Source organism: Vulpes vulpes, chromosome 14 (genome assembly GCF_048418805.1).
Source record: "Vulpes vulpes isolate BD-2025 chromosome 14, VulVul3, whole genome shotgun sequence".
Taxonomy (NCBI): Eukaryota; Metazoa; Chordata; class Mammalia; order Carnivora; family Canidae; genus Vulpes; species Vulpes vulpes.
The window spans coordinates 70,917,335-70,989,423 of NC_132793.1; the positions used below are offsets into that span (position 1 = coordinate 70,917,335).

The 72,089-nt window shown below is 34.0% G+C and overlaps 1 non-coding gene across 1 annotated transcript; it reads right to left on the reverse strand.

Annotated features, from left to right (window-relative positions):
* Positions 1-18,714: 18,714 nt before the first annotated feature.
* On the reverse strand, positions 18,715-18,821 carry LOC112915639 (U6 spliceosomal RNA). Its single transcript, XR_003234123.2, has one exon. It is a non-coding gene; the product is annotated as a U6 spliceosomal RNA (small nuclear RNA).
* Positions 18,822-72,089: the final 53,268 nt, after the last annotated feature.

Sequence of the window (72,089 nt, forward strand, 5' to 3'; positions counted from 1 at the left end):
ATGGTGGGATAATTATCAATAATAAACCTAAGGCTTGTAGTTAATTAAATTCGTTACAGAAGAGTGTGTCACTAAAATGTTACCATGCACTTAAAACCTATTTTAAAAGAACAAATCATGATCTGCTTTATTTGCCTATGTGTGACCAAATAAGTGGATAAAGACATTGGCAACTAATAAGATCTTTATTTTAATGACCGCTATCTTAGATTTTTTTTTCCCATCTCACTATAGCCATGCTGACGTCAGTAACTGACTATAAAGCATCAATGAGGGATACCTGAACGGCCCAGTTGTTAAGCATCTGCCTTCAGCTCAGGTCATGATCTCAGGGTTGTGGGATCGAGCCCCACGTCCGGCTGCCTGCTCAGCGAGGAGCCTGCTTCTCCTTTTCTCTATAGCTCCCCGTGCTTGTGCTCTCTCTCTCTCTCTCTCTCTCTCTCTCAATCACTTTCTCTCTCTCGCTCGCTTACTCTCTTGCTCACCCTCTCAAATAAAAGTAAATAAAAATCTTTAAAACATGAAGCTTCAGTGATCTTTGCTGAAGATATTTTTGTTATTTCACATGATTTGTTTTCTAAGCCAAACCTAAAGGGCGTATTACTTTTTCTTTTCCCTGATCCTTCATTTCCAACATAAACATTTCCACTAACTAAACATCATTTGTCTTATTCATAATTTATTTTTCTTGGAATTAATATCTACTTGAAAGTGACAAGGATCTTAGAAAAACACATTTAATTGATTAATTTATTTACTCTGTAGAATGTGCACATATGTTGCTTACCTTTTAGTTTCTAAGGCCAAACCACAGTTACTGCAGTTCATTAATATCTGCTCTGCCAGTACTGATCACTTTCTAATAACTTTTTAAAAAATTAAACACTGAAAAGGCTATTTAGTAAGAGAGTAGCTTACTTACTTTTAAAAGCTATTCTCCCATTAGCACTGAACCACATGAATTGACGAGGATTTCCTTTGAATGTTTTCTCAGAGTAGCTTTGAGTTTCCTAACCACTTTCCAAAATAATACATCTATGATTTTTTAAAATAATATTCAATGACTTGTTATTTCACTTTGGCGCTCAGCAGTTCCCACAGTAGGGATGTTTGTCTCTAATGCTCTCAATTTAGCAGTTACAAATATGGTCATACTATGTGCCATGCCCCTCCTGGAATATGTAATGCCCAGGATGGGTTGCCGCGTATAATTGTGCTAATTCTGTATTGGGCAATTCCGGAAGAGGGCACTAGCTATTTCATGTTTTGAATGATAGTGAGATGTTCAGGCACAGCAACCTCCAGTTACTTATTTTTTAATTCCTACAGGTTAGCTCTATAATCTGAAACAGTCATTCCTCAATTTTTGTGGATTCATTTGCATATTCACCCACTCTGTATTTTTATTGTTTATATTTAAGATGTATAACCTACTAACTTGATATATGCATACACTGTGAAAGAATCACCACAGTCAAGGTAATTAACATTCCCATCACCTCACATAGTTACTTTTTGTGTATCTCTATGTGGTGAGATCACTTACAATTTACCCTCTTAAGAAATTTCTAATATACTCCACAATATTGTTACCTGTAGTCATTATGTTATATATTAGATCTTTGGAACGAATTCTTGCGTAACTAAAACTTTGTATCCATTAACCAACATCTTCCCATCTCCCCCTTACCCTAGGCCCTGATAATCAACATTTTTATCTTTTTAAAATTGTTCGTAACCTCAAAATCAATACTCACAGTTCTTGATCATTTGCAGACATGCACAGAGTAACAAAGGCTTTGAGTTCTTGAATGCATGTTCCCAGCTAAGGTTGAACAAGGTGACATTGGCCTTCTTGTTTGAGCTCTCATACTTCAGTGTCCTTTTCATGGTCTATTTAATGCCATATGGTTTTTTGTTGTTGTTTTTGTTTGTTTATTTTTGTTTCCTTTTACATTTCTGTATTTTTGCTAGTGATTTTATTATTTAAATTGCCCCCAAGTGTAGTGTGCTGAAGTACTATCTAGTGTTCCTAAGCACAAGGATGTCATAATATGCCTTAGAGAGAAAGTGTGTTGTATTAGAGTAAGCTTGGTTTAGGCATGAGTTACAGTGCTAGTGACCATGAGTTCAGTGGCAATCAACAATATGATACATTCAAAAAAATTAGAAGAGAAAATGTTGCTAATCTGTATGTGTAGCTGCTTTGGGAAGTAGCATCTGTAGTTACATTCTATTGTGTCTGATGAAGTTTTGAAAAACAATGAAAAAGTAGCTACAGTTGTAGATTCCTGAAATGATGACTAAATAGAAAGTATAGTAGATGGCATTGTTCTGTAGCTAAAAGATGAAGAAATTTATGGCTGTGTTACCCTGCATCGGGAAATCATTAAATCCTTCTAAGCTAGTATTTTATGATAAAGTAATCCTTTATATAATTAACTATTTTAAAGAATTACTTGTATTTAAATAGGAACACACATAAAACAAGCTTATGTATTGATCACTACTGAAATGTGACCACAAGCTCATAGAAGCCTAACCCTATATTTCCTCCAGAGGCATTGGTTCAGTATTTGCTAATTTAGAGCCCAGGGTGACCTTATAGAACATAGCTATCAGGAATAATAACACTGGCTATAGTGATAGATTCCCAGGAAGTTACAATGATACTACAGCGAAAGCCCTCACCCAGTTTACCCCCAGTGGTTACATCTTACATCTTACTTATATCTTAACTAGAATACAGTATTAAAACCAAGAGGTTGACAGTGGGACATTGTATATAGTTCTATGTCATTTTTTGTCACATGTAAAGAGAAGAATGTTGAAGTCTTCCACTTTAATTATGGATTTCTCTAATTCTCATTTAAATTGTATCATTTTTCACTGGGTGTTGTATGCAAGTGATGAATCACTAAAGTCTATATCTGTAACTAATACACTGTATGTTAATTGACTAGAATTTCTTCTGCTTTTTTTTTCTTTTAAGTATACACACATTTAGGATTGTCATATATTCTTGGTGGATTAATAAGTATGTAATAGTCTTCTTTCCATAGTTTTGGAAGAACTTTTGTCTGAAGTCTATTTTACCTGATATTAATGTAGCCACTTTTTCTTTTTTTGATTGTTGTTGCATATCATATCTTTTTTTTTTATCATTTTCTTTCAATCTACAAATCTCCTTATATTTCAAATGAGTTTCTATAGAGAACATATGTTTTAGTCAGGGTTTTTTTTATTCACTCTGCCAACCACGGTCTTTTAATTTATGTGTATATATAGATATGATATTTTTAAAGATTATTATATATATATATACGATATTTTAAAATATTTTATTTATTTATTTGGCAGAGACAGAGAGAGCACAGGCAAGGGAGCATCAGGCAGAGAGACAGAAGCAAGCTCCCAGACGAGCAAGGGAGCCTGATGCTGGGCTCAAGCATGGGACCCTGGGATCATGACCTGAGCCAAAGGCAGATGCTTAACCAACTGAGCGACCCAGGCATCCCTATTTTTATAGTCTTTATGCATAATGTAATTGTTGATATAAGGCTTAACATTTGTCTTTTTATAACCCTTGTTATCTTTCTTTTTAAAAATTCCACTGCTTTCTTTTTTCTGCATTAATGTGGGTTACTTAAACTTTTTTTTTAAGAATTCATTTTCATATATCTGCAATGTTTTTGAATATCTCTTTGTAGATCTTTTCAAGTGGCCAGTCCAGGACTAACATTGTATATTTATAACTTATAAAAGCCTGCTAATGTCAGCACTCTACCAGATTAATTGAAGTTGAAAGAAAAAAAAAAAAACTCTCTTTACATCTATTTACTTCCCACCTCCACTTTTAGTATAATTGTCTGAAATATTGTGTCTGCATACAGTGAGAAACAAATAAGATAGAATTATAATTTTTCTTCAATTTCAAACATAATTTAGAAAGCTGTAGACAAAGAAAGTCTATTCTGTTCTATTTATTAATATTTTCTTCTCTGTTCATGGTAGCTCTTTCCTTCTGGGATGTTCATATTTTTCTTCTGTTATCATTTTATTTCTGTTTAGAGAACTGTGTTTAGCCATTATTTTATGATACATGAACTTGTGAGAAATTTTTAAAGTTTTTTCTACATCTTAGAATGTCTTGATTTCTTAATTTGTGTAGGATATAAGAATTCCAGGTTCAGAGTTCTTATCTTTCATCACTTGAAAAATATTGTGCACTTCTTGGAAAGACGTGTTCCTTCTGAGAAATTCATCATTGCAAGTTTTGTCTTCTATAAGAAATGTGTCATTCTCCTCTAGCTGTTTCTAAGATTTTTTTCTTTGTTTTTAGTTTTCATAAGTTTGACTGTGTCTTGGTATAAATTTTCCTGGGTAATTATTTTATTTGAGATTTATTTACCTTCCTAAATTTCTAATTTTAGTTTAACCACCAAATTTGATACTATTTTCTATCATTATTAGCACAAATGCCTTTTCAAACCATTTTCACTTTCTTCTTAAAAAGAGGAACTACAATGGCATGATTGCCAGACTTTTTGTTATAGTCCCACATGTCCTGGAGACTCTTCATTTTTTCCCCATTTTCATTTTCTTGTCATTGTTCACATTGGGTAGTATCCATTGTTCAATTTTTAAGTTCACTGAGACTTATGTTCTCCACTCTGCTGATGAACCCATCCATTGGTTTTCCTATTGTATTATACATTTCTAAGTTTCATTTGGCTGTTTGTAATTTTTTTCTTTGCTGAGACTTTACTGAGAATTTCTATTTTTTATTTTTTTCAGTGTAGCCCATAAATGTTTGTTGAAGCATTTTTATGATTTATACCTTAAGATGATTGTCAGGTAATTCCAACATCTCTGCCATCTTGATTCTGGCATCTATTGATTATCTTTTCTCATCCAATTTGAGATCTTCATTGTAACTATGAGAAGTTTTTTCTTTAATTGAAATTTGGACATAAGACTCAAGATCTTATTTAAATTTTGTTTTAGTAGGCACTTACCAAGAGTAAAGGAGAACATATCAATCTATCAATCTGTCTACCTGTCTAGCTATGTCTACTGTTTAGCTAGTTAGCTATGGTAAAACACTTCTTCATGTAGTGATGAAGTATGAATATTTTATCATGCAATCAAATGCTCTTCTATTACTTTTTTTAAGAAGTCGACGTGTTATTTTATCAAACAAATGTATCAAGACTCATTTATGTAAATACTACCATTTAAGAATTTGAGTATTTGCATTTCTGGTTATAAAAGCAGTATTTTGGTGTATACCTTTGGTTGTGATTCTGGCTAAGATGGTATAATTCCACTCCACTCCATCTTTTTTTTTTCCCCACTCCATCTCTTTATAGATTCTGTGCAAAATATAGGGCACCTAGTTAAGTTTTAACTTCAGATAAATAACAGGGTTTTTTTTTAATTAAAACTGTGCTTCTTACAGTATTTTGGACACTCTTTTCATAACAAAATAGTTGTTGTTTCTTTGAAATTAAAATTTAACTTGGCACCCTTTATTTTTCTTTTTTTAATTCTAACAATTCTTACTATCAAACCCAAAATGGAATAAATAGAGCAACTGCCTGAAGGTTCTGAAAAATAAGTGCAGAAGGTAAATCAGGAAAGGAAACCAGAACACAAACAAAACAACGGTGCATTTTCTATATGTTTTTTCTCCTTTGTATCTTCCATTCCAGACTCAAAAGTAGCCCCTGAAGATTTCCTCACAAAACCAAACTCCCTGGCATGGGTTTTTCCAAATTATTATGTGTATCTTAAATGTAAATGGCTTCTGGATATGTTATTCTCTGCCTGATTACTCTAACCACTATTTAAACAATATTTAATCACTTTTAATCAACATTCTCCTTAATATTTCTAAGAATTATGTTAGAAGCAACAGAGGATAGCCCCATTTCTTGCTCCTCCCACTCAAAATGCCTTTCAGCACTTACAGATGTCCCCCTGATCCCCACTCTCATAATTGTCACTCTGTCATTGAGTGAGCAAATGCTCCATGGCTTCCGGGGTAGTTAAACAAGATAGATGCTTTCAGGCAGTCCCTCAAAAAAATAAAAACAAAATAAAATACTAGACTCAACTATTTGAACTTAATATAACCCATAACCAGGACTAGCTCTAGCACCTGCATGGACCTGAAAATAAATAACTCCTTACATTTTGCACCCCAGTCACCCCACTTGTCTTACCATAGTCCCAGTCCTGCTGGAATGCTTTGACTTATGAGCCCAGTAAGAGTAACTTTAAACCTATGACCCCTAATGATACAGATCTCAACACTTGTAAAACAAACACACAAACAAACAAAATATCACAATTTCTTCCTTGAATATAATGTCATCATGTTCCCTCAAGATTGTACTCTAGGAGCCTGATGTTAATTTGCCTTCCCCTCCAAAACAAGATGACATACACTTTAGAGGTTTTCATAAGAGGCTTCCTGATTCTTAAGGAAATAGTAACAGAAGACTCTGGATATCTCTCCAAAATGATACTTAAGGAAACTCCCAAAGGGATAACTGAATCATATATATCCACCCCTTGAGCAGTTTTCCCTCAAGAGGAGTGTTCAAGTTGATAAGGTGGCATAAAATATGTTCTTGACTTCAGCTGTGTTTATCAATGGCATTACCTCAATACTGAAAGTCATTCATATCAGCCTCAACTCACTGATCTGCGTTGTTATGAATGATAGAGTTTACCTTGTTTTCCTCTTTATGGGTTTAAACAGTCTGTGCAATAGCTCATACATTCTCCTGTACCTAAATTGATGCATAAGGCCAAGTAAAAAGGTCAATACAGAAATTTAAGAAAATTGTGGTGGTTTATGGGATCTGTTTACCTGGTTGGCTCAAGACCCTGAGAAGCATGATTGAGGTCAGTACTAAAGACTGATATCAACCTGCTTCTTGGAGTCCTCTTGATAGTAGCCTTAATTAAATACTGTATAAGGCCAATTAAATTAACCTCTGTATGCTGCATTAATCAGAGTGACCAAGAGAGGGATGTATCATGAGACAATTTGTCAGAAGCTGAGATAGAATTGAAATGAGGGATGGCTATTGTTGGAAACAATTATCTGTGGGTCTTTTGTGTTTTTATATTTTGTGAGCAGAGAGTTTGTTTCAGAATATCTCTTCAAGAATGCTTGTATACTGAACGGCCTTTGAAGACAGATACAGTGTATCTATTCAGAGCAGAAGGCAGGTTTATTTATTCCAGTATGATAAAATAATGTCTCCATCCTGGGCAGTATGCTTGTGGCTAATATAAAAATGTGAGTTCCCTATCTCTAAGTTTTCAGCAACAGTTCAAACCCAGTGTGTATACAGCATCCATCTGGGCTTTTCATGAAGTCTCTATGCGGTTTGAGAGGAAAGGGGAACAGATGTGAATATGAAGTTCATGCTGCTTGCTGTGTCATGAGACAAAATCTTGGACACTTCATCATCCTTGACATTGTGAAGAGTTTAGACTGTATCTTGTAATCTCTAAAGCAACCAATAAAAAAAAAAACCAAACTATTCATAGACTCAAGAGATAAAATAAAATAGAATATTACAAAATATTTAAATAATCAAAATGAAAGCTGGAAAGAGGAAACAGAACAACAAAAAAGAGGACAAAAAAATAAGTGATGAATGACTGGTTAGATCTAAATTCAAACATATTAAAAAAATAAATTCAAACATATTAATAATTAAATTAAACGTAATGGTCTGTACAAACCAATTAAAAGACTATTTATTAGAGAAATAAAAGAGAGCCAACTCTAAGCTATATATAAGAACCCTACTTTACATATAATGATATAAATAGGTTAAATTGAAAAGGATAGAAAAATATATACCATGCAAATATTAAGCAAAAGAAAGGTAGGGGTGATATTTATATTAAGCAATGCAGACTTCATAATAGTAGACTTTCCTAGGCATTGCACAATAATAGTGAAAAACCATTTCACTAAGAAGATACAAAAATTTTATCATATATAAACCTCACAATAAATTTACAAAATACAGGTAGTAAAAAGTAGTAAACTAAAGAAGAAAAGAGCAAATCCACAACTGTAGCAAGAAACTACAGTACTTTATTAAAAGCAATAGATTAGAAAAGGAGATAGACAATCAGTAAGGATAGAGATTTGAGAAATACTATCAGTTCATTTGAACTCATTAATATTTATATAACCCTATTATATCAAACAGAATACAGAGTATTTAAAAGTGCATAATATTTGTGAAACAAACCTTAACAAATTATGCTCCCTGACCATACTGAAATGAAGCTAGAAATGAATACCAGGAAGATACATGGGAAGTCTCACAATTAGTTGAAAGATCAACAAGACATATAAATATTACATTGCTAAAAGGAAAGTCTTAAGGAAAATTAGAAATAGTTCAAAGAGAACAAAATAAGGATACATATACCAAGATGTATGAGATTCAGGTAAAAGGATCTTGAGGGGACATTTATAATGTATGCTTATAGTATAAAATAAGAAAGGTCTCATATCAGTAATATAAACTCTGCCTTGAGACACTAGAATGAGAAGAGCAAAACAAACCCAAAGCAAACAGGGAGAAGAGAAATAATAGAAAATCACAAACAATGGAGAAAATCAATAAACCTCTAAACGGATTCATTGAAAAAGATTAATGAAATTGATAAACTCTAGCCAAGTTGAAAAACAATTGCCAACAAGAGACAAAGAACATAAACTAATAATTACGAGAATGAAAGAAAGGTATCTATACAGATCCCTCAGATATGAAAAGCAATATTACATAGAGGAATATAAAGTAGTAGAAGACTATGAACAACTTCAGGTGCATACATTCAACAACTTCAATGTAATGGACCATAAATTTCTTGAAAGCCAGTAACTCTCAAAACTCACTCAGGAAGAACCAGATAACCTGAATAGTGTCATATCTATACGGAAATTTGTTTCATAATTAAATACTTTCTGAAAACAAAAATCTGATGCCCTGATGGCAAATTCTATCAAATATTTCTTAAGTCCATAGCAATTGCATGTAACACTTTCAGAAAATAAATGAGAAATTCTTTGCAGATCCTTTAATGAAGCCAGCATTACCCTGATACCAAAGTCATCCAAAGTCATTAAGGAAAGAGAATTACTGACTAATATCCTTTATGAGCACAGGAACTAAATCCTTAACAACATATTAACAAATTGAATCCAGCAATACATGAAGTCAATTTTCATCAAATAGATATTATCTAGAATATTAAGCCGGTTTCCAATTTCAAAAATCAATCAATGTAATTCACAGCTTTAATAAACTAAAAATAATTTTTAAAAACATGACCCTATCAACTGATGCAGAGGTATTTAACAAAAATCAACATCTAAGATAAAACATCTGGCAACCTAGGAAGAGAAAGAAATTTCTGAACTTGATGAAGGGCATTAGCAAAAACTACAGATAGCATCCTAGGGTGAATAACTAAATGCTCTTACTGTAGGATCATGGAGCAAGGTAAGGATTTACACTCATCATTATTACTCAATATATTTCTTAAACTCCTGGTCAGTGTAAGAAGGGGGAAATTACAGTTTATAAAGGAAGAAATAAAACTCTTTCTATTTGCAGATGCAATTTTCTAAATTGGAATTTCAGAAAGTCTACCAAAGAGCTCTAAAAGTAATAAGTTTTTAGTCCCTAAAATTAATGAGTGAATTTAGCTAGAACAAGCTACCAAGTATAATCATATTTCTATATGCTATTAATCAATGATTAGAAGTAGCTTTTAAAAGTATTTTTAATTGATCCAACAAAGTGAAGTTTGTAGATATAAACCTAACAAATATACACATGGTTTGTATGGTGGTAAGTACAAAATCCTGAAAAAGAAATAAAGGAAGGCCTAAGTAAATTAAAAAGGCAGGTATCATGAACTAGACGTCTCAACATTCTTAAGCTGTTGGTTTTCCCTAAATTGATACACACATTAAATGCAATTCCTGAAAAAAAAAATCCCAGCAAGCTGTTTATGGACATTAAGAAAAAAATTAAGGTCTTATTTATTTTTTCATGAGAGACCCAAAGAGAGAGAGAGAGAGAGAGAGAGAGAGAGGCAGAGACACAGGCAGAGGGAGAAGCAGGCTCCATGCAGGGAGTCCAATGTGGGACTCGATCTTGGGACTCCAGGATCATGCCCTGGGCCAAAGGCAGGCGCTAAACTGCTGAGCCACCCAGGGATCCCCGAAATTTTTAAAATTTATATGAAAAAGGAAAAGACATAAAATAGCCAAATCAATTTTGGAAAAGAAGATTGTCTTCTGATTCTAAGATTTAGAATAAGGCTGATGTACTAAAGAAAATGTGGCGTTGGCACAAGGACAGCCATAAAGATGTAGAATGGATTCTAGAAATAGACCTAAAGAAATATGGACAGTTGATTTCTAACAAAACTATAAAGGCAATCAATGAAAAACAATAGTTTCTTTAAGCAAATGGACACATTTAGAGATTTGTATATTTCTTTTTAAGTGAATGTTGATCTATACAACACATTCTACTCAAAATGATCATGTATTGAATTATAAAATACAAAACTAGAAAACGTTAGTGAGAAAAACATGAGAATATTTGCCTAACTGTGGGTTAGGTAGTCAAAGAGTTTTTAGAAATTATACCAAATGTGTGATTATAAATGAATAAAATGGTAATTAGGACTTCATCAAAATTAAAAATATTTGCTATACCAAAAGCATTCTTAAGAAAATCTCAAGACAAACAACAGACTAGGAGGAAATATTTGCCAGTAAGATACCAAACAGAGTAAGTCTATCTAGAACATGTAAAAAATTCTGAAAACTGTACAGGAAACAACTATTTCAAAATGAGAAAAATATCTATAAAGATACTGCAACAAAGCAGATACACAGGATGGCAAATAAGCGCACAACAAATGCTCAACATAAGATGTCAGTGGGGAATTGAAAAATGGTGACATCAACGAGCTACCACAGCACACCTCTTTGAATGGCAACACACAAACAGAGGTGGGCGTGCGTGCACACACAGACTTAGCATTCTGACAGAATGTAGAGCACCAGCAATATACATCACTGTTGATACAAGTGAAACAAAGTTAACATTTAGGCAATTTCTTATAAAACTTGGCATATACTTGCCTTACTCTATAGCAATTCTTGTTTTTAAGAAGCAGTTTTTAGTTTTTTATCTTAAGGAAGTAAAAATTTATGCACACATACAAACTTGTCTACAAATGTTTATTTATACAGCTTTATCCATAATAACCAAGATCAGAATCAGCCAATATGTCCTTTCAGTGGGACATACACTCTTATGCATCCATATGGTGAAATGCTACACCTTAATAAAGGAGAACAAACTACTATAGGTAAACCCTACATGGATGAACCTCAAACCCTACATGGATGAATCACTTATGCTAAGTGAAAAAGTTAAGTATCAAATAGTTATATAATGTATTGGCCCATTGGTATTACATCCCAGAAAAGACAAAACTATAAGGAAAGAGAACAGATCTGTGGTTTCCAGGTGTTAGTGGAGGTGAGAGGGTTTGACTACAGAGGAACAGCATGGGGTTTTCTAGGGATGAAAGAACCATTTCAAATCCTGTAAACATCTGTGGTGCTTACACAAATTTATAGATGAGCTAAAGTTCAGACTGTGCATCAAAAGATAAAAGTTAATTTTAGTGTACATTAATTTATTTTCTTAAAAAAGGATAGATTTTTTAAAAAAAAGGAATAACAGAAAGTTAAAATATAATGACATCTCAAGTGAGTTATTTTTTACATGTTTCTTTGGAATAAACCTCTGTACTGGGTCCATTATGTCAAAAGTTATTCCTCAACATTTGCCTTGTTCCTTCAATTCTTCCTTCTTCTTTTCTCTCTTTCTTCAATCCTTTCTTTAGTCTTTGTTTTCTTTCCGTTTCAACTAACACTATTAGCACTGTCTTTATACCATAGCCCTCATGGTCCTGAGAAAGATTTTAAAAAGTAGATGACAAATACTCACGTGAGTTATTGTTGTTGGAGAGGCAAGACAAGCATTAACATAAATGTTAATAAAGTTAATCAAATAATATTAGTAAATATGAATTCTAAGGTTAATAAAAATAATTTTTATTAAGTAAAAATTAAGATGATAAAGTAAGGAAATATAGTTACAAACTATATATAAAATAATAAAATTTTGCCTCCACTGTTCTTTTTATTTAAAAAAAACTGTATGCTGCATTTAAATAAAATTTTCTAAAGTGCCTACTATGTGTCAGAAAATATTAAAAGCACTAGATTATAGTAAACCAATCAGTTCTTGCAATTTGGGCCAATAGAGTCTCATGAAAGAGAAGACAGAAAATGAGTAACAAACAAAAATAACACAGCTGATTTTAAATTGTGATTTGTTTTATTTTATTTTTTAAAAGATTTATTTATTTAATTATAATAGACACACAGAGAGAGAGGCAGAGACATAGGCAGAGGGAGAAGCAGGCTCCCAATAGGAAGCCTGATGCAAGATTCAATCCAGGATCCTAGGATCAAGCCCTGAGCCAAAGGCAGGTGCTCAACCACTGAGCCACCCAGGCGTCCCTGTGATTTGTTTTAAAGAAAACAATCTAAAATAATATAATAAGGAGTTGTGGGGAGGGTATAAATCAAGTAAAGTATAAATGAGATGGTGGGGAAAGCCTATCTATCAAGAAAGAGACAATATGTAGGGATATGGAAAGAGCATTTCAGTCAGAGACAATAGAAGAGCAGGATTTAAGTATGAAGAATTCAAAATATTAGCTAATAAAAATATAATAAAAATATTAGTGGAAAAGTTGCTTCAAGAAATTTGCTTTAGGAAAAACAAACCAGCTGCTTATTAGAAAGAGAAAATAATGTATTAAATATATTTAGTGACACGAGTAAGATTTGGTAATTTTTGTATTTCAAATTATAAAATCAGTAATCCTGCAAGCATGAAAAGAAGGGTTCTGTTTGGATATTGATGGTGTGTTTTGATAGCTAGGCAGCATTCCTGCCATTCTCTTTTTCTATCATTTTTTTCCTTGGCTAAGGAAGATTTGGAAAGTTCTCCGGGCTTCTCTGTCTTCTTTGGCCTTTTCTAAGAAAGCCTTGATCACTTTTGATGTAATATTAGTTATGATCATTTATTTTCTTATCTGCAGGAAGTCTTTATTGTTCAGCTTTCCCACTATTTAAAATTGTATATTTAAGATCTTAGGAAAAACAAATATCCATGGCTCAGCTTGCACAGACCTATAAAATTATTTTTTAATGACTTGGCACTGCCGAAATTGAATGACTGAGCATTTAAAAAGCTACACTGTGTGATATTTTCTTTAATAGAATTTCATTTTAGGACTAATGATCTGAGTTTTATCATTTATATTGATCCTAACAGGTGTCGGTAAGAAAATTAAGGCAAGACTGTACACACTACACTGAGCCCAACCTGGTTCATTTTTCTGGCTTTCATTTTTTAAGCCTTTTCCATTTTTATGTTTCATCTGTCGTTTTTTCACTTAGACTTGGAGACATCTGGAAAACTGCTTTGCAGACAGAGCAACTGGATTTTAATTTGCAGGAAAACAGGAGGAGAGGAGGGAAAGACAATAGTAGGACTCTTAGCTAAGTCCTGGAACTTTTATCATGGTATTATCAAGGCTGATATTCCTGATACATTAGAAAGCATAAAGAATCTTTTAACAGTTTTCAGATACTCTTTTAGTGAAACTGAATGAGCTAGAAATAAATTCTATAAAGAAAGGAGTAAATTATACACAGGGAATAACAAAGAATTGCATAGTCACAATCATATAATCATGGGTGTATTGTTCATTCTCCAAACCACATTTTCATACTACCAAAAATTCAGATTTTATGCAGTTTTAAATGCATTTAATAAGAAAAGAAAAATATAAAGGTTAAGTTAATGAGAAAATGTTGCTCTGAATATCTTATTATTTCTCATCTACCAAGTTTTGCATACTAAATGTATAACTCTGGATTTGCATAAAAGTATTCCATTTTGGTTACTTAGAGCAAAATAAATAAAACAACCAACAAGCAAACCATTCCCTAAAACAGGATAATATATGCTCTCCTAAATATCATTAGTTTTTGTTTTTCTTTTTAAGTTGAAGCTTTATTAGCTGATAATCACAAATCAATGATAATTATTATTTAGAATGGCAAAAATCCTAACATATTTTAGAATATGTTTAAATAATATACTTTTAAATAAAATTGTGTTAGGATCCCTAGGTGGCTTGGTGCTTGAGCATCTGCCTTTGGCTCAGGGTGTGATCCTAGAGTCCCAGGATTGAGTCCCACATTGGGCTCCTTGCATGGAGCCCCTCTGCCTCTGTCTCTGCCTCTCTCTCCTTCTCTGTGTGTGTGTGTGTGTGTGTCTTTCATGAATAAATAAATAAAATCTTAGAAAAAAATAAAATTGTGTTGTATAATTTTGGGAAAAATAGAATTACTGAAAATAATGTTTCAGTAGATAATCTCAATATTTCTTGCTTATTCCTTTTTTTTTTTTAATTTTTATTTATTTATGATAGTCACAGAGAGAGAGAGAGAGGCAGAGACGTAGGCAGAGGGAGAAGCAGGCTCCATGCACCGGGATCCCGATGTGGGATTCGATCCCGGGTCTCCAGGATCGCGCCCTGGGCCAAAGGCAGGCGCCAAACCGCTGCGCCACCCAGGGATCCCTTGCTTATTCCTTTTATTGTCACTTTCTTTTACTTAAAAATATTTCATTTAAATAACCTATTGAATAGTTTATCTAATAATTGTCTAAGAGTAGTCCAACCTAGTATAATGCTAACTTTCAAAATTTCAATAATTTCTGTGGTCTTAAAGTTTTTTAAATATCCAGTTCTGAATTCCAATGCCTTCTGAGAAAACCAATAAACTATATCACAAAAGAAATGACATATCATTAGTCAACAACCATTTGCTTAAAGGCTTACCAGTGGAAAAAATACACATATTTGCATGCAGTATTTTGGAAAGAATAAAAAGTGAGAAAATCAATAGCTGCAAATCTCCTTTTTTTAAGGTTTTTTTTGTTTGTTTATTTGTTTTTTAAGATTTTTATTTATTTATTCATGAGAGAGAAAGAGGTAGAGACACAGGCAGAGGGAGAAGCAGTCTCCATGCAGGGAGCCCGATGTGGGACTCAATCCCGGGTCTCCAGGATCATGCCCTGGGCCAAAGGCAGGAGCTCAACTGCTGGGCCACCTGGGGATCCCCCAATTTATTCATGTTTTGAAGCTACTTTAATTCTTATTTTTCTTTATTACCTGCAAAGATAGTTAACTTTGAAATATAATTTATTTCATATTGCTTATTAGAAAAAGCTACTTTAATTCTTATTTTTCTTTATTAACTGAAAATACAGTTAACTTTGAAATATAATTTATTTCATATTGCTTATTAGAAATAATCTTTAAAATGAGATTTTCTCTACATTGCAAACAAAGCAAGCAAAGTATTCTTATTGCATTCACCTTGGAATTCCAAATCTCCAGCAACTTGAGGACCTGTGGATATAATAGTCAACAAAATAGACAGGATTCATACTGTCATGGAGCATATGGTTTAGTGTTTGAGATTATGCTAAACAAGGCATAATTACAAAAGTGTCATGATGAACTATGATAAAGGCTCTGTAGGAAAAAATGTGGAGAGCTTTGGGAAAATATAGTAGAAAAATCTAATTTAGACTAGGAAGATGTTGCATAAGACCTTATTTGGAAAGTAACATTTATGGTTCAATGGGGACATTGAGTAGAATTTAACCTTTATCAAGGTAGAAGCAAGAAGGTAGAAAGGAGGAGAATACCCTGAACAGAGAAGACAGCATCTGGAAGGGCCTTGAGTCACAAAAGTGCTTAAAGCATTAGAGGTCGCAAAGCAGACCAGATGGATGGAAAGATTTGAGTGAGGAAGAGAATTGGACAAGATGAAGCCATAGGGGGATCCCTGGGTGGCGCAGCGGTTTGGCGCCTGCCTTTGGCCCGGAGCGCGATCCTGGAGACCCGGGATCGAATCCCACATCGGGCTCTCGGTGCATGGAGCCTGCTTCTCCCTCTGCCTGTGTCTCTGCCTCTCTCTCTCTCTCTCTCTCTGTGACTATCATAAGTAAATAAAAATTAAAAAAAAAAAAAAAGATGAAGCCATAGAGGTAGGCAGAAGCCAGGACCACATTTATAGCTCACATTAAGGTTAGTGAATGGACAAGATTTGGTGATGGTTTCTTTATATTTGATAAGATATAAGATTTCAACTAATACATCAGACTTGAAAAGAAACTTAGAAAGATAGAAGTATCATTAGTGAGAGAAGAAATCGCTCCAGTGTGGGGAAAAACAATAGTTTTTGAACAGAATACATTATATTAATTACCTTATATTATATTGTAGATGTTTCTAAGAAGGGGTGTTTAGAGACAGCATAAACTGATTTGGAACTCAGATGACTCTGAATGAGTTATATTACATTTACCGCTTATAAATATTTCAAGTCTTAGAAATGAGTGAAAAGGCCTAGGGCAGGAGTGTTGGGTAACTAGAATTGAGGATCTTAATATTTAGAGGCAGAATGTAGATAAAAAAGCCTTCAAAGGAAATTGAAAAAGAAAGGTTAGAGGGATGGGAGAAACTTGTGATACAATGAACCTCAAAGGAAATGAGTATTTCTTGAACTTGTTCTCGTTTTTATTCAACAGCCATAGCAATCAATTAATTTTACTTAGAAAATGGCCATTCTCAATGCATCTCAGCCCAGATGCCTCTTTTCTATCTGTTAGGAGTTGTACTCATTAGAGGACACTGGAGGCCTGGCAGGAGGATCTGGGCCTCAGCGGCAGATAGCAGGAGCCTTGGCAAAAACAGGGCCCCCTGCCAAACAGGGCAGGTCCCCCTCCCCCTCCCCTGCTTCTAGACTATTGCACCTACTTTCAACAGCTCCCAGGCAAATGCAGTCACTTAATCTAAGCAGTGAACAGAATACTAAACCAGCATATGTTGTGGGGAGCTGAGACATGCGGGATTTCCCTCCATCTTCAGTAGAGTGCAGTTTTTTCATCATTAGATCAAAGCTGCACCTCAAAAGGTAGGCAGATTCTTGCTCAGATGCATCCACTTCATAATTCCCTTACCTCCACCATTGTCCAAATGTCATTTTATGAAACAGACTATCAAAATGGACTCAGAACTGGTCCCCATCGCCTTCCATTTCTGGCCCATTCCTCTCCCATCCATTCTCACACAGGATCAAGAGTTATTCGTATAAAATATAAATCAGAATATATAACTCAAAAAAAAAAAGAATATATAACTCCCCTACTAACAACCTATCAGTAGCTTCTGTTCCTGCTACTTGCCCCAGCATGTCAGGCTCCTGTCTTTCTCCCCAGCACATCTCAGACTATGTTCCGTCCTTCTCCCTCTACAGCCTCATGCTGGTCCCCTGTCAGTCCTAGAATACACAGAGCTCTCCCACCTGGGAGCCTTGAGCACAATATTCCCTGAAATAGATATCTCACCACTTCTTGTCTGGTAGATTCTTTCTTATCTTTACCTCCCTTCAAAATGTCAGTTTCTCTGAAAAGCCTTTTACAGATAAGCCATTGATTTCTAAAGCAGTATCATATTTACTTCTTTCATTTAATGCTTTACCTGTTTATGGCCTGTCTCACTTACTAAAATGTAAGTTCTGTAAGAATGAGGAGCCAGTCTATCTTTTTCAAAATATATCCTCAGCAGGTAGACTAATCATAGGAAGAAGGTGATTGGATGAATAAATGAATGAATGAAATAAGCTAAGGATTAAGTATTTTATTTGATTCCCTGGTACATGTAAACCCACAATTATGAGTTTAGCACTAAGTATTTTATTTGATTCCCTGGGACATGTAAACCCACAATTATGAGTTTCGCACACAAAATGATTAAAATAATGTCATGAAATATGTTATGATTAAACCTGCAGAAAAATCATAGGCAGCTTCTTAAAAAAATCATAGTGATGTATATCCTCCAACGCTAGGTGGTTTTTATATGCATAAAACATGTTTTGACTAATGAATACTTTTTCATCAAAAATGGTCAATATTTTTAGAAGTTTTTTTTTCTTCCTGGCTAATCAAGTTTACCAAAATATTAAAGCAAGTTTATATTAATAAAAACAAGGGCGGATCCCTGGGTGGCTCAGCAGTTTAGCATCTTTGGCCCAGGGCGTGATCCTGGAGACCTGGGATCGGGTCCCACATCGGGCTCCCTGGTGGAGCCTGCTTCTCCCTCTGCTTGTGGCTCTGCCTCTCTCTCTCTCTCTGTGTCTCTCATGAATAATCAAATAAAATGTTAAAAAATATATAAAAAAATAAAAACACGGGCAATTTGAGTTTTGAGTTATTTAATAAATATTTTTAAATGTGCTACAGACTATTTGGATTTTAATTCAAGTTCCAATGTTAACTATTGATGTAACATTTTTCTAGCTATGTAGTATCTGTATAAAATGAATGACTTTGCACATTGTAGGTATTCAGTGATTTACCTGGAATTTTTTACATATATACTTAGTTAGACAAGGTAGATTCAATATTTTTTTTTTTTTTAAATATGGAACGCTTCACGAATTTGCGTGTCATCCTTGTGCAGGGGCCATGCTAATCTTCTCTGTATTGTTCCAATTTTAGTATATGTGCTGCCGAAGCGAGCACAGATTCAATATTTTTAAGAAAATAATTAATGCAAGCCAATATTTGTTAGGTATGAAACATAGGAAAATTATTGAACATAATTACAGCTTAGTTTCCACTTGTGTAAGATGAATCTAATAATAATATCCACCCAACAAGGTGATCATGATGATTAAATAAAATATCATATATAAATACTTAAACTGGGGGCAGAGGGCTTTGTACATGTCTGTGGGTATTATTGTTTTCACCATTCAAAAGCAAATCAAGTGAAGCTGCAGTGGGAATCTTCCAGACCCAACATCTGATGGCAAATAAATGATTTTTTGTACATTCAGTTTTGGTTCAATGTTAACAACTGAGTTTAATACAAAAATACAAAGATAAATTAAAGCTGAGATTGTCTTATAGTTTTTTACATTGATGTATGAAAAACTCTAGATAGTAGGAAAACTTTGTAAAAGAAAAACATTTTTACATGTTAAAAATTATATAGCTTGGTGTAATAATAGCATTACTTCTAATAATATAAGTTATCACATTTAGAAAGTTTATTTTTGTTCTCTCAACCACTGATTTAATAAAGTACTTTTTTGATTAATGTATTCATGCCAATTAGATTTAAAATCTCTATATTTTCTTTAAATACTGCTTCATGAGTGGAAAGATTTACTTGAAGCAAAAATGTGTTTAGAGACATCTGGCTAACTCAATTAGTAGAGCATGTGACTCTTGATCTCAGGGTTTTAGGTTCAAGCCCCGTGATTACTTAAAAATAAAATATTTTTATAAAAGAATGTTTGAATACTGTCTTTCAAGAGTGAAATTTTAACCCAAAATACTTACAAAATAATCTATTTTTGTTTATCTCAAATGTATCATTTATGATTTTTGAAAAAAAAAATGTTTCTTACATTTCCAGGAACACTTTATATAAAAAACACAAAGCTATTGTGTAAAAATTGTGTACAATCTTGAATTCTATTAATAATTATGGAGGCATATCTAATGTATATGAATATATATACATATGTGTATATAATCATCATAAGAGTGATTTAGTTAACTCTTCCTTATTATAAAAATGGATATTTAGCAACATTTTTTGAGTTTCTTGAGTTTTGAAATACTCTCAGGACTTACACAGAACAAGATATCTTGGAACAGAAATTAACTAACTGCAATTTTAAAATCTTTTAATAATATATGGAGCATAGCTATATGATGTGAATGCCAAACACTACAAAAGAAATGTCTTCATGTAGTCATTAAGGCATATAAAATATGCATTTACAACTTTTTAAATATTTATTTTGAATGTAATATATGTCTTGTAGATTCCTGCTGCCATTTTACAAAGGATTATATTGAAAGAATAAAAAGTTTTTATGGAGAATTCACATGATATTCGTGGATACAAAAGTAATCTTGGCCCAATTTTCAAAGTAAAACTTAAATCTTATTTTAATTATCTTAACTGTGCTCAGGTATGCACAGTACAAAACTTACTATTGTAAAAGAAAAATTATGCTTCTCGTTAATGGCATTGTTTCCTCAGGAGTTTTGAATGTCTTTATGAAGCAACAGTAATCAAAGTAGGAACACTCATTGCCCACTATAGGAAGGAAACAAAATCAATTGCTGGGCAATTCTAAGCACTTTCCATTAAAGAAATTGTCAGTTACATTGATGGAGGTCATATCACATACAGCTACACTCTGTAATCTCTATCAGATGATATTAGGTACTATGAGGAATAGAGTGGCAAAGGATGTTATTTGTTAACAAACTTTTGCTGTTGTTGTTGTTAGCAAATGTTTTAAACAGACCAATACTATTAGTGTAAATGTATTTGAATATATTTTATTTATGTGTATGGATATCCAATGATGTGACATCCCTTAGGGGTGCTGCTGTAGAGGTAGTTAGGTGTAGTTTCACTGAATATATCAAACAAAATTGATAAAGGTAACTTTCCATCTACTGGTAGATGAAATTATACTCTAGTTTGTATGTAACTTTCCATCTACTGATAGACGAAATTATACTCTAGTTTGTATGTTTTCATTCTCTAAAAACATTGTTTAGAATTCTCTTTTTTGTTAGAAGTATTGAGGCTACTGGAGTTGTAGCAAATATGAAGTGACTAACATTTAACTCATTCAAATATGTTCTAAAAATGCCTTCATTATAAAAATGGTAATGTGTTAATTGAATTTAATTCAAGTCAAAACTACAAAATCCATACTTTATGATTCATTCACATAGTTTCTTTGCATTTCAGCTGAGGCATAAGTTACTCTGTAAAAAGTATACTTAGAAACTAGGGTCATTCTGTAATTATTTTTGAAAGGCTGACTTTATAGTGGAAACATGTATTTACAAAATTGGATTTTAATGAAATTCGTTCTAATCAGTTTTGGTCATAGACTCATTACATGTATCATATATCATACAATGGATATTCAAAAAGTAATAATCATAAACATAAGTGGCTAGCATGTATGTTTTGTTGGTAATATCTCTATTTGTATTTCTTTATAAAAAGAGTAATACAAGTGTCTTACCATGAAATATTCTAGTTTTTTGCCAAAATATTTATAACATTGTGAGGTGCTATATAATTGACTTAGTCATAATTTGTATTGCTTATTATCCATCCCTTCTCTACCAGAAGGAAAACTCCATGAGGTTGGAGATTTTTATATGCATTATTCATTGGCATATCCTAAGTATCTAGAACAGAGTATATAATATAATAGATATGCGATAAATATGAATACTTGAATGAAATAATGTAAGTGGCTTTATTCTGACAAAATTATCAGATTTTCATGAAATAAATGAACTTTTAGAAATGCTATATTTTAATACTTGATATAAATTGATAAACAGGACATACCAATATTATTGCAGAAAATTAAAATGTTTTTATTATCTTCCTTTAAAAAACAGTACTAGAGGAATATGGTAACATTATTTATTTCAAATTGTACCAAAATCTTTAACTGACAGAAAATGAGTGATAATCATAATAATAGCAATAATAATCATAGCAGTAATAGTAGTAATAAAATATGAACTCATATAAATAAAGAAAACAGGAGAAAAATAGCAGATAGGGATGGCTACATTTCTAGAGATAACAATTGTGGATGAAAAAGTAGGGACGCTGAGTACTAAGTGCCTGGAGCACGGACATGTCATGCAGGTCCCCCTAAAGGAAGTGCCTTGGAAAGGTGAGGAAAATAGAAAGGTGGCTGAAGAAACTAGAATCTTCTATACATATTCTTGGTTTTATACTGCCAGGTAACTAAACTCCTAGCATCTGATGACTGGAGGTTTTTATACTGGAAAACAACTCCTGTCCTAGAAGAAGTGATCTCCAAGAAACTAGGCCATGCTGAGTAATATGCAGAAATCAGAGAAATTAAGAGAAGAGATTCTGTGTACTAGTTAGAGAGGCCCTGCTATTTATCTATTACCACTTGGTTCCCATGAAGATGACAATAGTCTTATAGCCCTCAGAAAGAAATTGGAAAATTGTTCTATGAGTAGACTGAGACATTCAAGAGAAAAGACTTGTAGATAAGGACATTTATGAACTATCCCTCAAAGTGAATGGATCAACCTACAGTTAATATTTACAATTCCTTCAGAAGTTAAAAAGTATAAAGCAGGTATGCATGCTGGATGGATAAGATGGATAAATTTTTGAATCTATTATGCTGAAATAAAAAATATTTCTACTTTCTGAATAAGTTTACCAGGAACCTAAAATTCATCAAAAAATAGTCTATTAAAAAACATACCTTGGAGATAATTTTTTGTTATTTTCAAAATTTAATATAAATATTTTGAAAATTACCTGTATAATAAAAATAAATTAATACCCCTAAGTTATAACTTTACATCCTTAATTCCTTTCATGGACACTCCCAAGCCCCCAGTATCTAAGCCTTCCTGCTCATTTCCTCTCTCCCTTCTTCCATCCATCCTTTCCCTTCTTTTTTTTTTCTTCTTCTGTCTCAGCCTCTCACTTCTTACTGATCTTAAACTTCTTCATGTTGTAAATAGAGGCATATTCAGAATACATGAAGTATTGAAGGCATACGATACTAATTTCTGGAGGAATTAGGTCAGTAGAGCACAATGTCTCAATAGTCACAAGCCCAGGCCTCAAGAAGGATTGGGCTTTAGTTCAGGAAATCATAGCAGAAAAAAACAAAAAAACAAACAAACAAAAAAAAACCAGGGATCTGGTTTTGGTGATCATTAATCAGGTGATTCACCTTCTTTCTGTCTCCATCTATTCCTATAACCATTACAGCCTGCTGTCTCTCCCTTTTTTGATTTGTACTTAAACCAGCTGGAGTAAAGTCTTTTTGTATTTATTAATCACTCAAAATAAAGCATGTCATTGACCAGATACACCACTTCTGAACTCCTGCGCTAGCATACTTAAGGCATAAAAGCTCCACCAAATAGTATGTTTTATTGGCCAACTAGCTAACTATGCAAACACTCTTCCTCAAATAACCCTGATTCTATCTAGATCTTGATTCCATGAAATTCATGTAGTTTACTACTCCTTTTCAACTATCTGCTAAATGACTTATATATCCATCTGAGACTTTTTCTAGTTCTAAATTATGAGAGGAGATTGTGTTATATATGGGGTACTTTGAGATTATGTGGTAATGGTGCCAAAGGCCATATGCAGAATGTACCTTGAAATTATTTAGTTATTTGAAATTCTATCTGAAAAACAGAAATACAAAAAAAATTACTATGATTTAAAATTGTGCTCTGTCATATATTTCCTTTTAAGTTGTCCTTATCAGGCAGCTACTAATCATTTTGTATTAGTACTTTGGTTTTCAATCAGTTCATTTATTGACATTTATATCTGTGTGTGTGTGTGTGTAGTGTGTGTATTTGTATATGTGTGTGTATGTGTGAAATAACACACCCAAATATTGAACTTGATTACTTACATTGCAAAACCCTGAGAAAGAATGATGACTTCTTTGTGTCATTTACTGCACCATTGTGCACACTTAGTACTCACAAATTAAAAAATAATAGTAATAAAAAATTTATGTAATAAAAATGGTCACAGAGGGGAGACCGGCAGTAGGATAATAGAGCCCAGTAATAATAATTGATGTAATCTAGTCTCCGGATGAACATGTCATTTTCTGTCTCTTTTGCCCTCAAGAGCCTCTTAAAATTATTCAGGTGAAGTCTGACTCACATAACTCCAAAGATATGTAAATGTGAAGATTTATAGTCTAAGTTTGATGTAAGTAATGGGTCAGTGCACATCTGGGAAAAAAGCACAAAAGAAATGAGGCCAAGGTGCATTATTTGTCATTTAATGTCATTTTTTTGCCCATTTATTAAATCTGCATTGGGTGGCTATATCACACTGAGGATAGAAGTCTCCAGGCTCCCAGGGGAGCATCTGTCCCAGAGAGGGGATGTCCTGAGGGTTTACTTGGGGGAGAGTGAGAAGGAGATGAAAAAGCTCAAAAACTTAACAAGGTTGTCCAGATCTTGCTCTGTACATTTGTATAACATCCCTGGATTGGGAATTCTTCCTGCAACTCAGGGCTGTTTTCTTTCAAGCTGAGTGTAATTTTAGATTTCTATGAGCACACGCTATATATGTACATATTCAGGATACTGTCTCAGTTCAAATCAGGGTGCTCTATGCAAGATAGTTAAATACCAGCTTAAATACTTTTTGGCCAAACTGGAAAAAAGAAAGAAGGAAAGAGAAAGAAGAAAGAAAGAAAAAAAAAGAAAGAGAGGGAGGGAGGGAAGGAAAGAAGGAAAAAGAAGGAAAGAAAGAAAGAAAAGAAAGGACATTGTTATAGTAGAGATTTTAAAATAGATGTGGAAGACATAGTGAGACAGGGATTGGATTTTACTTAAGCCAGTTTGGGAGCTGGTAAGGGAAGCAGGAGACTTCACAGTTTTCCTGGGTAGTTATAGGAACCTAAGAAGTAAAAGAGAGGAAGGGCATACCTAAGAGTAGCCTTGAATAAAGACATGTAAGTAAATGTGTGTGCTGTGTAAACTGCAAATGAATCAGGGGGGCTAGAATACTGGATAGATCCAGAGGAACAGTTGCGAAGAAGTTTGAAAAAATAGTCTCAAGTAATATTGTAAAAAGCCCTAAAAGCCAGGCTCAAGAGTTTATAATAAATGGAGTGCCTTGATAAAATTTAAGTGGAAGATCATTTCAATCATATGTGAATTTTGAAAGTTTATTTCTGACAATATGTAGAAGACAAATGGGGAGCCGAAGAGACAGAGATTAAAGTTGTATGAGCTGAGTAGGCCTGAGTGTGCTCTGGAAGTGAAGATAGAGGTGAAAGGGTGAAAACTACAGGACTTAAAAGGATTGAGTTGGACGATAAGGGAGGATAAAGAGCAGAGATGAGTTCAGTTTTCTAGCAACTGTGTGTGAAATCAGTCACTGAAATGGATAACATAGATTTAGAGATGGAGGGAGGAAAATAAGGAGTTTATTTATTAGACTTTGTCAGATTGCAATACTGTAATACTCAGAAAACCTCAGATAATAGGCAACCTTGAAAAAATAATGAATAGAAATCATATCATCAGGACCCATAGAGAAAAGGCAATTGATGATCAGGTCATAAGAAGTCAAATGGTCTGCTTGATTCACTACAGTATGATGGAGATTTGCCTTATCTGGATTACTCACTTTATTCCTCCTGTGGCTCTTATTCTCATTATACCTTTTAATGTAACATCTCTGGTCATTGTACTTTAAGAATAAAACACAAAGAAAATATAATTTGGAAATTGTAGCCATCAACTAAAAGTGCAAAGGAGAGTCCAAGTCAAAAGGATTCTGAATTGAAAGTGGTTTTCTGTGTCTCTCTACACATAGCCTAGGAGACTCAATAACTTTGTATAGAGTCAAAACAACTCAAGCTGATGGATACGTATAGGTTTATTCATTTATCAAATAAATAAATATAGATCTGCTCTGAAGTTGCTAAAAGAATTGCACAATGTACCATATATATTGAAAATATTTAAATGTAGTCCAAACTTACTTCAATTAAATCTTACATCTCAAAATGTGATTGTAGAATAACGCAACCCCCCCAAATTGTACATATACTTATTCCAAGAACTAATCAATATATTATGTTAGGTGGCAAGAGGGGTTTAAAGTTGTAGATGGAATTAATTTTGCTTATCAGCAGACCTTGAGATGTGGCGATTATCCTGGGTTATCTGGGTAGGCCTAATAAAATCTCAGAGTCCTTATAAGAGACAAGTGGGAGGTAAGAGAGTCAATGTCACTTTGATACAGTGTGGGAAAGACTCAACTAGTCATTGCTGGCTCTTAAAATGGAAGGGGCCCACAAGTCAAGGAATGCATGCAACTTCTAGGAGCTAAAATAGGAGGGCGGGGGTGGAAAGTAAGAACCAAATCTAGTCTAGCGTCTTCATAAAAGAATATGATGTTATAGAGCCTCTGTTTTTATCTCAGTGAGATCCATTTGAACTTTGGACTTCCAGAACGAAGATAATAAATTTGTGGGGTTTTTTTCCAGTCACTAACTTTCTGGTTATCTAACAGCAATAAGAATAGCGGCCATTCTGTGTTGTTTGTTTTTTTTTTTTAAGATTTTATTTATCTATTTGATATAGAGAGAGTGTACAAATGATTTTCATGTGTTATTTGAGGGTATCAATTATCAAATAAAATGTCTGCATCACACATGACAAGCTGTTTCTGTAGGTTTAATTTTTGAATGGAAAGCTTCTTACTTTGCCTTTGATCATCTCATGTACCATCATCTTTATTGAACATGGAGGAATCATTTAATAACTAAACTCCAGATAGAATTTTAAGACAGATATTATGCAACTCTGTATGCCTTAGAACTAAAACAATTTGCAGTATTCCAAAAATTGATCAATGGTGTAAAAAATGTATGTCTGTTGTTAGAAGGCTAATAAATGATAAATGATTAGCCCTATTATGGAGCATCTAAAATGGCTTCCAATCAGCTTTATCCCCTGGATTTCATAAATAGAGCAATCCAGTGCCCTTGTGTGAAAGCTAGACCAAGGAACTCACTTCCAATGCAAAGAACATAGGAAAAAGTGATAGGATGTCAGTTCTCTCTCTCTCTCTCTCTCTCTCTCTTTGTATATTTTTTTGTTGGAGTTCGATTTGCCAAAATATAGTATAACACCCAGTGCTCATCCCGTCCAGTGGCCCCCTCAGGGCCCATCACCCAGTCACCCCAACCCCCCGCCCACCTCCTCTTCTACTACCCCTTGTTCATTTCCCAGAGTTAGGAGTCTCTCATGTTCTGTCTCCCTCTCTGATATTTCCCACTCATTTTCTCTCCTTTCCCCTTTATTCCCTTTCACTATCTTTTATATTCCCCAAATGAATGAGACCATGTAATGTTTGTCCTTCTCTGATTGACTTACTGCACTCAGCATAATACCTTCCAGTTCCATCCACATCCACACAAATGGTGGGTGTTTGTCGTTTCTGATGGCTGAGGAATATTCCATTGTATACATAAACCACATCTTCTTTATCCATTCATCTGTCGATGGACACCGAGGCTCCTTCCACAGTTTGGCTATTGTGGACATTGCTGCTATAAACATTGGGGTGCAGGTGTCCCGGCGTTTCATTGCATCTGAATCTTTGGGGTAAATCCCCAGCAGTGCAATCGCTGGGTCGTAGGGCAGATCTATTTTTAAGTCTTTGAGGAACCTCCACACAGTTTTCCAGAGTGGCTGCACCAGTTCACATTCCCACCAACAGTGCAAGAGGGTTCCTCTTTCTCCACATCCTCTCCAACATTTATTGTTTCCTGTCTTGTTCATTTTCCCCATTCTCATTGGTGTGAGGTGGTATCTCGTTGTGGTTTGGATTTGTATTTCCCTGATGGCAAGTGATGCGGAGCATTTTCTCATGGGCTTGTTGGCCATGTGTAGGTCTTCTTTGGTGAAATTTCTGTTCATGTCTTCTGCCCATTTCCTGATTGGATTGTTTGTTTCTTTGCTGTTGAGTTTAATAAGTTCTTTCTAGATCTTGGATACTAGCCCTTTATCTGATAGGTCATTCGCACATCTCTTCTCCCATTCTGTAGGTTGTCTTTTAGTTGTGTTGACTGTTTCTTTTGCTGTGCAGAAACTTTTTATCTTGATTAAGTCCTAATAGTTCATTTTTGCTTTTGTTTCCCTTGCTTTCATAGATGTGTCTTCCAAGAAGTTGTTGTCAGTTCCCCTGCAATGTACCTTTTAAGTCGGTCAGCTGCCTAAAAAGAGATTCATGGGGCACGTGAATCTGGCCAAGGCCAGTGAAAACCTGAATCCTGGCAAAAAACAACAAGTAAGTGAGCTTGGGAGTAGAACCTCTTTCACTTACGCCTTGTGATGACTGCGGTCCCAGCCAGCCCTTTGATTGTAGCCTCAAGAGAGATCCTGTACCAAAGAACCCAGTTTAGCTATGTCTGAATCCCTGATTTACAGAAACTGTAAGGTCCTATCCATTGTTTTAAAAAGTAATATTTCCAGGTAATTTGTGATGCAATAATAAATTGGTAATGCAGTGACTTAAATACATGAAGAGTAAATGCTACAGCATATATAGAAATTCGAGTGGATTTGGAGCCCCAATATTTTGATGCTGTCTTATATTAAAAAGATTTAGTTCTGTAGATAGAACTGTAACCAAACTCTCATTGTCTAATATTTTATATTAAAAAGGCTAAATATATTATTTGCTTTCTTTTACTTCCAAGTTCTATTTTCCAGTCTTTAAAGATTTGTAAGTACGACTTGAGCCCAGTAGGAAATGGCAGATGGGGCACCTGGGTGGCTCAGTCAGCTAAGCATCTGCCTTCAGCTCAGGTCATGATCCTGGAGTTCCAGGATTGAGCCCCACATCCCTGCTGAGCTGGGAGCCTGCTTCTCCCTCTCACTCTGATAATCCTCCTGCTTTTGCTCTCTCTCTCTCTCTCTGTGTCAAATAAATTAATAAAAAAATCTTTAAAAATAAATAAAAAATTGAAAAAGGAAATGACAGACAAGGGAAAAGATGAAGGATGAGGAGGTACCAATTATTAGACTAAATTGTGTGGGTAATGTCTCAAGAATTTTCTCCTATCCCACCTTGATAAGCTCAGAGCCTAACTGAATATATCTGGGTATAGCTTTCTGAATAAACAATTTAGGGATAATTTTGTATTAGTCAGCATGACCCAGACACTGAAATGATTTGATCTCCAGCATTGCTAAAATTCATCTTTTTAAGAGAAAAAAATAATAGGTTGTAATAATAATGATACCCTGCTTTCTCTGAGTTCTTTGAAGCAAAAGTGCCCATGAAAGACAGCCCCTCTTCAAATACAGGAACTTTAGGAGAGAGGTCCCACTGTAAGGAGTAAGAATGGGCAATGCAGGGTGGAAGATCTGGTCAGAAAGAGGGACTGCAGGATAGTGGAAGTAGGACAAAGAGAGGTGTATTTTCCCATGGATCATATATGGACCCAGAAAAAGTCCAAGTAGGTCATTTTGAAAAGAACCATAACACAAGATAATTATCTTCCCAGGTTAATCATCTTAAGCCTAAGGATCTAGAGATGCCATTAGATTCAGAAAGTACTAAATAAAAGTGAGCAAATTTAAGAGAAGCATTATCTGTAAAAGAAGAGGATTCTTCAACAACTGAAATGAAAGTTTGCTTGGAAATTTTTATTATTTGAAACTGATCAAAGTGACCCATTGAAATAACAATATAAGTACAACAACAACAACAATAGTGTCACTTTTAATTTGGTGCAAACCTCTTATAAAATTTGTTGGGATTATTTAACAGTAATTTCATGTTAAATCTTGACATTTTAGTCAGTCTCAATTTTATTTTGTCAACTTTTTGGTATCTTAACTCTTTTAACCAGTATAGATATGATTAAGATCAAACAGTTATTTTTTAATAGTATAATGTAAAGCTTATTGAACACCAGGTTTATTTTATGTAAGAGTTCATGACTGAAGTGGAAAATTCAAAAAAGAGTTATTTCCTATAAATAAATTTTTACAGGAATAGGCCATCTGCAGACCAAAAAATATAAAGATTCAGACTACAGAGGGTCAATATCTGACCTTTTCTACACTAACACGGCTTTGAAGAATCAATATTTTTCATTTTCTTTACCTAAAAGGAAAGCACTATGTTAGTACCCAGAGACATGCTGTCTGGATCTATTACTGTGGTTGTATTCCTAAAGTATACTTTCATATTAATAATTTAAAAAGCACTCTCAAGTTTCTTAGAAATACTTCTCCTTTAAACAAGAAAAATAAAGTCATGAAAATGATTATATTTTTGGAAAAGTAAAAACTCTGCTAAAGATGTGGAATACAAAACATTTGTTAACAATTGTAGCAAGGAAACATGTAAGAATATTATAGTCTGTTGCTACTGAATGATTGATGGACATTGCTTGAAAATATACTATTAGATATTCAGGAACAACTAGGCTTAACACACAAATAGAGAGGTCTTTGGAAAGAACCTTCTCCCAATTTTAGAGAAACTTATCTATCATCTTATCTCTATCCAATCCAATCAAATTTATCTATCCTCTTATCTCTATCTATCTAATCAAATCATAGAACCATCTTTCCAAATTAAACAGGTTTGGAATACTATGTAAATGTTATTCCTATCATTTGTCAATTCACTGGACAATCACATGACACAATGTGATGACACATTCAGAGTGCAAAATGATATAGACACTAGGATCCCATTTGTTAAATATGTGTATATAAATTCATATGTGTATTTTGTATAGGTGTGAACCAAACATTTACTCTTTGTATCTGTTTTGCAACACAGAATTTTATTTATATTTTATAATTTTTTTACATTCTAAATTTTCTACAATGAATATGTGCACACACACAGACATAGAATTTTATTTTATTATTATAAAAGCCAATACATGTTCAAGAACAGAACGAGATAGCTTTCAAAAAGAGAAATTTGAGCCAATTATAATTATCATAATCAAATGAATAGTACTATAACTTGCATTTTCACATATTTTCCAAATATACAATATAGTACTGTGCTTTAGTAATGTGAACATTTTCTAGATTTGTCAGAAGTCACAGATATGCTGTTATGTCTCATCTATCCTGCCTACAGTCCAAGTACTAATGAAATGACTAACATTTCAAGAGTATTGCAAAGTCAAATTGATTAGATTTAGCTCAGGTATACGAAACTAAGAAAACTGGGGAGATGCTGTTTAATAACAAATATTGCTTTAAAAATATGTAATTATGTAGTTAACACAGATTCATTGTCTTCATTTACCACACCTAAGCCATGAAATGTCCCATAAAGAACTAGATAAATTTTTTTTAAGTAAATTTTTTTTTTTAAGATTTTATTTATTTATTCTTGAGAGACACAGAGGCAGAGACATAGGCAGAGGGAGAAGCAGGCTTCATGCAGGGAGCCCAATGTGGGACTCGATCCCAGGACTCCAGGATCACACCCTGGGCCAAAGGCAGACGCTTAACCACTGAGCCACCTGGGCGTCCCTTGAGCACATATTTCAACAAGTAATGTCTCAACTTATTTAATCTGTCCGCAAATGGTTTCAAAACAGTAAATTATCCTGGCTCGCTTACATCTCACCTTTCATCGGCCTCTGACCTGGAGCAGCTCCTATTCTTTCCCTTTTCTATTCTTGGGGTAGTGACAATGATAGAGGGGGAAGGAGAGGCAAAAGGCGAAATAGCAGAGGAAAGAAAGGGAGAAGAAAAACAAAAAGAATAAGATGGAGGAGGAGAAGTGGTATAAGAAAAGGGGAGGGCGAAGGAGAAGGAGAATGAAGAGAAAAAGAGAAAGAAAAAGAAACAGCCCTTCAATGCAACATGCCTGGCATGATAGTAGGCTATTTATAGAAATTATGTTGTTCATTCTAATAGCCATGTACAGATGGTGTAAATTTTTGAATTTGACAGGTGATAAAATCAACATTAACAGAGAATCTAAATACGTTGGTAAGTTTCACATCTGCTACAACTACAGTCAGATCCTAGGCATCTGACCCCAAAAGGCTTCCCACTTTATTGCCTTGAATTTTCATGTCTCTTCCCTCCATCCCTCCGGTTCTTACCTCCCTATTTCCACTTTCACTAATGTGAGCTACCTGCACAGAAGAGCACAGTTACAGGGTCACAGCTCTATAAAATGACTGACTCTTTGCCATCTATTCTGGATTTCCATCTCATGCAGATGCTAGAAATGTTCTGTTGCTTGGACCATTAAATATTTGTGTGTTTTTTTTGTGCATACTTTAAACAAAATACAATTTTTAAAAATTCACTTTAAAGATTCGTATTTACACTTTAAAATTTTTTCATATTTACAAATAAACCTGCTAGTATTAAACAAAGAGTTTAACCTCCAATTAACTTTATGAGATAAAATGGTCAATTGATGTAATTAATTTTCTGCATAATTATGTGAAAATTATTTTACATATTTTACTTTTCTGGGAGTCAAGTTTAGGGAAAATTTGATTAAATTCATCACCTAGGGACGCCTGGGTGGCTCAGCGGTTGGGTGCCTGCCTTTGGCTCAGGTCGTGATCCCTGGATCCGGGATCGAGTCCTGCATCAGGCTCCCTGCGAGGAGCCTGCTTCTCCCTCTGCTATGTCTCTGCCTCTCTTCTCAACCTGTGTCTCTCATGAATAAATAAATAAATATTTAAAAAAAAATTCATGACCTATTTACTTAATTTTCTGAATTTCATATTTTAATGTGCAGATTTTTTATTTTAGACAATTACAAAAAAGAGAAATGTTCAAGATAAAATCAATACACTATTAAGTCTTACAGGGAATTTAGCTGAAATATTTTCAGTTAAATTATATTATTAATATTCATTTGAAGAACTATATTAAGCATCTGATGTATCTCTAATAAAATTTTAATTATGTATTTTAAATTTTAAATGTTTAAGAAAAATGCACACACATAGCTTGAATTAATCTAATTAGACATCTAAATTTATTGCCTATAAAGGTATTGATTTTTCACTGTATATATTAAAATATGTCATTTTCACACACCAGTCACATCCTTTTATGGTATTTAACAAGCTAATCTAAGAAGCTGTGCCTTCAGCTTGATTCTATTTCAAGCCATCTATCTAGTTTCTTTGAAGGAAATAAACATCTAGACATTATGTTAACAACATCTTACTTAAATAGAGAATTTTACATAGAATTCTAGCCTATGGTTATATCGATATGATAACTGTTACAATTATTGCCATATCCTCCTCCTCTACATTAGATTCATTTATCAAAATTTGGCGTATCATATGTTATCTGACCTGGTTTTTTTAATAAAATTTAAGTTATATTCATAGTTATTTATTAAAGAAAACTAAAATTTTGTTGATGTTCAATCAAGGCATTTTAGTTGTCAATTAATAATAAAGAAAACTTGAAATAAAACTTATTTTAGCATGATAAAATTTTTTGCTATAGTTTACAAAAGACTATAGAATATAAATAATTGTTTGCTTTCCAAATATGCCAAACTTGTTACTCAGACCTGATACTAATATTGAGTAAAATAAATGGAAACCTTGAACCAAATCTATAATAATTAGATGACATCATGAATTATTGCATAATTATTTAATCATCATGAAACTATGCTTTGATTACTTTTTTATTTAAGTAAGTTGGCTGAATTGTTAAAATCAATATGTTTAGAGTATATATCAATATTCAATATCGAAGATAATAATTCAGGGAAGAAAAAAATTTAGTCCATATTCAATCAAGGACTTAAACACTTTTCTCTCTTAAAAAAAAAAAAAAGATTTATTTGAGAGAGAAAAAGAGAGAGGGAACATGCGTGAGTTGAGGAGGAGCAGAAGGAGAGGGAGAGAGAGAATCTCAAGCAGGATCCCTACTGAGCACAGAGTCTGAGAAGGGGCTCTGAGATCATGACCTGAGTCAAAATCATGATTTGGATGATTAACCACCTGAGCCACCCAGGATCCTCCAGGTTTCTTTTTTTGAGCTTTAGTTGCAAAAATTACAAACTAAAACATTTCTTTAATAATATAAATGTTCTTCTGCTGAGTTCTCTGATACATTCTATTGTCCTTTGGTTTGGGTTTGGGTTTGGTTTTGGCTACAAAATGCTCACCTTCACAAAGTTAACAAATGACATGACGTATATACATATATGTTCATTTATCTATATGTAAATACTCAAGCATGCTTATTGTTTGTTCAGATTTAGTAAGAGCACAGTTTCATCAGATAACAAATGCCATTTAGTTTTGGATGATGCCCTATCAGTAACAAATTATTAAGGAAAGTCAAGGACTTCAAATTTAATATTCTCAGAAATAGAAAAATCTCTAGTACCTCAAAGAATATAAGCCTGAGACAAGACAATAACCAAGTTATTTTGGTTGTTTGAATTGGCAGCTAAAAACAGAGAGCCTTCTTTAGATACTACCAGACAAATAAAAGCTTCTGTAAAACCATTAAAGCTTCACTAGGGAAGAGCTGAGCGGTGGGAGTGTTAGAATCACAGCAGGAGATTCAACTCAGTCCAATTTATCCTGGTGCTTTAAAAATGGCATTGATCTTATGTAGCAGATGTGTTTCTTGGTTATTTTGGGTTTCTCCACTATCAAAAGCTTCCCAATCTTAAATCAAAACTTTACCCTCTCACATTGGAAGCCCTATCGTGATTGACCCTCCCTGCCTTTCCAGTGCCTTTACTGGCACCAGAATTTCTAGCCTTCTCTATTTTTTCTGCTTCTACTCCTACTACGTGTTTTTAATTTCTTGCTCAAGGCATTCAGAGTCTTCAGCGCTGTCTTTTTGTTGTGCATTGAAGCCATCATGCCTCTTTCCCCTGGTACTTCCAGTTAGAGATTCCTCAAGGATAGACTTTCATATCTAGCATTTGGAAGTAAAGAATAAAGCAGAACCAATAATGAGATGTAAGATTCACTGATACACAATTTCACGTTGGCAAGGTTCATCTCAAAGAAAACTGTGAAGAGAATATCTATGTTTGGGTTTTATTTCTTCTTCCACGATGAAGAAATGTTCTCTAACCTGTGCTCTCCACTCCTTTTCCTGCCTCTTTCTCTGGAGAGCAACCTGGCAGATTCACACTTTTCTCTAACTCTGACTCAAATGTCACAAACCCGCAGGCACATCCTAAGTGTTATTTGAGCCTTTTGCATATACTTGCATTAGCATGTATCTCACTCTTTAACAATAACTTGTATATATTTCTGCCTCCACCACATGATTTTGAGCTCTTAAAGCACAGGGCATTTTTCTTACTGGCACAGTAATTATTAAAACACTGTTAAATGAATGAATGCACAAGTGAATTAATAAGGGTAGAAATTTGGCTTGAGGATGAAAATTTCTACAAGTGATTGTCTCATTACCTTCTGTATGCTCCCATGTATTTGTTATAGGAACAGCACATTTTATCCCTGTAGGAGACTGATTTTCATCAAAGGTTATACTCAGATGTTTTTATTATTGAGTCTTAAACCAATATTTTGAGTCTACATATTTAGCAGCAGTCACATAGCGCTGTTATACTTCTCATTCTGTAATCATTCACTTACCATCTAACACAATGTTGTAGTAGGACCAGATTTCATTTTTTCCAAAGTAAGAAAACAAAGAATCAATATTTATTACAGCATTAACAAAGTAAAACCCCATGTCCAGTGAAAAGAAATATATCCTCATTTTAAACCACTTTCAATTTAATAAGGTTCCAAAACCGCTGATGGTTCTACACCTCTTTTCTTCTATGTAGATGCATGTGGTGTGGTAGAAAGAAGTAGTTAGACATCTACAAAGATCAAATCAACCAAGTATGTAACAAGATTGCTTTATTATTTCTATCAAAATGATTACGTTGATCAGATTATTTAACCTTTTAAAGTGAATTACATCATCTGTAAAACAGACATTAAAAATGTCCATTTTATGATAGATGTACCAAATATGACTATATATGTTAAGCCTAGGGTAAAATAAAAAGCAAAATAGAAATTATTTCAATCCAAATTCTCACAGCAGTTATTTAGCTATTATTCATATATTATCTACAAATACTGTATTTTTTCAAGTATTACTTTTGTGTGTACTGTGACAGATTTATTGTCGCTCCTCTCCTTATATCCCCCTCCTTGTAGGCGATGTGTACATCACCACTTATTACCCTATAACAAGCAGTACCTTCCTTGTCCCCCACCCCCGACAGCTGGTTCAGACATGTGACTTGCCTTAGTCAATAAATATGAGCAACAGTGACAATGTGTCTTTCTCTGGCAGAAGCTTTAAGAGCCATGATGCTCATTTATTGCCCTCTTGCTCTTTCCCCTTTGTCATAAGAAAAGCATAACCTACTGGGAGCTGTTCCTTTAGCCTAGATTTTAGAATAAAGGAAAAGCAAGCAGTAGTAGTACAACTACCAATAACCCTTACATTTAACATGAGCAAGAAATAAGTCCTATTGCTCTAAATCATGGTGACACTATAATTTATCATTCAGACTAGGAATCGTTTGAGAATGAATGGTGTGCTATGAATGATTATCCCAAGACTACAGACAAACACATGGGTAGTCCTGGGCAAACAGGAAAAATAGGCATCTTAGCTCCATGAACAGAATTTATGGAGTTAAAAGTTCTACAGAACATCTACAAAAAAGGCTAAGTATCACTCCCAAATTTCTCTACCATCCCACCCATTCCCAATAAGGCCTTATGATCATTTTGGTGCCACCAATAGTATCTGTTAATATCACATTAATCTTTTTTTTATTTTATTTATTCCTGAGAGACACGGGGGTGGGGGGAGCAGAGACACAGGCAGAGGGAGAAGCAGGCTCCATGCAGGGAGCCCGACGTGGGACTAGATTCGGGGTCTCCAGGATCAGGCCCTGGACTGAAGGTGGCGCTAAAACCGCTGAGCCACCTGGGCTGCCCTATATTACATTAATTCTATAAATACTTCTCCCACTCACATATATATAATATATTATATTATATAATATATATATAATATTATAACATAATATATATATATATATTAGTTGATTTTCATTTCTTGTGTAATTTTTTCTCTGGAGTTCTTCCTCATTTTTAACTTTTAGCAGATTTTTTTATGAAAATGACACTATTTCAACTTCCAACTGTCTTTCAGTTGTTTAAATCCCCTCTCACTATTTCAGTACATCAAGATTTGTTGATGTAATTTTCTTGAAGAGCTTGAAAATTGTTAAAGAACTCAAAAATTCTTGGGCAGACCCGGTGGCGCAGCGGTTTAGCGCTGCCTGCGGCCTAGGGCATGATCCTGGAGACCTGGGATCGAGTCCCATGTCGGGCTCCCTGCATGGAGCCTGCTTCTCCCTCTGTCTGTGTCTCTACCCCTCTCTCTCTCTGAATAAATAAATAAATCTTAAAAAAAAAAAAAGCCTTTAAGAACTCAAAAATTCTTAAAGAACTCCCAGAGGCTTCTGACTTTCTCTAGACCAATCTACGCCTCCTTTCAGTCTGGTACGCATTTGTCATTAATCATTCTTCCCTTCACCAACATCTCATGTAGTCCTCAGTTTCTTTCTTTCTGAAATGAAATCATATTTTCTGTCTAGGTTTACTCCTTTGTTTTGATTGATGCATATCAAATTGCTTCTAAGAAAAGATAATGGGAGATAATGTTTGACATTTTACACTTCTGAAAATAACTTCATTTTATCTTTAATCATAATTGATATTAAGCTAGGTGAAGAATTTAGATATTTTCTGTAAAAACGTTCCAAAGTATTTTTGCAGAGTGAATGCCTGTAGTGTTGTATTAAAAACTTTAAAGCCATTATTATTCCTTACATTTTGTATGTGGACCATCTTTTTCCTCCTCTCAGAAGTTTACAGAGTCTTTGTCTCAGAAATGTAAAATTGCATAGTGCTGTGTGTCTGTGGATTATATGCTGTGGTTAGTAAGATAAAAGGGAAATAAATTCTACATGTTTGTGTATCTGTATGGCAGAAATAAAGCAGAGCAAAGGGAATTATTCTTTAGGAGAAGTGAGTTGATATGAGGTTGCTATTAACATTATTTGGTCAGAGTTTCTTTTCACAAATTCATTAATGAAAGCAATATATGATTGAGATATATGGAAAAAATGGAGAATATTTGAATCAGGTTAAACAGTAAGTGCTGGTAAAGTGATCTTTCCAAAGACTTCCATTGTAGATGATTGGTATTCAGTCTAACAGTCATCTGACTTAATTTATAATGTAATCATTCACTCTTCTGGTCTTTTGCTATCCCTTTTAAATATTTATTTGATTTTTCCCCCTCTCAGCCACTTTCTTATTTTCTTTGGCTCAGTAAGCCAAAGTATAAGGCTTCCTCGGAATGCTGAGTTGGAGAATGAGGCTTGGGATCTACAACCTGTGATGATTAATGTTCAACCATGCCCACTACTCCAAAGAACTGATCAAAGCCGCTATTCCCTAGAAGTCAGGGGAGCCAGAACAGAGAATGTGTCCATTCACCTCTTTGTTGGAAAGAGACAATATATGCCATGGCCTGTAGTTAGGTTTAGGCAACTTATGGAGAGAATATCAATCTCCAAACACTAGCAAAATGTAGCTTGGAGGATGCTTGACTCTGTCCATCAAGATGAGCTATTATTCCATTTTTGGATGATTTACTAATGAAGGAGAAGATTTACTAATTAATTAATTAATTAAGATTTACTAATGAATAATCAATATTATTTAATTATTTCTGTTATGAGTGAAATATGATGGTCTGCATTCTTAAAAAGAGAGTTATTATAAAAGCCCATGTCATGCAACAGATTTGAAGCTTGAGAAACAACACCAAAACAAATAAATGTTAGAATAGGGATAGAAAATAAAAAATCATGTTGACAAATAGGAAATAATAATTAAATCAGAAATCTAGAGCAAAAACCGGGTTCCCGAATTTAATAACTAAGTTAACTCCAAGGGAGTATTTTTATAATATCATGTTCTGATTTAAATAAATTATATAATTTTTGTTAGAGGGGATATAAAGAGAAACATAATTCTTGGTAGTCTAGGAGAACTTACCGTTTGGCTTTTACGCAACAGGCATTGACCATCCTAATACATTTCTATATCAGGTTGCATCAGATGCATGAACTGTATTAGATTAGATATTGCGTTTCTTGCAGTTTATTCTTATATAGGACCTTTATACAAGTTTCTTTGATGATGATGCTAACTGATCCCTTGCCATTGTAAAATGGTTCATGGACTAACTTTGTGAATTTATATAGAGACCATTTAAACTTTCACATGCTCACATGCACATCTTAAGAATAATATAAATGTATTTATTTTTATGATGTGGACAGAGAAATCAAAGGTAAACATTTCCATCTCATTCTTCTATTCTTTCAGTCCTAGTCCTTATGTAAGAATCTATAATGCCCTAAATGTTGTTCTTAATTTATTTAACAAGTATTTAGTGTACCCTCAAATTGTGCCAAATATTTTCGTAGGTAATGAAGATATAGCAGTGGAACAAAAAATAGACCTAGAGGGACACCTGGGTGGCTCAGTGGTTGAGCATCTGCCTTTGGCTCAGGGCGTGATCCCAGGATCCTGGGATCAAGTCCCACATTGGGCTCCCCACCGGGGAGCCTGATTCTCCCTCTGCCTGTGTCTCTGCCTCTCTCTCTGCATCTCTCTGTGTCTCTCATGAATAAATAAATAAAATATTTTTAAAAAGATCTAGACATCATGGGGCTTATATGCTGTGGTTAGTAAGATAAAAGGGAAATAAATTCTACATGTTTGTGTATCTGTATGGCAGAAATAAAGCAGAGCAAAGGGAATTATTCTTTAGGAGAAGTGAGTTGATATGAGGTTGCTATTAACATTATTTGGTCAGAGTTTCTTTTCACAAATTCATTAATGAAAGCAATATATGATTGAGATATATGGAAAAAATGGAGAATATTTGAATCAGGTTAAACAGTAAGTGCTGGTAAAGTGATCTTTCCAAAGACTTCCATTGTAGATGATTGGTATTCAGTCTAACAGTCATCTGACTTAATTTATAATGTAAAAAATGTAACATAACCCCAAATATTTCACAATATGTAATAGGCAAGATAAATTATAGTAAATTATAATTCAGGAACACAAATATTTTGTAATATGTGAAGAGGTTTGTGGGTCTTGATGCCATCACAGAATAACCAGGCCTGGTTAGAAGCAAGTCTAAGCATCCCTAGGCAATTACTGGAAGTGTTAAGGAAGAATGACATTAAATAGGGTTGAGTAGCTGATCTCCTCAGTGCAGTGAAGATTTGCCTAGTTGATATCACTACATGAACAATCATGACCTGATAGGACATATGAGTTACCATTTAAATAGGAAATCATCAGTCAGTCATGATGGCATAAACTTGTATATCATATATTGTTCGAGCCTTGGAGTTAGCAAGAATGTATCCCCTAAAGACCAGTTTAAGAGTAAAACTGCTTCTTTTGTCCATATAAGATTTTGGAATTGAGATCATTGCTTTAACTTAAGTTCTTATACCTTGATCTTGAAATTATTCACTTGTGAAAAATAAGTAGTACAGAGAAAACAAAAATAAGCAGAACAAATTTAAAGAAATGAAATTTACTTTCCACATGTGAATTAACTTATGAATGGAGTTAAATTTTACCAAATATTGTATTCTGTTTCTGTGCATGTAATGTACACTGCTCAAAAGGCTGGAATTTGTAAGAGTTATTTGACATTTATGTATATACCTTATAGTCTTTCTTACCAGATTGCAAGTTTATTTTGTCCTGGCTTTCCCAGCAATGATTCTTTATATTACAACTAGAAATAGTATGACTGGTCTACCCATAGAGAAAATAATTTATGATGACAAAGGGAATGAAATCAAATGCAAGATGAAAGACATGGTATTATCTGAACACCATGCAATTTCCAAAGATAAGACTAAATTTCAATAGAGTATGTAGACTAATTATGATTAAGCAGAAGGAAAATTCAGTTGGGAAATTCCATTATGTGGAAAGTTCTTGTTTTAAATTCCTTGGAAATGATCAGTACTCTGCAGGAACACTAGCATACCAATACTTGCCCGCATTTCTTGTAACAGTGGTGTGCAGCGGACTGCACAGAACCTTCTACAAACTTTCTCCTATTACAAAGAAATTTTCTCCAGAAAGTTGCATGGCCAGAGCAAAAGGTAAGTTATTGGCTCTTGGAAATCTATGAAGCATTGTAAATATACAAATATTATTTATATCTAATACTGCCATGATTGTGGTTGCCATTCTGTAAGAAAGAACCAAAGACTTTCATTTGTTCAAAATACTTATGAAAAAATTCAGATGGTTAATTTAATTTATGATGCAAGTAGTATACCAAGACATCATATAAGGAATCTAGTTTTACCATCGAAAGAACTCCACAGAGCTAAATGAGAGACTAAAACTTTTCTCTTTCTTCAGGATAAGCTTGTTGTAGATTCAATAATATATTCAATCATTCACACATTCAAAAGATATTTATTATACACCCACTGTCAAGCACCATGCAAAAGGATTTTTTAGAGAGCCTGAAGTTAAAACACGTTAGGATGTAATTCCCCTGAGGGCCTTGGACAATAAAACCAAGAAGAGTTGGAAATCTTTTGAAGAAATACGCATGATTTAATTCCATCAGCGAAGATGCTTTCTTTCCTTTGCAAGACTCATGGGCTTTGTAGAGTATAAGCAACAGTGAAGCTCCAACCAAACACTGCCACCCTCATTGCGCCTCCTCCTTAATAATCAACAATGGCAATAAGATGATATTCAGATGCATGCAAATGTTTGTCTTTTTTATGAGGGACCTAAATAAAATAGAAAATATGAGGAATATTATTTTGCTACTCTCCAGGTCCTTTATTTTGGAACAAATTTTACCTCCCAAATTTTATTTTCCCCTATCCTGTAAAATTCTCTTTAACTTCATACTAAACTCAATTATCTCCAAGTGCCCACGCTTTTGGTATCTCCCTTTGGTCCTCCCTTTCTGAACCTTATTCTTGCACTGTTATTTGTTCCTCCTTGAAAAACATGTTTATTTGTTTGTTTTCTCAGAATGATTGCTTTAAATATTAGATCACGTAACTAAATTAAATCTTTTTAAATGCGGTCATTTACTAATCTGGATGATTGCTAAGTCAGCTGAAAATTTAAAATGAATGAAATTATTATGTATTCACAGTACCAAGCACAGAAACTGTTAGTGTGAACTTCTGAAGGTGGGGCTTAGGAAATTAGAGGAAAAAAAAAATGTGTTCCCTAATGCAGCTTACCCATGAATTGATTTTAGTGAGCATCTGCTTTACCACCGATGCAGAAGCAAGGGTGTTGGAGTGAAGCAGAAGGGCTTATGCTAAAGCATCTGACTGGTTAAAACTAATTAGAGAGAGCTAATTTCCCCAAATAAGTGAGGCAGGATTCCCCTTCATGCTTCTGTTACTTCTTCTGCCTTCTTGCCTAGAATTTCTTCCTGTCTTTTCTCATTTTTTGCTGTACTTAAAATTAGAGTTCAAGCCTAACCCTTCCACAAAGCCTTTGAGAACTATATAGACCATGGCATACATATATGGCTAGCTTCCTTTCTATTTGAACTTTTTTTTTTTTTTTTTTTTTTTTACCTCCTGGAGCCCTTAGATAAATAAATATATGAGCTGAGGAAACAGAAAAGAGATCATTCAACTTCTGTAGACAAGAAAATAGTAGGGATTATGGTGCGAAAGCGAGCAGAGGAGTGTGAAATGGTGTGAAAAAGAGCAGAGGAGAAAGAAGAAATGAATTTGTGAACAGCAGAGGGAAGGAGGGTCTTGCAGATCAGATCTCCACAGAGATGTTGTTGAGGATAAGAATAAAGACTATTCAAGTTTTTTGTTCCATTTTCATGTTTTCCCTCTTTCTTCTCAAATATTGGTAAAGTTGCCTACACACATACACAAATGCTTCCCTAGGTGGCTTTGAAGAAATCAATGAGAGTAGAGGCTGTGTTTTACTTCTGGGGCTATAGACTTGAGGAATCAGAGTTATTGCAGACATGCTGACAAGACTCTCTTCCTCTGTCGTAGGGTACTTGTCAATTATTAAACCTTAGTCTGCTACCAGGAAAGGCATGTGGCTCACCAATAAAATATAAACTCTTATAATCTGCTCTCCTATTTTCCATGCAACCTGGAAAATGTTGAAATAATTGTCAGTGCATGTGTATGTAGAGGTAAAGCAGGGAGGGTTTCCAAGAATGCATAGGACTATAGTTGGCTGTGGTACCACACATACCATGATATAATTAATTATACCACCAGTTTCTGGAGATTTCCCAAGCCCTGGATGAGGAGGGTTTATTGGAGTAAAACTCAGAACTGATATTTAAAATGCTCATAATTTTGCTATGGTTTTAAGGAAGCAAGATTTTCTAGACAAAATGCATCCTTGTGCTACCAAGAACTCAGTGACCCATGGAACTTTTTTATTGGCTACTGGAAATGTGCCAGGGCAGGGTCAGGAATGCTTATGGGGATGAGCCCTGGATTTATTATTATTATTATTATTATTATTATTATTAAAGATTTTATTTATTTATTCATGAGACACAGAGAGAGAGAGAGAGAGAGAGGCAGAGACACAGGCAGAGGGAGAAGCAGGCTCCATGCAGGGAGCCCGACGTGGGACTGGATCGTGGGTCTCCAGGATCATGCCCTGGGCCAAAGGCAGCGCTAAACTGCTGAGGCCCCCCAGGCTGCCCGAGCCCTGGATGTTTAAATGCAGAAATGCTCACCCTTTAGTTATGATGATTGAGAATCTGAAATTTCCAGATAAAATGCAACTGCATCATTTTCTGGATTTTTTTCCAGATTTTCACATACCTAAATGTGGACAATTTATAATTATTGTCATCAAGGAGCAGGTATGCTGTGGTTGTTATTGCCTTCCCCCAGGCACCAAGAATTATAGAATGGTGTCAGCTGTTTGGATAATAATCCTGGAAAATGTAGTACAGCATTCTTTTAGGAAATGATGAATCAATAATGCTGATGATTAGAGGATAGTTATGTGAGAAAAAATAAGCACATTGATGATCCCATGTCAAAAAGTTGGACTCTGAACGTAAAGAAGTTTTAGAATCATTTAATCGATTATTTCTCTTACATTTTCTGGCTTGTGCCTACACAGACTAATACGTAAGAGTTATTTCAGTGAGAATAAAATAAAAGCTGTGATATAAAAATATTGAGCCCCTGTTAGACTGGGAGAGATTCATACCCCCTTTGCTATTAGTGATACATATGATAGTGGTGCACATATTATAGATGGTATCTCAGATCCAACAGACTTCACAATCCTGAAAATTCGATCCTGCAGAGGTTGAAGATGAAGGACTCAAAGCTCAAACAGATATTAAAGCTTATCTAGAGGGACTGAGGACAGAATGGGAAAAATTAACAACACCAATGTTAAAGAAAGCAGGAACTCATGCCTCAGAGTTTAAAGCTCTCAGGGTAATAATCCAGTTACCAACATCTGTGTATGGAGCCAGCCCCACATACGTTGACTTCAGATTCAGCCTGACTTTCCATCAACTCCCATCCTTTATGCTGAAGGTATTGCAGCAATAACGGCAATTTATTCCCCAGTTACCTGAGGCCTACTGGAGACTCTCTCTGATGCATAGAAATTTTGGCTGGCATGGTGAACCCAGTTGTAGAGAAGACTGCACTAGGGTTGAGATTGAGTGTGAAGTTAATATCCAATGAGGAAGGATGAAGAGCATTCCAAGATCTCTGTATTTTAATATAATTCACCATCAAAGTAGAGAGAGTATAGGACTAAGAGTTAGAGGTGAAAGATGCAGAATATAACATCCTAGTGTAAACCTCTTCTTCCTTTTCCATAACCTCAGCATCTATTCCAAATTCAGGATACCTTAAGCTGGGCAGTCACCTAGAGACACCTTCATAGAACTGAAAGCAAACACCTAGAAGAAAGAGATAACATTGTATAGCAAAATGTACTGCATAGCATAGCACCACATAGAAAACATATAACATGCATCTCCTCTGAAGGTTAGAAAACTTTTAGCTCTTATTCACATTGTCCCATTTTTCACAATGAAAAAAAAATGTCTTCATTGCTCACCACTATTTGATATACTGCATCAGCTATACTTAAAAAAACTGAGGAGAGGGGAGCGAAGTTGGCTCAGTTTGTTAAGCATCTGCCTTGGGGTCTGTTATGACCCCAGTGTCAAGCCTGCTTCCCTCTCTGCTCCTATCTCCTGCTCTGCTCTCTCTCTCTCTCATAGATAAATAAAATATTTAAAACAAAACAAAGAAAAGAAAAAAAAACTGAGGAGGCTATCTTTCAACAGCACAATGTTCCAACTACATAGTGAATGTATTTTGTCAGGACGACATATTTGTGGAGCAAACAGATGGCTGTTGTACAGTCGACAAAATTTTACTGGAAGAAAACGGAAGTTGATTGAAAAAATAATGGTTATATCATTAATAATATATTATTAATAATGATTTAAAAGAATGATTATACTATTAAAAATCAATATCATTAATAATGATTTTAAATAATGATTATATTATTAATAATGATTTTGTTATTCATGATATTATTATAAAATGTAATTATAATAATCATAACTATTATTTAAATCAATAGAATTATAGTTCTATTTAGAAAGGATTTTCTTCCAAGAATATATTGGGAAAATTCTTTAAAGTACATATGAGACTCTGAGAAGACAAGTTGGAAGCAGATAGAAAGATAATCAATAGCTTTTAATTAAAACAAACACAAAAAAAACAGAACAAAACCTGACGATGGAGAAAAACAGAGAAGGAAAAGGGAGTGAAGAACACTGTAGATATAAGAACAAATATGGTGGTACCTCAAACCTTGTGAATAGTGGCCAATGAAAAACTTTTCTATATTTAAAATGCATTGTTTGTTGTTCTTATGGAAACACCTATAATTCATTTTTCTAGGCCTGTAACAAAATCAGCTACATAAGCTGGTTTTTTCATTTGCTTGCTTAGTATTTTGATGATGGTATATAAATAAATAAAGTAAGTCATATTTCACATCTAAGACAGTGTGACCCAAAACAGGAGCAGACTACTGGCAATGGTAGGTGATCCAACCATAAAGCTATAGAAGCTGAAAATCAACAAGAAGGAAGCAAGTCCAACCTCTTAACAGGTCCCCAAACCATGGAGATGATGGAAAGAAAGTATGCAGATCTCAAATGTGCCATCAAGAGGGTACTTCAGTTGACATTTAAACCTGAAATAGTAATAATATTACCAAATATGACTTTTAGGAAACAATAATGATCTATCAAGCATAAAGGTTATTAATTTCAGATGATTTAAGCTTTAAAAAAATTTTAAGGCAATTGTACTTTAAAAAAAATATTTTATTTATTTGACAAGGAGAGAGAAAAAACACAGGAGGAGGAATAGGAGAAGAAGAGGAAGAAGCAAGCTCTCTGCTAAGTAGAGAACCAGATGTGGGGTTTCATCCCAGGACCTTGGGATCATGACCTGAGCTGAAGGCAGATACTTAATCGACTGAGCCACCCAGGCACCCCAAGGCAATTGTATGTTTTTAATTCTGCATTTTTTGGTTTTATTCAAAACATTGCATACTTTTCACATTTTATGGTAGGATTCTGCATATCATTTACACAAATTACAGGGTTTTCTTTCAAATCTTTAAATTAAAAAAAAATTCAGACCATGTGCAGCACAAGAATATGCAAAACTATGTTATACACATTTTTATCAAAGGAGATACAAAGTTCTAGCATGTAGTTTTAGACAAATACAGGAAGCTTCAAACTAGACACAAAGGGTTAACATTCATTTTCAAATATAAGCCTGCACTTAGTGTTGTATTTTTCTGAGATGTGAATATCAAATTCCTAAGGGATTTAACTCTTTCTGCAATTGCATTTTTAATAAAAGGAATTGTGAGAAGTTCTCTGAACACAATCCAACACAATTGCCATTGGATCTAAATGATACAATACATACAAATAAATGCCCAGTTTATTTAATAGTTCTCCTTAACATTATGGAACTATCTTTAAATTTGAAACAATAATTCTTTTAAAAATTTTCCCTATTTCAAATTTAATTCCACTTATTATGAAGTTTAACATAATTTAGGAAATTTATTCTCATAAAATTTACCTGGAACATTAACTATTATCTGTTTAAAAATATTTGACCTTCTGATAAATTCACTATCTTATTGTCTAATAGAAGAATCACAAGCTTCAAGTCTTCTTATAATAAGATTTTAAATAGAAACTAGAGTTCTATCTACAGAAGCCTAGCTATTTTTCAATAGCAAAAATTATTCTATTATACACATTCTTTTCATCAGTCATCTCTTTTGACAGATAGACAAAACAAATGAAAATAAAATTTTATGAAATTATAATAAAATTATTCTGATGTCTCAGCCCAAAAAGGAATCACTGAAAGTTGTTTAATAGCAATTCAATTATACCTACTATTTTTCTAATGGAGGATATGCTTTAGTATTAATAACAATAAAAAAGTTTAAATGATTCAAGCAATTTTCAAACATATTCTCTCTTCTTTTGAGGTTCATGCAATTCCCTTTCCCCTTATTGATACAGTTAAATTACATCTCTTTATTCACTTTCTCTCATTTGGCAGTATAGAGTAAACCCATCTTTTTCCAAGGGAAATAGAGATCTCAAGACTGACAGTCCATTTTGTACTAATTAGTATTGGGATTTTAAAATTGATCTGGTTGAAAGGTATTCTTCTAAGGCTAATGTTTAGAAATAGTTTATGAATACATGTGAGTGTGATGAAGTAGAGCTTCCAGTAAAGTTCCTGGAACTGGTCATAGAGATTCTTCCTCAGTTGTTGCCTTTACGTCCATAATGAAGTCAAGCCATTTAATTTTTTTTGTTTGTTTGTTTGCTAGTTTATCTGGCAGAAGTAGGGCAAAATCATATCTAAGACATTTGTTATCATTAAACAGATAAAATTTTGCATTTCATGAAAGGATATTTTGAGTAAAAAAAGATTCCACTTAACAAAAGCTACCTTTTGAAATATCTATAAAATTTTAGAAAGAGAGCTGAATACTTGGCCTCAGAGAACTGGGCTTCAAGTTCTCACTTCACCACTTACAAGTTTGTGATATCTGTGATATTCAGCATTGGCTTATTTTGACTCTGAGAGATGACCATCCAGGGACTTGCAGGATCCAAGGATAATGAGAAAGCTGCAAATTTGGTGTGTGCTTGGAGGATTCTCTGGCCTTAAAGCTAGTACAGAGGAAGCTTTCTTAGCTTTCTGAACTGAATGGTCCTAAAGCTCTATGAATCTGCCCAGGGGCAAAAGGATGGAAATTTCGGAGGCCCATGATCTCCTCAAGGAGTTTTGCTCAAACCTCAATCCTCTATAATTCTTTAACCCCTTCTCATCTTGGAAATGTCCTGGTCAACCCTTCTGGCTAACGGTACACAGATAGACTGGTGACTCCTCTTGCCCTTCTATACCCTCTGAAATTCCGTAATCAAAATATATTGCTTTAGGTATATTGTGGGTTCAGTAACTATCATGTATTTTGCTGCACAAAGTTGAGAATATTGAGATTAACCTATAGGCTAACCTATAGGACACATTTGCCTAAACGAGAGTGCTTTGGATATTTCACTCTTCTGAGAACAAGCCAGACAGAGAAGAAAAAAATGATTTTCTAACCAGAATTATTCATATCCAGAATACTATAAGACTGTTTATGTAATGTTGGGGAGGTGGGGAGAAGAAAAGTAACAAATATGGAAAGAATTTTATTCAATGAAAGATTAACAAACACTTGGGACCAGGCTATATTAATGCTCACAAAGACATATAATCATAAAGATAAGAGGTATGATGCCAACAACTTTAATGAAATAATTTAAAATATAGGAAAAGAACTCCAGGTAAGAAAATTAATAATTATGCGATGTAGAATGTAAATAAATGTAAATACATCTGATAAAATTATGCCTGGATTCCGCTGTCCCTAGCATAGTAAAGAATATTTCCTTTCACCTTATATTATTCTTGATATTCTCAGAACTGCTTAATGAAATTTCTCATGTTTTAATAATAATTAAAAGCTTGGAATAGCCCAAATACCACCATGATTCGTCATCAAACACTGTTAAACACTCATGGCTATGGTCAAATGGATGCCACCCAGGAACATTTACATAGGCAGAGGAAAACATGAATAGAGAAATTAGTGTATGTTGTAATACTTACCCAAAAATCCCTTACCTGCAATTCCTGTATCCAGGGAATTCTGATCACCAAAAGGTTTTTTCATATAGTGACAAAACCACCTATCTTGATATAAGAATATTGTTTTTTTCATTTAGATTAAATATTCATATTATATATATATTTGAAGTATTAACATGACTGATTGTGAGATGCCATCGCAAACCCCACTGGGAGTTACATAATACAAGATACATGCAAAATGTTACCCTTAAAAAATTCAAACAAAATCCCAGTTCTAGAATATGTTTGGCCCCTGGGATTTGGATAAGGAATTGTAGACCTGATTATAGGAATTTATTTCTATCTCTCCAGCTCTTCTTTTTAAGTCAACTGATTCATATTAGGGAATTTAATCCTTAATATATGCTTATTTCAATTTAAAGTAATTGAATCAAATTAAATCATAAATGAAATATCTCGATGAATATTTATGTATATAGTAAATTTTTAATAACATCTTTTGGTTTCCTCCTGCTATTTGAAGAGAAGTTCTTCTAGGTTAGTTTCTCATAATTTGATTTTTTTTATCTCCAAAATCATGTACCAAAGTGAAAAAATTACACTGAAACTACTATCTAATTCTAAATGATTTTAATTATAAGAGATATTTTAAAAACCTTTTCTACTAATAATTTTAAGTTAAATGAGAAAATACTATATATATCTGCACATACTTATTTAAATATCTCAGGAATGTGCTTTGCACACAACATAGAAGTGTGTAAACATAAACTTATGGTAGGTATTATTATGGTAGTGAGTTTATATAAAAGCAACAACCTTGCCCTTCTTTGTTTTGAACTTAACAAAAAACATTTTACAAGAAATTTTAAAAGGAGTTAGGTACACTTACATGACAAGAGTGATTTCATTTTCAGGGAAAATTTCAAATCATAGATTACATCCAGAAAGCTAAAGCGTAGTAATGTGAACAATTCAAGTTTAAGGCCCTCTTTTAGGAAGAAAATTACTTTATTGCTTTCCAGAAATACATGGCTTGATTGATTACATTATGTTTAGTAACAAGAAAATTGGCACCTTCCCAATATTTTGGTCTGTCTGGTATATTTGGCTAATCAATTAAGGTATAAAACCTGAGTTATCCCTTCTATTTCAGATTGGCACCTCAATCCCATGTTTATGAATTATGAATTTGAATTCAGTGTCACAATTACAGTGAACATAACTAAAACAAGTGGAAAATAAAAACTGACTTACTTTTCTCAAAAATACCAGGTCAGAAAAATTGACACAGATGTGGCTGTGCTGCTGCATATTTTTAGTGTTCTCTTTATTGTCTCCTGTTCAGTGAAACATCTGCTTCATTTTCCAAACAAGTAAAAAGTCTTCGAGCCCTAATAGACTCCACACTGAGTTTTATGGATCGTATTAGTTGAATTCTTCTTTCCCTTTATTCATCTGAGGAACATCTTTCTCATAAATCAATTTTAACTAGACAATTTGGTGGGCTGATTGTTGAAATTCTTGTTTATAAATCTCTCAAACTTTTATTTGAAGTGATTCTTTTCTTTCTAAATTTGTAACTACTTATTCAAGAAAACATCATTTGTCAGAATAATAAAATATTTAAAACAGGAAACTCTTTAAAATTAAAGAATAATTTTAAATTGTCAAAGTTCAATCAATTGGCATGCATATGAGTTCCTGTGTATGTGTTTCATATCTTAAGTGCGTGTGAAAATATGGGCATCTACATGAAAATAAACTATATTGATTTATGAATGCATCTTTTTACAATGACTATAGATAGGTGATTGTGGAATTGTGGAGTTTGATTTATCATAATATTACACTAGACTATAATAAACTGAATAACTCATGGGTTGATATTATTTTGGAAAGTACATAATCACTCCAAAACTTTAAAAAGTCACCAATGACATGAAAAAGGATGAAGAGTGAACAGCCATTAGAAGATCATATCTAAATACCTGTATGTGCATAAACAGGTAAGTTGTGCATATACACGTATATTTTATCTCTTTAACAAGAAGTAAAACAATTGGAACAAGAAAAAGCGCTCACATTTATAATCAAGATTTCCTGAAATGTACAAAGACCTAATTCTATCATTAAAATGTCACATCTATGAATGTCAGATTTTTTTTAAAATGGAGATTTAGTGATGTCCAGTGAATATAAGGAAATTTTTGTGAATAAATAAAATAACCTATAAAAGTGTCTGCAGTGGTCTCCTACAAAGGAAAAAGAAAATTAAACTCAATCTCCCCTCAGTGTGAGAATTAAACAGATTTATTTATTTATATCCTATGAAATGTTCTCCATTTTGAAGAAGTCAGAAGTTTTAGTGGGGCTGACCTCTCCCCCAGTTACCAGTGGCATTGATACAAATCCCTTGCCATTATGATTGGGTCAGTGGTGGGCACATTACTGCATTGGCTGATTAATCAGTCCTTAAGCTGAAATCCTAATGGGCACAGTGATTGTTTCTGAGGTGACCTTGCAAAGTATGTTGATGGATCAAAGAGACGTTAAAGACACTACTTTTGTGGAGTGGCTGAGAATAGTAAACAACGAACATATTTGCTTTGGACAGAGTAATGTACAGATGCAAAGTATGAAAGCTATAGATAGAATAAGGTCATCACAAAATTAAAACTAGAGCATAACTAAGAAAACCACAGTTTATCTGAAAAAATATGCAAAAAATACTTTAAAAATCACGTTTTTTTCTCTGCATTTTTAAAATATTAGATCTTATGTGGAATTGTGCTATTTGTATTATTAGAGTCAAAGGATGGACAGAAGGACTTCTGTTTTTACCACCTATTGAATTGATTTTTATACCAAGTGTGTATTTCTTAAAAATAATTTTAAATAAAAATTTAACTAATGCACTCTTCTACTTAAAGGACAATGATCTCTGAAACTACATCTTTATGACTCAACATGTGAGGAACTTTCACAGATCTCTTTTAAGAAGCCAGATTTTGTATTAAGCCCGCTAGTGTTTAAACAACACATAGGCGCTGGGTAATGCTGTGCCTCTTGTTTAATTTTGCTATGCCCTAACTTACTCACTCAAAAATGGATAAAAATAGTACCTGCTATGATCTGACTGTGTCCCCTCAAAATTCATATGTTAAAATCCTAAGCACCAAAGTTGATAATATTAGTAGGTAGAACCTTGGGAGGTGCTTAAAGCATGATGGTGGAGCTCTCATGGATCAGTAAGTACTCATATAAAAGAGGATCCAGAGAGATCCATATTCCTTTCCACCACGTGAGGACTCAGCTAGAAGTCTGTGATGTGGAAGCAGGTCTTTTCCTGACCACCCTGGCACCCTGAGTTCAGACTTCCAGCTGGAAGAACTGTGAGCAATAAATATCTGCTCTATGTAAGCCACCCAGTCTGTGGTGTATTATAGGCGACTGAACAGACTAGGACAATATCCATCCCAATATGACCATGTAATGGTTAAATAAATAATTGAGTGTATTTATCACCTTTAAAAGATCCTTGACCTCTAGGAATTTTTCAGTACACACTGTTAATATAATAAATAAATTTATTACAATTAATTTTATTATTTATTTTTAGTTTATTAGTGGTAATATCTCCATACTTCTATCTGAAGTGTGTCATTATAATAACTTTTTATATCAACAGATTCATTAGGACTTGAAAATCTTTGTCTATAAAATTACTAGACATTTAAAATATTTATTAAAATATATATTGATATTTTTTCTAGTAGTCAAATAATCTTAATTTATTTTGTCAAAATAGCTTTGTATAGTCTTGAACTGACCTATTAAATGATATTAAGTATTATCACTGCCTATTCTTGCAAAAAGAATACATGGCATTCACATCTGCATTATTAATAATGTAGAATTACATCACAAATGTATTAGTATGGAAAACTGGGACTAAAAAATGCTGATGGTGAATGAATTTGTTCAATTTTTTATCTTAAATTTTGGTAGGTGGCAATTAATTTAGAAACACCTTTTTTTTTTTTTTTTCCTGTCCAAACAGCTGAATTTATTACCCGAGTGTTTTGAAAAAAATGTTATAGTTCAGATATCAAAGAAAAGCTGTAAGATGTTCTCTGCTTTCAAGACTGCCTCACTAAGATTGGTTTGTGGCAGTTTGGGACTCAGATAACCACAGTTAAATGTGTTTCAAACTGGCTTGGCATGTAAGTTGCACAGTTCTTGTTTTAGAAAACCTACACTGGCATACAAGTTTAAAAGAAAAAAAAAGAAACAAGAAAAAAAAACTTCAGAGTAAGCATACATGCTTGGTAAAAATCTTAATAGATATTTTCTACTTTTATATCCATATTTTTATAACAAATATGTAAATTATGTAATATCTATACCCTTTTATATGTATATAAAAGAAAAATGTAGAGAGAAAATTCATGAGAAGTAAGGTTTGAAGAAATCGAAAGGTTTTACAAAGTCACAATTTATACTACACAAAGCTTTGAAATAAACTTTATTATAATGTTAATTTACTATATTTTAAAATACCATTTTAACAAGAATGCCAGAGCTGGCATATGAAAATTGAATAATCTAAACTCTTTGAATATCAGTAGTCAGAGTTTTCAATCAATTAGCATTTTCTAAATGACCTCCAGGTTTAATATTTGTAAAATACAGGTATATAAAGGTATGTATAAAAAACAATGAGTAGTTAAAATGTGGGTTCAGAAGTCAGTATCCCAGAGTCTAAATCCAAGTCTTGGTATGTGATTTATTAGCTGCATCACTTCAGTCACATTGCTTAACCTCTGTATCCTCATTTTCCAAATCTGTAAAATGAGGCTCATGGTGGTACTTATATCATATTGTTTGTTTTTCTGAGAATTAATCTGAATACATAAATAACATGCACCTTGTTTACCATAAGTACTCAGTTGCTTATTATTATTGTTGTTTTAAAAGCATGTAGGTTGGGATCCCTGGGTGGCGCAGCGGTTTCGTGCCTGCCTTTGGCCCAGGGCGCGATCCTGGAGACCCGGGATCAAATCCCACGTCAAGCTCCCGGTGCATGGAGCCTGCTTCTCCCTCTGCCTGTGTCTCTGCCTCTCTCTCTCTCTCTCTCTGTGACTATCATAAATAAATAAAAATTAAAAAAAAATAAAAGCATGTAGGTTTAAACAAAAGTCTCAAAGGCTTTACCCTCGATATTTTAAGATAGACTGCCTTGTATAGGACAGTGGAGGGATAAATAAAGGGGAGGGGCAAGGAAGTTAGAGTTAGACAAAAAGAAAAAGAAAGAAAATAAAAACCTCTGCCTACCTGGGTTGCACATAAAATATAACACCCAGTTAAATTGGAATTTCAGATAAACAAAGAATAATTATTTTATTTTATTTTATTATTTTTGTTTTTTTAAGAATAATAATTTTAGTATAAGTATGCCCCATGCAATATTTGGGACATACATATACAAAAAATATATTTTTATTTTTCTGAAATTTAAATTTAACTGAGCAACCTGTATTTATTTTTTAAATTGTTTATGCTCAATCTGATAACCCAGGGGCACCTGGGTGGCTCAGTCAGTTAAGCGTCTGCCTTCAGCTCGGGTCACGATCTCAGGGTTTGGGAATCAAGCTCATGCTCTCTCTCTCTCTGTCTCTCTCAAATAAACAAATAAAATCTTAAAATAAATAAATAAATCTGGCAACACTGTGCCAATTAAGGAAAAATTATACAGCATGTATAAGATAATCCAATTGACATCAAATAATGTATATGCATACATTTTGTGTACCAATGTTATAGTCCTAAAAAAATAGTTATCTAATAATCTGTGGGGATTTGCATTATATATGATTAAGAAACAGTATTATATATTATTACTGTATTATAGTAAAATCAAACAAACATAAAATTATATTGTGTATATACTTATACATGCTTCTTAAAACAGCATAGTTTAAAGTAAGGGAAATATTCTCTGAGGTGCAAAATCCTTTCATAAAATGAATCTCAGAATTGAAGTTGCAGTCATTTGCAGAGCGAGATTGGGAAGAATTATGTTAAATTTGACGTTCTCTAAAGCTCATCATTCAGGTCCAGTAATAGGTGTTTAATGAGTGCTGGGTCTGAAACAGACACTTAGATGTCAAAACAGGAAATTGATTATGTAAGCATACCTGATTTAATGTGATGCCCACATTGACCTGAACCTCTTTTTTACATTTAAAAAAAAAGCATAGACTGGGATACCTAGTGGCTGAGTCAGTTAAGGTTAAACTGTTGATTTCAACTCAGGTGATGATCTCAAGATCCTGAGATAGAGCCCCAGGTCAGGCTTCTTGCTCAGCGGGAGTCTACTTGAGATTCTTTCTCTGCTTCTCCCTCTGCACACCATAACCCCCCACCACGTGTGCACACATGGTCTTTTGGGCTCTCTTAAACAAACAAACAAACAAACAAACGAATAAATCTATCTTTAAAAAAAATTAAAAAGCATAGACTAAAACAGTAATAGAATTTGGGTTCCTCTTTAAACTCAAGAAATAGGAAAGGAGGGATCCCTGGGTGGCGCAGCGGTTTGGCGCCTGCCTTTGGCCCAGGGCGCGATCCTGGAGACCCGGGATCGAATCCCACATCGGGCTCCCGGTGCATGGAGCCTGCTTCTCCCTCTGCCTGTGTCTCTGCCTCTCTCTCTCTCTCTCTCTCACTGTGTGCCTATCATAAATAAATAAAAAGTTAAAAAAAAATAAAAAAAAATAGGAAAGGAAAAGTAAATCACTTAATTATCATCAGGTAAACACTCAAGAATCTCACCTATTTACCATATATTCAAATTGAATAAGTGAAAGTTATAATCTGATATACTCTGAGACCAGCTTTAGGTAAAGCCCTGGTGAGCTACCTACAGCTGTTATATGAGAAATTCAGAAACTGTCGTGAGATTAGCAGTTCATTAAATTTTTATTTTTCAAAAAAATAAAACAAAAACAAAACAAAAACAAAAAAAATTTTATTTTTCAAGAATACAAAGCTTCCAGTTTTCTCCATATAACCAGGATTTTTTTTGTTTATTAAGTTCTGATTCTATACTTCATTGTGATTTCTGTTCTTTTCTGTTGTTTTTGTTCACTTTATTTTTTTGGTTTTATTTTTTTATTTATGTATTTTTTTATTGGAGTTCAATTTGCCAACATATAGCATAATACCCAATGCTCATCCAATCAAGTGCCCCCCCTCAGTGCCTGTCACCCAGTCACTCCCACCCCTCCGCCCACCTCCCTTTCCATCACCCCTTGTTCGTTTCCCAGAGTTAGGAGTCTCTCATGTTCTGTCTCGTTTTCATTCACTTTAATATACAAAGTTAACACAAATCAGTGGAGTTAAAAAAATTAATTTAAATTATATAATATTTAACTGCTGCCATTAATAATTCCCACTGGATCTACTGTAAGTTTATAACATTAAGATAATTATTCTAATTGTATTAGCAGCTTTAACTGTTAGTTGGTGTCTCAGTGCAATTATGTGGAAAAACTATATTAGACAAACAAAAGCATTCAAGTGGTGATGTAATAATTGTTGGGGAATAGAAATTAGTCTTCCAAATTTTAAGCAAGAATCAATTTATGTTTTAAGATAGTTTTAAAATAAGTCTTCTATACAAATATGCACAGGGATAGGAAAAAACAAAAAGAAGAAAGGGCTGATTTTTTGATCTCATCAAAAAAGAGAGATTTTCTATCTCTCAATCATGAAAGATAGAAACTAGCCTAATTTTTAAACACAGAGATGAAACTAGTAACCCATAATAAATAAAGCACAAGGTTTGAGTTATTTTTCTAAAGTCATCATCATTTTGCAGATGCAATCTCACACTTTAATTTAGTCTCTACTGAAGTTAATGACACACAGCAGTGGTGACTTACTGAGGTGAGAAGTCCAAGTCTGGTCACTAAATGGAACTGAACTAACTGTAAGATCTATGACTATAACCTCATTAGTATCCTGCCCTGATAAATTAACCCAATACAGAAAATATGTCATTATCAGCATCATCAACATGTTAATGAAAACAGTTAATATTTACCGAACGTTTCCAGTGTTCTTTGAGATGGTACACATCCACCAAAAATAATAATAATAATAACATTTGCAAATCACTCCTGCAATCACTTTGCCTATACGTTGGCTTCTGAGTGTTTTACCTTAACGTTTCTTATTTTAGCATTATTTGGACATATGTAATGGGCAATTTGACTGTATTTACCTAACTAAAAAGATCTTGTCTTCAACGAGTCCATGAACTTTATCACAAGTCTGTTCTAACTTTAATCTCAGCCTATCAAAGCTACTATCTTGGTTTTAATAAACAGACTCATTCATTTTTCAGAATAAATGAGAAATAGAGTAAAAATAGAGAAAAAATATTATTTTCTGGGCCAGCAAGATCTCCTAGAACTCAAGAAAAAAAAAAAGATAGTAGAGGTTGCTGTTCCAGAAGAGGAAAGTCAGGAATAAAAGCTGAATCCCTTTGGCCTTCTGACACAGGAATCCTTTTCTAGCACTTTTGCTTCCCAGTGATTCTTCTCTCGTTCCTCAGCTCATCTCACAAATTTAGATCAGAGTAGGTTTTTGTGTTTGTTTTTTGTTTTCTTTTGTTTTGTTTTAAATCAGAAGATGAGGTAACTCCATTCTGTTCAAATTAAAGTTTCAGCTGAGTTCACAGAAGGCCTGGGGCTTTGCTTTCTTCAAATGGGAAGTCCAATATGTATGATTAGGGCAACTATGTTGCCTTTGTGCTATGGGTAGAAGTTCTCCCAGCACAGAGCTGGAACTGAGGTAAGTTATCTTCTGATACTGCATTTAGAAATATTTCCTTTAAGCTAAAGTATTCTGTTTCATTGAAGGATATCTGCATCTGTTAAGCCTTATGTAGCCAAAAAATAATTGGTGTCTGCCCTTCAGATAGAATTTAGCTCCCCCACCCACCAGCAAAAAGCAGATAATATACCTTATATAGTATATAGGCCGAATTGCAATAATAGCATCACGTTGAAATTCAGGTCATATATTTCTGGGTAAAATGTAGTGAATGACTATTTTTGAATGTTTTTCTAATGAATGGAAATTTTATTGAGATCTACTTGCATAATTAAACTCAGGTTTGGCAACCATCTGAATAATTAACTGCACATTTTTTATTAGCATTACCAGCAGAGACCAGCTCACACATACCAAACATGGAAATGTTGCTCTTTGAACTATAATTCTGAACTATTTTATTGTTTTGGGTCTCTTTTAAGTACAATAAGGAACATTAGGAACATATTTTCAATTATTTTTAGATTAATCACATAGTAGGACTCAAATAAATTATGAATATGAAGCAGTGAAAAATGGTTTCTAGAATCCTTTAGATAACTTAGTAAGTACCCAGTGAGTCAGTATTTTCAGAGGGTATCTAGAGTCCTTTAGATAACTTAGTTAATGAGTATCCAGTGAATCATAAAACTTAAATTTTCAGTTGTGTATCAACAATAGAAGAAAATGGGAAGTGTATTCATATGCAGAAGAGGAGTGAAGATAAGCAAATAGCTGTTCTTGCTAAACTCATCTTTATGTTCACAGAGACACTTTTTAAAGGGAATTTTGTCAACATGAATTCTATATGAAAAGTAACTAATCCTAGAGAACAATTTTAGACAAGATTGTCCCACAGGATAGGTTCCAAGAGATATTTATAAGCTGAAAAATGATCTAAAACTAGCGGAAGTATTGCTGATAATGAAATCAAGTGTAAAATTTGAGCAGGGATTTCTTGTGTATTCAATCATTTTTCCTAAGTTAATAATTAAATAGAAAGCATTTTTCTTTCTATCTTGTAAGTGAATGCATTTTACTCTTATTATACCCCAAAGATGTTAGAAGTGGCTGTGGAAGCATGAACAAACTAAAACAACTAATGTTGGTTAACAATCACTCAGATACATAAAACTGTAATATATCATGAAATTGTTTCTGCCAATTCTGAGATGGAGTAATTCTCTCTATATCAAATGTGCAGGCTTTGAAGGTTTGGTTACTCAGTTCCAAAATGACAGTTTCTTCATTAAAAACAGATATAAATGAAGCCTCTTCAGTGGAGAATTTGAGATAAAGTATTGAGGATTGTATACACATTATCTACATGTCCAAATTTAGAGAATTTCCTAATTTCTTTTTCATCTCCTTTTGGTTGTATTATCCTAGCTTTTAAAAATTAGTTTAACAATTGGTTCATTGTATTTTCATTTGATTTCAATAAATAATCCTCAAATGATAAAATGGGTGCAGAGAAAGAGAGATTGAAGAAATAAAAAAGCATACATAAGTAAATTTCAAAATTTTGGGAATCTTAAAGAAGTATATTCGGGAATTCTGTGTACTATCCTTGCAAATTTTCTGTGCTTCTGAACTGATGCCAAAATAAAGAGTTAAAGATAAAATTAGCAGATAAAAAGATTAGCAACCTCCCCCAACATTCCCACCTATCACTACATCCACCACTACCACCACCATTGAAGCTTCAGCATGTGCTTAATCACTAGGATTTTTAGTTTTTCCTCTTTTTGGAGAAAACCTATGAATTTTCCTTACTGCCCTGACAGATCAACTATAGGGTATCAGCATGTTTTTAATATTTTAGGGAAAATTTCTTATGGTTTTATGGCTAAAGAATTTTCAGCTTACCTGATTTCCTTTAATGAGAAAGTGGAACATGTCTCATATTTTTTAATGGGCTCAATTAATCCCCCCAATTAATTCCATAGATATTTATTATATTTACTTTAGTGATTTCCTTTTTTCCTCTAATGACTGTGTTACCTAAGGGTAGGTTCTTCTCTTTCAAATGTTTGGTTTCTATATATCATGCTTTTTTTTGTTCACTTTAAATGATTGCTAATTCTAATTTCTCTCTTTAAATTTTCAATCAGAGTCTACATTGGATACTTCTGGCATCTGGAGAGTTATCTGGGTCGCACTTAACAATATTGTTCTCTGTTATATTTCTAGCAAGTCAATACCTGGTACATGGGAGATACAACATAAAGAATAAATAAAAGAGAAAACTAAAGAATTAATGGAATAACAAAACTAATAACAATAATGGAATTAATAAATGAAATGTTAGGGCAGCCCGAGTGGCTCAGCAGTTTAGCACTGCTTTCTGCCCAGGGTGTGGTCCTGGAGACCCGGAATTGAGTCCCACGTTGGGCTCCCTGCATGGAGCCTGCTTCTCCCTCTGCCTGGGTCTCTGCCTGTCTCTCTCTCTGTGTTTCCCATGAATAAATAAATAAAATCTTTTAAAAAAAGTAAAAAAATAAATGAAACGTTAAAGCAGACTCAAATCAATGCCACCATCCTTATGCAAAAAAAAAAAAATTAAAAATAAAAATACAAAGAATAAGATTTTTTTGTATCTTATTTAGTATATAAAATTGGGAATGTGAGGGACCCCTGGGTGGCTCAGCTGTTGAGCCTCTGCCTTTGGGCCAGAGCATGACCCTGAAGACCTGGGATCTATTCCGTCAGGCTCCCTGCATGGAGCCTGTTTCTCTCCCTCTGCCTGTGTCTCTGCCTCTCTCTCTCTGTGTCTCTCATGAATAAGTAAATCTTAGGAAAAAAATTGGGGTGTGAGATCATTAAGATATGAAATTCACAATGAGGAGTCAGTAATGATAAATTTGCAACATCAAAAAGTGAAGAAAAGCAATGGACAAGGGATTTCCAATGAAGAGATTTCAATATAAGAACAAGAAGGCAGAACAGTTTGGGAAGACAAATAGGATAAATTGTAGTTTAGAATAGTCTTTCTTGAGAATTTTTTTGGCTGCCACCTTTTTTTGAAATGGTTAATTTGAGATATTTGCGTGGCACTTATCTCAAATGTGTGAATAAAACAAGATTCAAAAAATTTATCATCAATTAGCTGCCTCCAGCCATTGCTCTGGATTCCATGGTACTTCTTTATATCTCTACAACAAACTTGTAGAGAGCTTCTTTTTCACTCAGTTTGAGTTTGTCTCTCTTCCTTACAATCAGTAATGTCTCCATCAAAAATACAAATCTTTTTTTTTTTTTTTTCTCAGAGAAAGGATAGGACTTTCACTAATCGGTAATGGCTTTAGAATTTAAGTTCACAGGACTTTGTGTGTGCACTCGTGCTGCCTAATTTAGTAGATATTAAGATCTTCAGTAACAAGCAAAGGAAAAAAATACCAAATATTACTCTTCCTGAAAATCCCCTCATTAAAATCATATATAAATATGTATATTTATATATATATATTCATCTGCTTCCTTATGAACTCTGTACCCAATATTACTTATCACATTTTATTACCCTCATTTTTTATTGCCCCCACCACTGCATCACCAGCAACTCAAAGACCAAAGTATTTCTCAAATTTGAATCTATAATATGTAGCATAATCCTTAGTATATTGTGAGACATCAAATATAAACTGGCAAATGAATGAAATTATTTGGTGACACAGAATTAATTTTTTTTAAGATTTTTTATTTATTTATTCATGAGAGACACAGGGAGAAAGAGAGAGAAGTAGAGACATAGGTAGAGGGCATAGGCAATGGAATTAAAATAAGCCACAATTATTCAATGGATATTAACTGTCTATTCTTTATGATATCAACTGCCAGGTGCTAGAGATAGTGTTCTGAACAACACCATCTTATAGATTGCATTTTAGTAAAGACACAGATATTATATATATAATTGCATCAGTAATTATTTACTTAAAATTATTTTAAAAAGTAATTTTAAAATTACTTTGTGAGTGAGAAGTAGGAGTGCCATGTAAAAGTAGATAGTTAAATAGTCTAGGTGGTCATTGCTTCTTTGAAGAAGAAATATCTCAAAGGTTTGCTCCATAAGTAGGAATTAACTAACCAATTCTTGGAGAAAGAAACTTTGGAACATAAGGAATAGCATCTGCTGAAGTCCTGGGGTAGCAAGCATTATTACAGTATGTCCCAGAAATGAAGGATAATTTGTGTGGTAGAGAGACCAGGTAGGAGAATAACACCAAAAGAAAATGCGGGTCCAGTTAGATTAGAATCTTGTGGGGCAGACTTAAAAAAAAAAAAAAAAAAGGCTAATTCTAAAAAGATTTAGGAGATAAAACCAAATAGCTGCAGTAAATACATTGGAAGTAAGCCACAGTAGATACAGGGAGATCCATTCAGAAGTCAGTGATAGGCCAGGCAAGAAAAATAGTGATTTGACCTCAAATTATGCCAAAGAGGTGGGGGGAAGTGGATGTGTCTGAGAAATATTTCGAGGTAAAATGAGCCTTACAGAAAATAGGTTTTTAGGGTCATAAAACAAGAAAAGAAGGGTAAAGGAAGGAAATAAATCTGTCCAAAGGAAAAACAGACCTCAAAAATACCCTCAAACTATTGCATTTACCTGGTCAAACTAACAATAGTTTCTGATTGATTTAAAAGATACATACTTAAAAAAATATAAATAAATAAATAAATATACATAATTGCCAATTTTATTACCCATCTTTAAAAGACTGACTCCTACATCTTTATTGGAATAAAAAAGAAAGTGAAAGGCAGATTCATTTGAAATTCTCTGTAAATTTTGAGTACCATTGTGCTGTGTTTTTTCAGACTCTTTTGGAACAGATAAAATTCTTAATGTGACATTTATCATTTATGTTCCTGGTTCATCAGATGCATATCAGCCCTGTTTTGTTGTCCTATATATATGCACTTGCAATTGCCAAACTTCTTCCACTTGGTCAGAGCCATGCCATTAAGGTCTGATGTGGGTGGAAATTGTATACATCTCATAAAACACCCTAAGTAAGCCTCCACAGTCTCTTTTTGTGTATCTACCAATCAGCTGAATGCAGAGGATACCTGGGAGGCACATCAGGAGGCACAGGAGAGAACCATAGGACTGAAGTAGCCTGGGTCCCTATTTAACTAATTTGAGTAGGGTTTTTCAGCAGAGTCTCCAAACTCACATGGGATTGTAATAAACACAGTTCCATTAATCCGAACCACTGACATTTTGTGACTGTTTGTTATAGAAGTTAACAATATACAATGCTAACTTTTTGTTTTATTTATTTAACAAAAATACATACATATATGTGCTAAGGAATTCTCTTAAGCATTTTGTAAATGTTAAATTATTTAGTCATTATGATGATCCCATAAAGTAAGTAATGTTATTATTCATACTACATAAAAGAGGAAACAATATGTGTGTATACAGGCGGCGCAGGACAGAGTGGCCAACGGCCTGCAGAGCAACATGCCTAAGTTTTATTGTGACTACTGCAACACATACCTCACCCATGACTCTCCATCTGTGAGAAAGACACACTGCAGTGGTAGGAAACACAAAGAGAAGAGTGTAGGGATAGAGGAAACATTCCTCAACATCCTAAAAGCCATCTACGAAAAACCCACAGCAAATATCATTCTCAATGGGGAAGCACTGGGAACCTTTCCCCTAAGATCAGGAACAACACAGGGATGTCCACTCTCACCACTGCTATTCAACATAGTACTGGAAGTCCTCGCCTCAGCAATCAGACAACAAAAAGACATTAAAGGCATTCAAATTTGCAAAGAAGAAGTCAAACTCTCCCTCTTCGCTGATGACATGATACTCTACATAGAAAACCCAAAAGGCTCCACCCCAAGATTGCTAGAACTCATACAGCAATTTGGCAGCGTGGCAGGATACAAAATCAATGCTCAGAAGTCAGTAGCATTTCTATACACTAACAATGAGACTGAAGAAAGAGAAATTAAGGAGTCAATCCCATTGACAATTGCACCCAAAAACATAAGATACCTAGGAGTAAATCTAACCAAAGAGATAAAGGATCTATACCCTAAAAACTATAGAACACTTCTGAAAGAAATTGAGGAAGACACAAAGAGATGGAAAAATATTCCATGCTCATGGATTGGCAGAATTAATATTGTGAAAATGTCAATGTTACCCAGGGCAATTTACATGTTTAATGCAATCCCTATCAAAATACCATGGACTTTCTTCAGAGAGTTAGAACAAATTATTTTAAGATTTGTGTGGAATCAGAAAAGACCCCAAATAGCTAGGGGAATTTTAAAAAAGAAAACCATAGATGGAGGCATCACAATGCCAGATTTCAGGTTGTACTACAAAGCTGTGGTCATCAAGACAGTGTGGTACTGGCACAAAAACAGACACATAGATCCATGGAACAGAATAGAGAACCCAGAAGTGGACCCTCAACTTTATGGCCAACTAATATTCGATAAAGGAGGAAAGACTATCCACTGGAAGAAAGACAGTCTCTTCAATAGATGGTACTGGGAAAATTGGACATCCACATGCAGAAGAATGAAACTAGACCACTCTCTTTCACCATACACAAAGACACAAAGATAAACTCAAAATGGATGAAAGATCTAAATGTGAGACAAGATTCCATCAAAATCCTAGAGGAGAACACAGGCCACAGTAACTTCTTGCAAGATACATCCACGAAGGCAAAAGAAACAAAAGCAAAAATGAACTATTGGGACTTCATCAAGATAAGAAGCTTTTGCACAGCAAAGGATACAGTCAACAGAACTAAAAGACAACCTACAGAATGGGAGAAGATATTTGCAAATGATGTATCAGATAAAGGGCTAGTTTCCAAGATCTATAAAGAACTTATTAAACTCAACAGCAAAGAAACAAACAATCCAATCATGAAATGGGCAAAAGACATGAAGAGAAATCTCACAGAGGAAGACATGGACATGGCCAACGTGCACATGAGAAAATGCTCTGCATCACTTGCCATCAGGGAAATACAAATCCAAACCACAATGAGATCCCACCTCACACCAGTGAGAATGGGGAAGATTAACAAGGCAGGAAACCACAAATGTTGGAGAGGATGCGGAGAAAAGGGAACCCTCTTACACTGTTGGTGGGAATGTGAACTGGTGCAGCCACTCTGGAAAACTGTGTGGAGGTTCCTCAAAGAGTTAAAAATAGACCTGCCCTACGACCCAGCAATTGCACTGATGGGGATTTACCCCAAAGATGCAGATGCAATGAAACGCCGGCACACCTGCACCCCGATGTTTCTAACAGCAATGTCCACAATAGCCAGACTGTGGAAGGAGCCTTGGTGTCCATCGACAGATGAATGTATAAAGAATATGTGGTTTATGTATACAATGGAATATTCCTCAGCCATTAGAAATGACAAATACCCACCATTTGCTTCAACGTGGATGGAACTGGAGGGTATTATGCTGAGTGAAGTAAGTCAATCGGAGGACAAACATTACATGGTCTCATTCATTTGGGGAATATAAATAATAGTGAAAGGGAATAGAAGGGAAGGGAGAAGAAATGGGTAGGAAATATCAGAAAGGGAGACAGAACATGAAGACTCCTAACTCTGGGAAAGGAACTAGGGGTGGTGGAAGGGGAGGAGGGTGTGGGGTGGGGGTGAATGGGTGGCAGGCACTGAGGGGGGCACTTGATGGGATGGGCACTGGGTGTTATTCTGTATGTTGGCAAATTGAACACCAATAAAAAATAAATTTATTATTAAAAAAAAGGATATGTGTATACAACTGGTAAATATTAGAGCCAATATTCACCCCCAGCCACTCTGGCTTCAGAGTTTCTGCTGTTAAATTCTGACTATACCACCTGAATTTAATGGAGTATTCATTTGTAGGAGCTACACTTTGACTTTCCCACACCCCTGAATATTTAGAAATTTTGTATCTAGGGTAATTTTATGGGGACAGCAGAACATTTGGCCTAAATTTCATAATCAAGAAGAACCTCAAATGTAATATGGTTACATTTAAGTCATTGCATTTTGTGTGTTTTTTGGTTGAGCTAATCAAATGTAAAATATTAAAATTTTTGTAACTTTGTTTTTACACTTCATTTTCTCTCAACTTACTAGTGGGCATTAATAATTGGAAATAATCTCAGCAGACTCTTAGTATCTAAGGGCCTAGTTTTGCACACTCATCAGTATGTATGGAAAAAAAGAAAGTTGTATATCCTGTGGAGCTCTAAACAAACTCAACAGATATCTCATTGAGTTTCTAAAAGCCTATAAATCTTTTAAGAGTTACAGGCACGTTCCATGGTACCATTAGGTAAGCCTCCAATGAAACTGTAGTAGGCAAAGGTAAGTGGGAAAGGGGCTGAAGAAGCTAATCCCTTGTCTTGAGATGAATTACAAAAACCTTTTATGTTTATCCAATTTTGGGAAAAATACATAGTTTAAGCTTTTCTATCTCTTACAAGATATTGTTAGACAATATCTAATTAGAAGTTGTGTTATTGACACAGGAGATATTCGACTACTGTGTGCCATGGGATCTGTAACCTTAACTTGGCTCTATTGAAAAGAAAGATCTATGGCTCATGAAATGTCAAAAACGTAACATCTCTAAGGGTTTGGCTCATTCTTTCAGAACACAACAAAGAGTACCATTCTTAAACATTCTTACACAAGCTAAGAACTTTGACTTGTGAAGAATATTTGAGTTTCTTTCTCCATCTTTCTGTCAGTCTTTTTTTTTTTTTTTTTCATCTGTTCCTAAGCTAAAGTCATTTCTTCCTTTAAGGAATAATTGCATCCAAGGGACCTGAGATTAGACTGACACAAATCTGTTGTGCTATCATTTTATCCATCTACGTAAGTAACATGCATATGTAGTTTTTGTCAGTTAATATGGTTCTCAGTGGCACTAGTTTAATTGCTTTTGCTTGTGTTTATTTTTGCCTGTCATAATTTATTAACACTTATTATCCAATTTTTTCTTCCATATACAGAACTATTTCTAGTTCAATTTAAGCTCCATTTATGGCTTTATTGTCTTCTGAAGAGATCTAATCAGAGAAATAATATTCTCTTAAAAATACGTCTTGAGGGCTAGAGAGGAGGAAAAATCTTTCTTCTACCCATCTTAGGTCTCTCTGTATCAAAAGACAGGTTAGGGATGCCTGGTTGGCTCAGTCGTTGAGCATCTGCCTTAGGGTCTAGGGATCAAGTCCTGCATCGGGCTTCCTGTGAGGAGCCTGCTTCTCCCTCTGCCTGTGTCTCTGCCTCTCTCTCTGTGTCTCATGAATAAATAAATAAAATCTTAAAAAAATGAAGACAGGTAAACAAAAAAAATCATCCAGAATATTTAATGCAAATTTTACATGACATGGAGGTCTTCATTGGGAAGTGAAAGCTCAAAGAAGTGGCAAAACCTTAGTACTTATATATTAAGATGAACAAAGAGAAACAATTGTGAAAAAGTAGCTAAAATACATGGGGACACTAAAGAAAGATAAAAGTCATTTTGACAATGTCTGTTTGTACAGAATTCTCTGTCTGGACTCCTCATCTTGTGTATTAAGAATGTTCCTTTTCTCTGGTTAAGAGAGGACATCTTTCATGTGGGAGTTTCCTTTTCTGCTTTCAGGAAGAAAAGAGGGGTTCCATTGTTCTTTTTGCACCTACTGTTTTACAAGTGCCTTTAATTCAAAATAATCCTTATAACAAGGGCATATTTGGAGGGACATACACTACCACCCTTCAGTGGCATAATAAAAGAAGCCAAGATATGAGGTTGAATGGTCAGGATTTGAATTCCAGATTTGTTTCACTAATATTGGGATGAAATTGAAAAATCTCTTAAATTTTGTGAGCCTCAGTTTCCCCATCTGTTAAACCAAGGTAAGAATTGCTAGTGAAAGTATCATTATACTGTAAATGAAGTAATAATTTATGTGAGAGCACTTACAAATATTAAAGTTCAAGACAGGGCAGCCCAGGTGGCTCAGCAGTTTAGCACTGCCTTTGGCTCAGGGCCTGATCCTGGAGACCTGGGTTTGAGTCCCACATCGGGCTCCCTTCATGGAGCCTGCTTCTCCCTCTGCCTGGGTCTCTGCCTCTCTCTCTCTCTCTCTCTCTGTGTCTCTCATGAATACATACATAAAATCTTTAAAAAAAATAAAGTTCAAGACAGATGTTATTTTTTGAGTTTATTTACAAAATAATAAATAATGAAAAGGGTAATGCAGGCAGTCATGGTGAAATGACAATCATTATTATGAAACATGTCCCAGTATGGCATTTTAATAATAATGCATATTAATATTCTTAAGTGCTCATATTAAATAACTACCAAATGTATATAATAATACAGTAGAGGTTTTCAATGTCTTTTCTAAAATTTCACTTATGTGTTTATGCTAATCTAGGGAAAACATTACAAGGATAAATGAAAGTCTGAGGAAATATAAATGGCACTGTTCAAATTTAAATATTAGAAACTTCAAATCAGAAGAGAAAACTATTTCTTTGAACATTAGATTCATTATTTGCAACATCATCTTAAAAATGTAAACTCATCACTAACCAAGGCAACTTTATATTAGGTGTTAATAGATGGCTCAAAATACACCTGTAAGAAATTGATTTGTTATGATTTATTTTTTATGACCAAAAAAAACCCTATTTTCTCAATTTCCTTGCTATTCATTGTACTTGTATTCTTTTTTTTTAAGATGTTATATATTTATTTGACAGAGAGAAAGAGAGAGAAAGAGACAGTGCACAAGCAGGAGGAGAAGCAGGCAGAAGGAGAGGGAGAGGCAGGCCCCCCTAATGCAGGGCTGGATCCCAGGACCCTGGGACCATAACCTCAGCCAAAGGCAGATGCTTAACTGACTGCGCCCCCCAGGCACCCCTGTATTTGTATTTTCTGAAACAGTTTTAGTACAATGTTCCACACTAATTATCCACAGTAATAGCAATGGAACATACCTCAATTTAGCAGAAAACTCGATATGGAAAATGTGGCCACAGTATTTTTCTTCTGGAAAAAAAATTATTTCAACAGATACACATTCTGATATTAATATATGACCAAGGTTTTTGAAAGAAAAACAACTTCATAAAATGAAAAGGAGAAAAGAGTTCATAATAATATAAATTAAATTAAGATAGTTTAAAGTTTTGAAATTAGTTAAATGTAAAATAAGGGCATAAGAACCTATGACTTCTATATCTTCCCATCCCACTGATAATCCTGTAGCTGTCTTAAGATTTCTGTTATTCTCTGATTTTCTTTTGACAGATTTCAAATGTTATTAGTGCTATATTTTTAAAATCATCTTTTATTGTTTATATTTATTCTGGCTTTCATACTTTTGAATGTGATTTACAATGTTCTTTCCAAAACAATGTTTTCAAATATCCCAATGAAAAATGAATATAATATTATAAAACCTTATTTTCCAAAAGTTATAACTTTTATATAAAATTGTTGAAATATGTGATATTTTCTTGTAAGCAAAACTGATCCCGGAAATACATGCTACCACTTTCAGGTTTTATTTAAAACCACCATAGAATATTAGTGTGAAAGTTTAAATTTTTAATGATCAAATAAGTTTATTTGTTGTTTGTTCTACAAATACATTTGTATTTAGATGTATTTAGAAGTAATGTAGTTTTTTTTTCACAGAATCGTGGATCAGGTTTAAATTTTTTGTCAGTTATATATAACAACAACTGTGGAGTCAAGTAATAACTGGGGAAATTTCTCTAGCAGCTCATAAAATTATGTCTGTGTCTTACTCGCAAACATTGAGGGGTGACAGGTTAAGAAGGTTAAGATCTTTCTAGAGTGGCATCAGAGGTTGTTTAAACTGCAATTACAGTTTATAGTGCAGCTGTTAAAATCCACCAAACCAAATTTTCAAAATGACCTTTTCCATTTATCTGAGGAATTTTGCCAAATGTTTAATTTGTGGGCATCTCACTTGGGCCCTTTTCCAAATATACATCTTTGAATGAATTACCTCAACTTCAGCTTTCACACATAAAATTGACTGTCTATGTAGGTGACTTATAATATCAGCATAGTTAACTCTTCTTCATATTGGTGACGCTTTTAGGTGTGCAACTTTCATTTAAATAAGATAAAATAATTCCTAATTCTCCTGAAAAAAAGACGACATCTTGAAGAATATTTTTTAATGTCTATTAAAGTTACCTTACAAATATTATGAATTTAATTTCTGGAATCTGTGTGCAAGATTGGAGAAAAATATTGAAATGTCAACATCAGTGCATTTACCTGACCCATGCAAACATCAAGTGACAGATGAAGAGAATATATTAATGTGTCTTTAGTAATTTTTACTTAGCCAGATTGTATTAATTATATTTTCAACCTCTAAGAACTAAACATTACATGCTTAATTTTCTCATTGAATCAGATAATTAAAATCAGCCAAAAAGGAGAGTACTATTTAAAAATTGATTTAGCTGTGGCTTGCCTTTCCATAAAAATGGGCTAGTTTTAAATTATAGCAGGCAAATTGGACAAGGGTAAACAATGTGGTTAATTTAGTCAGCCACTTCTCTTTTATAAATCAGGAAAAGGTGATAAATACCTGGAAGACCTCTGACCCTTCTCTTAGTTAAAATGGCCTTGTCTGTATAATGCTAAATATTCAGGATAACCAGGGCTCTATTTTCTCACTAGCTACAGTGCCAGAATATGTGAATGCTAAAACCTTAAGTGTAGACTCTAAAATTAAATAGAACTACTCCCAGACTATAAACCCAAACTTTCATACCTGATGTATAAATGAGCAAATGTATTCTGTAGTGGTAAAAATGAAGTCTTAGAGGGCCTCAGTTTGAATTGAGGTTCCATTACATAGGAGTTAGGAGACTTTAGAAAAATCCCTTAACGTTTCTAAGTTTAAGTTCCTTCATCTGAAAAGTGGAAATAATCATTGCAACTGTCTGTCAAAGTTTTTGGTAGAATAATAGCAAATAGGGAAAAACAAACTCTCACCACAGAGACTAGCATTTGTGAGCAATTTATAAATAATAGCTCTTGTTACAGTAAAATAAAATTAATAAAATGGTCAAAATTCTTACAGAGCACAACACACACACACACATACACAAGCATATTTGACTTCCAAAGGAAGTATATGTGTCCAGTACCCATAAAAGCAGTCTAAATAACCCAATATATATTTAGGTTATTATAATTTTATTTCCTGCAAGAGCAACTGTCTGAATGAAGGTGTGGAAGTTGCTGTCCATGGAAAAGAGTGAGAAACACATATGGAGATAAGTAAATGTGGGGTGAAAAGAAATAGAGCATCATGATGCAAATTTTACTAGGCCCCAAATGCTATTCTTGAATTTTGTGTGTGTAATCTTAGTTAATAGTCAAACCTAGAGTCAGTTTGCCATTATGATTCCCTTTTACAAATGAAAAAAAAAATAGTCTAGCCAATTATACTACCCCTGGTGAATATTTAGCTAATGTGGAAGACAGGATTCATCCCCAGGTCTGTCTGGTCTGACCTGACTTCTACTTTTTACAGGCATATTATATTGCTTCTTCTAAATAGAATTTCAGACATATATTTGGATATACTGTGCAGAATATAAGAGTATGCATCATTAAACTGAGAAGGGAATCTCATCTAAGCAAATGAGAAGAAGGTAGGAAAAACCATTTCATTTGGTCACTAAGGCCATGAAGCCTGAGTGGTTGCAAGCCTGCTTGGATTTGCATAGCATGAACTTAATTTGCATGCCAACTCTGACATTTTTTCGTGTGTAACGTTGTTCTGGGACTTCCACCTCTCTAAAACTTGGTTATATTTTATTTAA